This window comes from Ochotona curzoniae, unplaced genomic scaffold (assembly GCF_017591425.1).
Source record: "Ochotona curzoniae isolate NIBS_2020 unplaced genomic scaffold, NIBS_Ocur_1.0 scaffold_274, whole genome shotgun sequence".
Taxonomy (NCBI): domain Eukaryota; kingdom Metazoa; phylum Chordata; class Mammalia; order Lagomorpha; family Ochotonidae; genus Ochotona; species Ochotona curzoniae.
In genome coordinates, this window is record NW_024467101.1 from 5,443,531 (window position 1) to 5,502,090 (window position 58,560).

Here is a 58,560-nt window from a genome sequence, read left to right on the forward strand (position 1 = left end):
GCGCTTAGGATTTCCCTGTCTCCAAGTTCTCTGTTGAGCTGCAGACGACAAACCTGAGCCTAAACTGGACTTTGTGATCACCTGATTGTGAGTGCTCCTTACTACAGAAGCACTAAGAAAATTTATTCAAGGATTACCTTGAATAAAAAGGGTTTTGTCCCGTGAACTAATAATGTGGCTGGTATAAGAAAAAGTTCCAATTTGAGAACCAGGTCGGGGGATGGGAGGTGTGTGTATGAATATTTCGTATGGTGGTTAAGACATCACTAGGGAAGCCCGTATCCCGTATGAGAGGGTGTGGATTTTGAGTGATGGATCCACTCCCAACTCCAAGTATGCACAGGTGATGGTCTGTGTGCTTGAAGCCGTGCCACCCGCGTGGGAGACCCATAAGAAACTCTGAGCTCCAACTTGGTCAGCCCTGGTTGTCTTGGGCTTTTGGAGAATGGAATAGTTGATGGGAGAGCTCTCTATATTTCTGCATCTCTGTCTTCCAATAAATGCAGTTAAGTAATAAAAGAGTGGGAGGTTTGACTCCCTGGGGCTTCCCCTTTGGAGTGTCCTTACAGAGTAAAACCTACTAGGGCATCCACGTCAGGAGTTTTACAACGTATGTGGGAGGGGAGAGGTGTTGCATTTCCAAGATAGCAACTGTGTATGTGCATGTGTGTGTGTGAAGATGTTTTAAGACAGTCCCAAAAGTTCCTTAAAAAGTTATTAAAATAGAACTTTAGGGCGCAACGCAATAGCTCAATTGACTAATCATCGCCTTGCAAGATCCGGAATCCCACATGGGCACTAGTTGGTGTCCTGGCTGCCCCAGTTCCAATCCAGCTCCCTGCTTGTGGCCTGGGAAAGCAGTCGAGGACGGCCCAAAGCCTTGGGACCCTGCACCTGCGTGGGAGACCCGGAAGAAGTTCCTGCATCCTGGTTTTGATCGCTTAGCTCTAGCCACTGCAGTCATTTGGGAAGTGAACCAAAGGATGGAAGATCTTAAAAAACAAAACGACCACTTCCCTTGAACTTTTAGGGTCCCGCCCCGTCCCCCAACAGCCCTCAGGGCAACACACTATTTATTCAGAGTGATCTAAAATTTGGCAAGGATAGGAAAAGTGAACATTTCAACCATGGCGTATCCCTTCCTCCCCAGTGCCAGCCTGAGGCGACAGCAGCCCCATGCCAGGCAAAGGGTGTGCAGCCAAGAAGGAGGGCACTGTGTCCACTCAGCTCCAGCCTGGGGTTGAGACATTCTTTCAGCAGGAGTAACTCACCAGCATTTTCCTGCCGGTCCAGCTGCATGTGGGACTGGCTTGCAACTTAGCCGCTTAGCCACTAGCAGTGGACGGAGGCTCTGCCTTGGGCACAGCACGCTGAGAACACAGGGGCATTCACTCCCGGGACCAGGCTTACCCAGAAAGCAAGAACCCCAACAAGCACCCGACTCCTGACGCAGGGGTGTCACTCTGAGAAGCTGCTGTCGCCCCACTCCCAGCCCTTGAACTGTACCTGGGGGTTGTTTTTGTTTTCTTCCCTAGGAGGAAAGTCAGGACATAAAACAAGAGTGCTGAGGTCAGCTGCTGCGTGCGGTTCAGCGGATTAAGCTCCCGTCTGGGGTTCCTGTGTCCCCATCAGAGTGCCGACGCCTGCTTCTGAGCCAGCTCCCCCCTAACGCACCTCAGAGGGGCAAGGGAAGGTAGCCCAAACGCTTGGGCTGATGCCACCCACGTTGGAAACCAGGATGGTGCGCCTGGGTCCTGTCCTCGGCCTGAGCCAGCCCTAGCTTTTGTGGGCAAGCTGGGAGTGAATCAGCAAAGAGATCTGCGCACGTGTCTACGTTGTCACTCCGCCTTTCAAATAAAGAAACGCAACTTTGTAAAATGGTACGAAATAAGAGAGCTCTGAAGCCCATCCCCAGTGAGTTGACTTTATTTATAACGGAGTGTGAGGTAGCTGAAACCTAAGGGAACTCTCAAAACAACAGAGCTTGTGAGAAAGAGCAATTAAGAGAAGACCAGTAGCGTCATTAGAGACACAGGCTGAATCACGCACCGGCTAATTCGCCAGACAGAAGCAAGAACCGACACAGCTAAGTAGAGCCCCTTGGGGTCAAAGCAAACCTCAAACCATGCTCCTGTAAATGAGCGTGCACTTAACTGGATCGACGTCTCAATAAAGATGTTCTAAGAAAACAAAACTATAGGCCAGTATGGAGTGGCAGGGAAGAGACTTACGCGCCTGCTTGAGGTAATAAGAAGCAACCTAACAGGCCCGGTGCGGTAGCCTAGTGGCTAAAGTCCTTGCCTTGCACCCGCCGGGATCCTATATGGGTGCCTGTTCATGTCCTGGCACCCTGCTTCCCATCCAGCTCCCTGCTTGTGGCCTGGGAAAACAGTCGCAGACGGCCCAAAGCCTTGGGACCCTGCACCTGTGTGGGAGACCCAGAAGAAGTTCCCGGATCCTGGCTTCGGATCGACATAGCATCGGCCGTTGCGCTGACTTGGGAAGTGAATCATCAGACGGAAGATCTTTCTCACTGTCTCTCCTCCTCTCTGTATATCCGCCTTTCCAATAAAAAAATAATAAAAATAAATCTTAAAATAAATAAATAAATCTTTAAAAAAAGGATATTGTTACCAGAAGCGCCCCGTGGGTTCTTTCCTCAGCTTAGTATAGAAATAAAAAGCCGGGAATCTGTTGCAAACAGAAAAGTTTATTTGCGAAGGGACCAGGGGAGCAGGGGAGGGAAGGGAAGGGAAGCACCTCTGGGGAGAAAACTGGGAGGTGGGAGGTGGGAGGTGGGAGGTGGGAGGTGGGAGGTGGGAGGTGGGAGGTGGGAGGTGGGAGGTGGGGTGCCTTTCGAAAGACGAAGGAGAGAGACACCAAAGGTTTGAGGAAAGGTCTTGGGATTTTAAGTCTTCCTTGACCCCCTCCCCTTGTTGGGTGGGGAACCTATAGGTGAGCTGTTCCCCATTGGTGGTCTCTTAATTCATTAGAAAATGGGTGGGCGATGCTGGTGCCACCCATCTGAAGGTGTGGCTAAGAGCTCAACGGGCCCTGTTGGTCTCAGCCAGAGCTAAGCTGATCCAAAGCCAGGAGCTTATTCCAGGTCTCCCACACGGGTGCAGGGTCCCAAGGCTTTGGGCTGTCCTCGACTGCTTTCCCAGGCCACAGGCAGGGAGCTGGATGGGAAGTGGAGCAGGTAGAACAGGAACTGGTGCCCATACGGGATGCCGGTGCTTGCAAGGCAAGGCTTTAGTCACTGAGCCGTTGCGTCAGGCCCACAAAGGGGAGGACTTGGCCACTGAGTCACTATACCCGCGCCAGTACATTTGATCTACTTTTCCAATAAAAATAAATAAATCTTAAAAAAAAAAAAACACACTGAAGATTTTGAAGGTTGACATCGCGGCACAGCAATGCCTGCCTCACTGACATCCCATTTCGGTGCTGGTTCTAGCCCTGTCTGCTCTGCTTCCAACCCAGCTCCAGTAATGCACCAGGCAAAACTAACGACCCTTCCATCCACATGGGAGACACACACGGAGCTTCAGGCTCCTGGCTTCACCGTGGCGCAGCCCAGCCACTGTGACCGGCTGAGGAATGAGCAAGTCAATGCAAGATCTCTCTCTTCCCTTCTCTTTGTCTCTGCCCTTCAAATAAAATAAACCTTAGAGGGGGAAAAAAAAAATGGGTTTTCAAGACCTACTAAAGCTGAAACAACAATGCCAAGACTTATAACACAAATGAAATATTCAAGAAAAAATACACAGGCCAGAAAAAAAATGACATCAGATGGAAATCTGGAATGGTGAGGACTGCCAGAAATGGCAGCCACGTGGGACAACGTAAATATTTGTTTCTTATCATTTAAATGCTAGTTGGGAAAATAAAAGCCTCTTATTAATCCAAACATCCCATTTGTAACAAACATACAGCGCATGAGAATAATTTTCGAAAGAAGGGAGGAAATGGCAGTGTACGCTTGCGGATGGGATGTGAATGAAGCCCTCGAAGGTCAACGAGGCTGCTTCAAATCGAGATGACAAATCCTGAAGCACCCGCTGAAATAACCGGCTGACGCTGGTTAGACGATAATAGAGAGAAAACGAGAGCATGTGGATGCACATACGTGCACACCCAATTCATCCCCAAGAAGGGGGGATATTTCTCACTGACATGTACCATCCATGAATGAGTTCCATGAAACCAGCCAAGAAAAGGAAAACTTGATCTGTGACCTTAACCACGCGGTGTGAAAAGTTATGCTGCAATTGAAACGTTTGACGACACACGTCAATCACAATAATTTATAGACATTCTCCCAACACAAATCGATACACCAAAGAGTTTCCGGTTGTGAAAAAGCTTAAGCACATTTTGTGACATTGAACAATATAAAAAATACTTTTTAATCCATTGTTGATAATATTGAGTTAATACACGTTAGTGAATTTACTTGATCAGACCAGACATAATTTTACAACTAATATGCTTTGCTTCAAAGTTAAATCAATGCTTTGAAAAAGATGAACCCGTTTCGCTGTTGATTCAAGGAAGATCAAGGTTACATTGAATTTATTTCTAGGAAAGCATTTAAGTATGTTTAGAACAACTTGTTAATCTGCTTTTTCTTTTTCTTTTCTTTAAAAAAAGATTTCTTTCCATTTCAAAGACAGAATTTCAGAGAAGGGGCTACAAAGAGAGGCCAGCGAGACCTTTACCTTGGTTCACTCAGACGATGAGAAAATAATATTCCGGCACGGTATTTTAATGCGTCGACAACGTCCAGACGGGGAGTTCAGACGGCAGCCCTGTTGTTGGCTCTGGAAAAGCCGCAGGTTCCCCAAACGGCTCTGCAGACGCCTCAGCTCAGGCTTGCCTCAGCTGCAAGACTCCCCAAGTCGCTCCTTGCATTTCGCACAAATCCGAGCAGCAGCAGCAGCGAGGTCACCCCAAGGCCGGCCGGAAGTCCCAGGCTGCCCCGCGGCCCTGCCTCAGGTGCCCCGCGGCCACGGAGGTGAAGCCGTTGCCAGGCCCCGGCCAGGAAGAAGGGAACAGGGTCCTGGGCGGCAGGGCCTGACAGGATCCCCCCGACGGCCAGCGGCCCCCCGAGAGCTGCCCTGTGGAGAACCCAGCCCGAGCTGAAGCCGCGGCCGCTCGTCGGGCGCCGTGAGCCGCGCGGGAAGTGGCGCCATGAGCACCCCGAAGCCTGGGCAGGGTTTCATCGTCTCCAACTGGACCGCTGTGGACATCGGCGTCTACGACACCGCGGACTCTGTGGTGATGACGTTCTACTTCCTGTTGGTCCTGGTCCTCGGACTGTGGGTATGGACAGAGCCCGGGGTGGCTGCGTGGGTTTGTCCCTTGCCCCGGTGCACCCCTCGGGCAATCCCAGCCCTCCGCTCCCCTTCCTCGTGTCCGACCCGGTCCCTGGCCTAGACCTCACGTCCCTCCCTGTGCTTAACCCCTCTTCTTCATTTTTGTCCCTTTGCTTAATTCCTTCACTTTGTGACCAAAGCGAGAGCATTTCCACAGTGCAAAGGCCCAGACCCTCACATACCCTCCCCAAAATTAAGGAACAGGGCCAGGGCTGTCCATCCCTCCCTCGGACCACTCTGCCTGCAGCACGAGTGCAGGATGTGAGGGGAAGGCCTTCCTCGGCTAGTCCCAAGTCCCAGGGAGATGACAACGGCCATAGTAATGATACGGCAGGGGCGTGGGGGGTGTGTGTGACCATTATTTAGTGAGCATTTGCATTGTGTTAGGATTTAAAGTAGATGGGAAAAGCTTCTTGGTTAAATGTACTGACTTGAACATTCCCAGATTTTATTGCCTCTGGGGGGACACTCGGGGCCAATTCTGTTACACGAACTGAGGTTCAGAGAGGTGGCTGTAGCAACTCAGGAATAACTGAGTCCAGACTGGTCCCTGAAGCCATCTGCCTGATTTGCCACTCTTACCTTGCTAGTCCTGTGTAGCTTAGGCCTCTAAAATGTGTCTTTCACATTTGAATGAAGAGCCTGTATTTTCTTTTCTCAAGGTTGCCTTTTTAAAAAAAGATTTGTTTATTTTTATTGGAAAGGCATATTTACAGACAGAAGGAGAAACAGATGAGAGAGAAATCTTCCATCCTCTGGTTCACTCTCCAAATGACCACAATGGCCAGAGCTGAGCCGATCCAAAGTCAGGAGCTTCTTCCAGCTCTCCCAGGCAGGTGGAGGGTCCCAAGCCTTTGGGCCATCCTCCATTGATTTCCCAGGCCATAAGCAGGGCTATGGATCAGAATTGGAGCAGCCAGGACACGAACCTGTACCCATATGGGATGCTGGCGCTTGCAGGGGTGGATTAGTCAATGAAGCCATTGCATTGGACCCTTCCGGAGTTGCTTTAAGCTCTCCTTGAGTGCCACTCTCAGACCAGAGCTTCGCGTGTCAGGTTGCCACCAGTGGTTACCATGGGACAGTTTTCCAGTTGGGCAGCCCCAACTCAGCTGAAATTCCTGCAACCACATGTGACTTTCACTTTGGGGTGTATTACCAGGGCAGGAACAGGACCGTACTGTGTTACATTTGGTCCTTAGCAGTGTGATTGATCACCCCAGGGAGTTTACAATGGATCATTATGCTGCCAGTGGGCACCTGTCATGGGCAGACATGGACTCCAGCCTAGTAAAAGATTTTTTTTTTTTTGTAAGTCAGATTTACAAAAGAGAGAAGGAGAGACAGAAAGATATTCCATCTGCTGGTTCATTCCCCAAGTGGCCACAATGGCCAAAGCTAAGCCAGTCCAAAGCCAGGATCCAGAAGCTTCTTGCGGGTTTCCCACACGGGTGCAGGGTCCCAAGGCTTTGGGCTGTCCTCGACTGCTTTCCCAGGCCACAAGCAGGGAGCTGGAAGGGAAGTGGAGCTGCCGGGATGCAAATTGGTGCCCATATGGGATCCCAGAGTGTGCAAGGCGAGGACTTTAGTCACTAGGCTACTGCACCAGGCCTAGTAAAAGAATTTTGAAACAGAAAACAGACTCTTCATTCCAAAGTATAAAAGGAACAGCTGGGTTATTTATTCAGATGAGGTCTCCCTTCACCTCCCCCACTGGTCTCAATTCTGAGAAATGTCCTTCCAGATAGCCTAGGCAGGGGTTTCTGAATAGTGAACTGCTATTTTCCTGTACTCTTAACTGAATTAGGAATCCCACACACAGCTTGATTTTTGGCCCTACGTGGACTTGAACTTGGCCAAGGTCAGAGGACCAGTAAGTCATCTGATCACCTTCAAAGGAATCCTTCCGTCTCCTATGTTCTGGTGATCATACAATATGACTAGATGCCCCGCATGCTTTGGTTCATTTCTTTATATTTTTCTTTCCCTTGATTCTTTTGTTTGTTTGTTTTTAAGATAGTATTATTTGAAAGGAGAAAGAAAAAGCAAATGAACCGCCATGTGCTGAGTCACTCCCCAAATGCCTGCGAGGGCTGGGGCTGAGCCAAGCTGAAGCTGGGAGCCTGGAACGCAGTGTAGGTCCCGTACAGGCATGGCAGGAAGGCAATCGCTGTCACCTGCTGTGTTTCCCAGAGCCTGTAGCGGCAGGAGGCTGGAGTCAGGAGGTGGAGGAGGAAATGAAACCCAGGTTTCATGATGGAGGCTAAGGGGGTCTCGCCCAGCGTCTTAACCGCCAGGCTGAACGCCTGCCCCCCTGATTCTCTTTACAAGTCATATGTGGCAAGATTAGTTACTCCTCACTAGGGTACTGAAGATTTCTCTGCACACCCCTCCTAAAACTGTTCACCTAAACTGTTGACATATGCCTTGTTAGAGTCATAAGCCAGTCTAGACTGCCCGAAAAACAGCCAGGTTCAGCAAAATTATGCTTCAACGCTATAAAATGCTAAATACTATAATGAAACTAGACACGAGACAGCTGAATAATGATCTATAACCTTTTTAAGGTGTATAGAACCCGGTTGTATATAAACTAAAATTGAAATGTCAATGAAGAAGTCACAAGATGTAGTTAAGAACTTGCATTTTTTTCTTTTGACATGTTGGGTACTCAATACTATGTCAATTAATTCCATAATGCTGTAAATTGTTGTTGATGTGGTGCTGGGGCTTCTAATTGATCGGGGTGATATTCTGCCAGCTCTGCCTTCCGACCAGAGAAGGTCTCCCCAAGAAGCCGTTGAACTTATCTGGACAGTAAGATGCTGGACTCTATGCTTGGTATATGCTTGCAATGAAAGAATCTCAACTGAACTTAAACTGTGATAATGTGGAGGAACCCACTATGCGGGGAGGGTTTAGGAAGGGGTGGAAGGAATCCCAGTGCCTAAAAAACTGTGTCACATAATGCAATGTAATTAATAATAAAAAAAATGAAATGCAAAAAAATAAAAAATAAATACAATGCACTTTTCTAGATTATAGGGACAAAATAACTCTTTTAATTACTTCAAGCAAATAAAAGACATATACTAATTTTAATTCCAAAACAAAACAAATCATATGTGGCATTGTTACTTACCCAAGTATTGCCTGCTCATTGTGAGAAGCAAAAGGTATATAAATATTTACAGACGTTAGCATTCTTTTCCCATCCAGTCTCATCTCTAGGCAACCGACAGGGTAAGATGGAATGTTACAGGGAGCAGAGCTCTGTGTCCATGTGACCCTTTTCTCAGTGCTTTTGTGTGGTATAGTCACACACACACACACACACACACACACACACACACACACACACCAAGGGATCATTTCATACACACGGGCAGTTTTTTTTTTTCCAATGAACATACACTTAGGTTGCTTTTTCACTTTTGTTTAATGCGTTCGCACATTTCACTTGGGCGGTATAGACCCCAGAAATTGCAATTTCTAGATTAGAAGGGCAAGACACACACCCAGGCACCCGCACATGTACACAGGTACACAGATATGTTTCAAATGTGAGAGGTAATCGGGAGAGTTGAGTCTTTAATAATGAGAATGCAAAACCAGGAGCCAGGGCTGGGAATCGAACCCAGGCCCTCTGATGTGGGCTGCAGTCATCCTAACAAGCGTCTTAACCACGAGGCGAGCTCGTCCCTCTCTGCGCATGTCTTCATGCAGTGGCTTGACTCGCCCTTTGCTAACTTGTCTGTGATTTGAACCCCTGATACGTTCGGTCCCAGCTGTCACGTGTCTACATCAGTGTCAGCCCTCAGCACTGCAGACACTTGGGACCAGATAATTAATTCCTTGGGGTGCAGGACCTGTCGATGTGATATAAGATACTTAAAACCTTGTTCTCTTCCCATTTGTAGCTGTCAAAAGTGTCTCCAGGTGTTACCAGCTGCTCCCTAGCGGGTCTGGGATAAGTCACCCCTGGCCAAGGATCAGTGCTTGATAACATCTTTTTTGATATTAGAATTAATAATATAATCTAATGTTCCTTTTGAAGGAGTCAGCCTCTCTGTCTCTTTTCCTCAGTATTTTCTAGATTTCTTGGGTTAGGAAACTTTCTGCTCCAGCCTCTGCCCCCCTCCCTCGCTCCAAGTTTGTACAAATATTATTTATTAAACTTTTACACAGCACTTTTGTAGATTTTTTTAAGTTTTAAAATGTCCCGAATGCCTGAAATATACCTTTTTTTTTTTTTTAATAGGCTGGAGGGCAGGAGTTTCATTTTATTTTCTTCCCCTGATTACTTAAATCTCCCTGTTCCCACATTGGCATCGGGTCTCCTTGCTTGAACTTCTGGTCTACCTAGCCCAGTGGGGACTGAGAGTTTTTCCAACTCAGGCTTTGCCTCTTGCAAGAGAGCAAGCCAGGACACAGGTGCCTTGGACTTTTTGCCTTTTTTGTTTGTTTGTTTGTTTTAACTGTTTCAACCTAGAAATATTAGAGAGAGAGGGGGCGCTAGAGGAGAGATATTCCATCTTCTGGTTTATTTCCCAAATGGTTGCAATGTCCAGAACTGGACTGATCTGAAGCTAGGAGCCAAGGTCTTCTGGGTCTCCCACATGGGTGCAGGGGCCCCATCGCTGGGGCCCTTTTCAATGCTTTTCCAGTAGCTGGATCAGAAGTGGAGGAGCCAGGACTTGAACCAGTGACTATATGGGATGCTGGTACCAAAGCTGGTTGGCTTTACTTGCTACGTCACAGTGCTGACTCCATCAAATAAATAAAAAGTCTTTAAAAAGAAATTGTCAGCTATGTATGTGGTAAGCACTACATAAATGTTTTCTGAATTGATGAAGTAAGATTAACTTACTATATGTTGCTTGGTTAGTTTAAGACTTTATGATATGAAAATATTGCCAGTTAAAATGCAGAACCTCTAGTAAGGGCAGTAGTTCACTTTCACTATGGAAAAACACTTGTATCCATCAGCTTTCATCCTTAGGTGATAACTTGTCCTGGGCAGGAAATCCCCGATATTATCTTCTTGCCATAGCGGATCTGGAAAGAGCTGGAATATTTGGAAGGAGCCCTGTATGGCCATGTGACTCTCTACTCACCACCCACCTCCCCGTCCCCAGAAGATGTGAGCTACATGTGAGATTTGCCATTTCTGATTGAGCCACACACACTATTTAAACCCAGGTTTTGCCAGATTCCATTGCACTGGCTAGTGGATTGGGAAAAAGAAAGAAGGCAATGCTGTTTTCTCAAGGAGCAGTGTCGAGGGGACATGGCTTTGTGATCTGATCGCTGGAAGAGCCTGTGGTCTCCACCTTGGCGACAATCAGGGCCCTCCTCTGTAGCTCAGGCTGTGGGTTCCACCCCTAGAAAGGAAGACGGGAAGAGTGGAATTGCTGATGAGTGAAAACCATCTCCTTGAAAGACCTTTGGAGCAGTTTAGGCTGTTGTATCTCCACTGGCGTTGATTAATATTGTTATCACTATGTATCTTAGGCTGTAATGTCCCACAGACGTGCAACAATAGAAGACTTCTTCCTGGCTAGCCGAAATCTGACGTGGTTTTCGGTGAGTATGCCTTGCATGCGGCACTCCACTCTGCCACACATGAGCTGTTTATGATTTTCTTTTAGATATCTTCTCTTCAGGATAATCTCAAGTTACCAAATCTAAAATGCCAATTAATTCATAGTTCCCTTCAGTCTCTTTAGCTAAAGTATCAAGTAGTGTTCTAGATTTCAAGACAGATAGAAACTAGACAGTCACACTCTGGGGGGGACACAATCTAAAATGGACATTAGGTGCTGATCAATAGGACATTACAGTGAATGCAAGATAGTGTTAGAGGAGGTCTCCCATGTGAGAGCAGCGTCCTCTGTTGCTTTTCTCATGGACCCTAGAAGGAAGCTGGATGAAAAGTGGAACAGATGGGACACGTACTGGCCTTTAATACTCTATAGAGACCGTCTGGGCCTATATACACATAGATAAATACAGGTATTTTATACTTACATGCGTAGTATTGTATCATACAAACATTCCACTATTTATGACTCTATTGGATAATTTAAACATATCCAACGTTGGGTGCTGGTGTGACAGGAGGTGACTAACCCAGACACCATAACACTGCAGCCCCTAACAAACTCACTGGTATGGCAAATGACCATCATCATTCAGATACTTGTTTCCTATCTCTTCTAAGGTGTTTGGTTTGTCTTGCCTTGCTACGATGTTTAGTGTGTGTATGTTTTGGATTGTGTCTCATTTGTACATTTTACCTTTTATAGGCTTTTAAATAACATCCTTTTGTCTTATTTAACACTTTAATACTTAATCTTATATGAACATTCTCAATGCTATCTTATTTTTGTTTTCACTCACCTAAAAGGCTTTGTTGTTTTCAGCCTTTTTAATGTGTTTCTTTATATTTGAAAGGCAGGGAGACAGACAGAGGGAGAGTTTTCCAGCCACTGGGTCACTCCCCCAGTGTCCACAGCAGCTAGGGCTGGACCAGGCCAAAGCTAAGAACCAGAAACTTAATCTACATCTCCCAGGCATGGGTGGCAAGGACCCAACTCCCAAAACCATCACCTGCCTCATCCCCATGTGTGATAGCAGGAACTAGAATTAAAAGTGAAGCCAGGGTCCACCACATTAGCCTAGTAGCTAAAGTCCTCGCCTTGCACATTCTGGGATTCTAAATGGGTGCCAGTTCTAATCCCAGCGGCTCTGCTTCCCATCCAGCTCCCTGCTTGAGGCCTAGGAAGGCAGTCAAGGATGGCCCAAAGTCTTGGGACCCTGCATCCGCGTGAGAGACCTGGTAGAAGTTCCTGGCTCCTGGCTTTGGATTGACTGAGCTCTGGCCATTGAAGCCACGTGGGGAGTGAATCAATGGATGGAAGATCTTTCTCTTTGTCTCTCCTGCTCTCTGTATAGCTGATTTTCCAATTACAAAAAAAAAAAAAAAAAGATTTTTGTAAAAAAGTGAAGGCAATATTTAAACAAAACATTCTAATATAGGATTGGGAATCCCAAGCAGCATTTTAACTGCTGTGCCACGTGCCTGCTTTTCAGCTTTTGTTAATAATTGGGTTTTGCTTGTATCTAATATCAGTAGCATAATAGCTGGTTTTTTAATTTAATTTTTTTAAAAAATTCATTTATTTGAAAGGTAGAATTTGAGAGAGAAAGAAAAAGATTTTCCATCCACAAATTCACTCCCCAAATGGCCACAACAGCCAGGGCTGGACCAGGCTGAAGCCAGGAGCCAGGAACTTTACCTCAGACTCCCACATGAGTAACCAGGGCCCAGGTACTTGGGCCATATCTTGCTACTTTCCCAGGTGCATCTGAGAGAGCTGGATGGGAAGTGGAGCTGCAGGGACTCAGACCAGTGCCCGCATGGGATGCTGGCATTGCATAAGGCAGCTCAACCACAACTGTTGGGTTTTGGTTTGGAATGGCTGCCTCCACTTCAGTCAAAAGTAACTATTGTCTTTGCGGGAGTTTTTGTTCATTTTAGTTGTAAAAAAGATTTATTTGGGCCTGGCGTGGTGGCGCAGTGGTTAAGGTCCTTGCCTTGCACGCCCGGGATCCCATATGGGCGCCGGTTCTAATCCCGGCAGCCCCGCTTTCCTTCCAGCTCCCTCTCTGTGACCTGGGAAAGCAGTCGAGGACAGCCCAAAGCCTTGGGACCCTGCACCCGTGTGGGAGACCCGGAAGAGGCTCCTGGCTTCGGATCGGCATAGTATCGGCCCGTTGCGCTCACTTGGGGAGTGAATCATCGGACGGAAGTTCTTCCTCTCTGTCTCTCCTCTCTGTATATCTGCCTTTCCAATAAAAATGAAATAAATCTTTAAAAAAAAAAGATTTATTTTACTTTGAAAAGTCAGTCACAGAGAAGAGAGACAGACACAGCGACATCCTCTGTTTGTTGGCTCACTCCTTATTATGGCCGCAATGGCCAGAGCTGAGTCAATCCAAAACCAGGAGCCAGGAGCTTCCTCTGTGTTTCCTCTGTGTTTCCCACATGGATGCAGAGTCCCAAGGACTAGAACCATCCTCTGCTGCTTTCCCAGGCATTAGCAGGGAGCTGGATCCTAAGCAGAGCAACCAGGGACATGAACCAGTGTTCCTATGGAGTGTCTGTGCAGTAAGCAAAGGATTTTTAGCCTGTCTGCTACTGCGGCATATTTTTTGTCCATTTTTAAATGCCTCTAGGAATTTCTTTTATTTTTAAGATTAAGCAAAAATGCTAGCTACAAGAAAACAAAGGTTGAAGTTCAGGTACAGAACTTGGAATCTTTTCTCTACTCCATCTCTGTAAGTATAGACCTAGTCCCCAGAAATATGTTGTTACATTTACTGCCATATATCTAAATGAATGGTTCCGCAAGTGTCATAGACATGAATAAAACTGTAGTGATATATTATTTATCTTATTTTTGTCATATAACAGAGCTACCTTATTTGTATATCACATTATATTGCAACATGCCCATGTACCATCTTATTTTGACCAGTATCTTACAGATGATCAGATTGATAATATTTTAAAATTATTTCAAACAAATCACATTTTTGCTACTATTTCCACATTGGAAATAGTAATGTAAGCCTGGCTAACTGGGTTAGGTGTTTTGCTCAGCAATCAAGATGTTCCCATTGGGTCCAAGATGGTAGCCTAGCGCCTGAAGTCCTCGCCTTGCACGTGCCGGGATCCCATATGTGCAACGGTTCATGTTCCGGTGGGCCCGCTTCCCATCCAGCTCCCTGCTTGTGGCCTGGGAAAGCAGACAAGGACGGCCCAAGACCCTGGGACCCTGCACCCGTGTGGGAGATCCGGAAGAAGTTTCTGGCTTCATATTGTCTCAGCTCCAGCCATTGCAGTCACTTGGGGAGTGAATCAGTGGACGGAAGATCTTCCTCTCTGTCTCTCCTCCTCTGTGAATCTGACTTTCCAATGAAAATAGACCTTTTTATATAAATAAATAAATAAATAAATAAATAAATAAATAAATAGATGCTCCCGTCTCATTCCAGAGCATCTGGGTTCACAACATTGTGTCCTGGCTCTTCACTCCAGCTACCTGTTGGCACATCCTGGGGAGCAGTGGCGATAGAAGGCAGCAGTGATGACTCTGGGGAATTGGTTCCTGTCAGCCACAAATGAGACCTGAATACCTAGCTCTCAGCTTTTCCTTGGCCAGACCTGGCTGCTATGGGCTTCTGCAGATTTATTTGTTTTCTTGGAAAGGCAGATTTAGAGAGAGAAGAAGATTTAGAGAAGAAGGTGGAGCTGAGCCAATCCGAAGCCAGGAGCCAGGAACTTCTTCCTAGTCTCCCATGTGGGTGCAGGGTCCCAAGGCTTTGGATTTTCCTTTACTGCTTTCCCAGGCCACAAGCAGGGAGCTGGATGGGAAGTGGAGCAGGTGGAACATGAAGCAGCACCCATGTGGGATATAAGTAGATGCAAGGCAAGGAGTTTAGGCACTAGGCTACTGTGCTGGGCCCGGGTAGGGGATTGTATGGAATGAAGCAGCAGGTAGGAGCTCAGGGTGAAGGAAGGAAGGGAGGAAGGGAGGAAGGAAAAAGAAATAGAAAAGAGTAGAGAGAAATCAAAAGAGAAATAAAATTATTACATTTGGTTTTTTCGTTTCTTTGGTTTTTTTCTCCTTCTTCCCTTGGCTCCTAACGAATGGTTCGGTGTTGTATAAAAGAGACAGCAACAGAAATTCTACCCAGACCTCTAATCCCTGTTAAGAAAATGTGACATTCCATGGGAATTCACATGTGTAAAAAAAAAAATTCATACAGTGGGGCTAATAATTCTAATACGTAATCATCTTTTGATTTTTCAGGTAGGCGCTTCCTTGTATGCCGCAAATATCGGCAGTAATCACTTCCTGGGCCTGTCCTCGAAAGGAGCTACTTCAGGGATCGCCAACGCCGCCCTGCAGTGGGTTGTGAGTAATGCTTTTTTCGCACAGTCATCCTTCGCCTTCATCGTTGTCCAAGTGAAGCTCAGATACACGTAAGACACTCCTCACGGAACGGACGTTGTGGCAGGCGGGGACAGTGGGTTAAGCCATTGCCTGTAATACCTGCATCCCCTATGGTTGCTGGTTCAAGTTCTGGCTGCTCCACTTCCCTTCCAGCTCCCTGCTAATACACATGGGGAAACAGAAGAAGATAGTCCAAGTCTTTGGCTCCTGGCACCTACACGGGAGACCTAGAAGAAGCTCTAGGCTCCTGGCTGCCACGTAGCTCACACCCGGCCACTGTGGCCGTTTGGGGAGTGAACCAGTGACTCAAAGATTATCCTTCTACAGAAAGTCTCTTTCCCTCTCCACTTTTTCCTTTCCCCCACTCCCTCCCTCTTTCCGTTTCACCTTTCTCTCCGTCTTTTTCCTGTAAGTCTGCCTTTTATCTAAGCACATAATTGTTTAAAAAAATTATTCAACTTGGAGTAAATATTGAAAGACTTCCAGAGGAGTCACGGAGGAAAGAAATCAGTTTTAATTTTTTTTTTAAAGATTTATTTTTATTATTTTTTATTGGAAAGGCGGATATATACAGAGAGGAGAGACAGAGAGGAAGATCTTCCGTCCGATGATTCACTCCCCAAGTGAGCGCAACGGGCCGATACTATGCCGATCCGAAGCCAGGAGCCTCTTCCGGGTCTCCCACGCGGGTGGAGGGTCCCAAAGCCTTGGGCCGTCCTCGACTGCTTTCCCAGGCCACAGGCAGGGAGCTGGATGGGAAGCGGGGCTGCCGGGATTAGAACCGGCGCCCATATGGGATCCCGGGTGTGCAAGGCGAGGACCTCAACCACTTTTGCCACCGCACTGGGCCTCAGTTTTAATTTTTAAAGAAGATTGTTAGATTTACATTGTAATGACCACAGGAAGCCAAGAAAGATAGCATTGCTAGATTCGCCAGGTAGAAAACATGATTTCAACATTCAAATAAACATGAAAGTGCGCATGTGTACATGTATGTAAGTGTTATGTGTATACATATGAACATACAGACGCATACGCATACCTGTCTGTGTATACTTTGACATTTGCAGCAGCATATCAAAAATGGGCTCAGGTGAGCGCTTGCACATATTCAATAGTAAATATTTACTACAGATCTCCTCATTCATCCTCCAGAAATGCCAGATTTCAACCCTGAGCGACTTAAATGTTAGATTATTTATTTCACCTGTGGAATAGACTTGTTGTAGGAAGTCTAAGTTATAAATAATGTATCAGTCTTGCATTATTAACCTCACTCTGTAAACATCACTTGCTTTGTTTGATAAATCAGAAAATGCCATCCTCTGACACTTGTCTTTTTTCTTATCGGCTATAAGAACCTTTGTTCATCGCTACACATTCATAAGAATCTCTTTTTTTATTTTTTAAAGATTTATGTTATTGGAAAGGCAGATGTATAGAAAGGAGGAGAGACAGAGAGGAAGATCTTCTGTCCGATGATTCACTCCCCAAGCAGCCGCAACGGCCGGGACTGCGCCAATCTGAAGCCAGGAGCCAGGAACTTCTTTCCGGATCTCCCACGTGGGTGCAGGGTCCCAAAGCTTTGAATTTTCCTCTGCTGCTTTCCCAGGCCACAAGTAGTGGAGCTGCTGGGATTAGAGCCAGTGTCCATATGGGATCCCGGTGCGTCCAAGGTGAGGACCTTAACCATTATGCTATCATGCTGGGCCCTCATAAGGATCTTAAAGCATCTTTTCTTGACATATTCAACTCACCTTACTCTTTCTTTGTAAATAAAGCCAGAGCCTAATTCATTACTTCATTTTAATTGCATGAAATTTTGATATAGTTTCGCTCCTTTTATTTTTTAAAGATTTATTTTCTTTTTATTGCAAAGTCAGATATACAGAGAGGAGGAGAGACAGAGAGGAAGATCTTCCGTCCAATAGTTCACTCTGCAAGTAACCACCAAGGCCGGAGTTGCGCTGATCCAAAGCCAGCAACCAGGAACCTCGAACCTCCACCAGGTCTCCCACGCGGGTGCAGGATCCCAAGGTTTGGGCCGTCCTCGACTGCTTTCCCAGACCACAAGCAGGGAGCTGGATGGGAAGTGGGGCTGCTGGGATTAACCAACACCCATATGGGATCCTGGCGCATTCAAGGCGAGGACTTTAGCCACTAGGCCATCGCGCTGGACTCCTACATTCCTTTTTTGCTAGAATAGGTTGTGATTTTTCTTCTCTTGTAAAATCATTTTTTCCTGATTTAATTGTGATCTACCTTTATTTCTATCTAGAATTAGGCAAATAATAAATCCAATTTAATAATCTTGAAAATTGATTTGATTGGGACTGGTGCCATGACTGAATTGGCTAATCCTCTCCCTGCAAGTGCCAGCATCCCATGCAGCACCAGTTTGTGTTCCAGCTGTTCCATTTCCCATCCAGCTCCCCTGCGTACAGCCTGAGAAAGCAGTAGAAGATGGCCCACGGTCTTGGAACCTTGCACCTGCCTGGGGGACCTGGAAGAAATTCTTGGCTCCCAGCTTTGGACCAGCTCAGCTCTGGCCATTGCAGCCGTTTGGGGAGTGTACCAGCAGATGGGAGATCTTTCTCTGTCTCCTTCTCTATGTAAATCTGTCTTTTCAATAAAAATAAATAAATTTTAAAAAAGAAAGTTGGTTTGATTAGTCCCCCCAAATTCACTCTTTGATTGCAAAGATTGTGGTGTGCCTATAAGTTTGATGATTGCTCTTCTTGGTTTCAGTCTTCGCTTCAGCTCTGTGTGCTCGGTTGGGTAGTTTTTCCTTTGTACGCCAAGGCTGAGGTAAGTATTATCATTATGTGATTCTCCACAATGGTTGTCTTATGAATATTGCATGGGTACTAAAAATTCCCAGAAGGCACGTAAGATTTCCGACCTTTTGATATTTGCACTGCCTCCCGGAAGTCCTGAAATGCCTGGATAAAGAGAAAGCAATGACAGGTTTTACGGTGGACCCTGTTTTGAGTTCATCTCTTAAGGCTTTTATAAAAAATGCTTAAAATCTTTATTAAAAAAAAAAAAGACCTTAAAAACTGAGATAAACTACAGAAGTTCCTTAATACGTCTGGGGGAGTGGTTCTAGGATTCCCCCTGGACCTCCTGGAGGGAGCTACAGACTCAGATCCCTTCTAGAAAATCACAAAGTATTTGGATATAAACCATGCACAGCCTCGGGAATAGAGCTACCTAAACGATACACAACATGAAGTAAATGCCATTGTAAATAATTGTTTTTGCTGTATTGGCTTCAAGAAGGGTGGAAAGAAAAGTGCCTATGTGTGTTCCCTAACTATGCAATTTAGTAAAAAAATTTTCAATTCATAGTTGGTTCCAGGTATAGCTGCAAGACTTGCACATATGCAGGGATAGCTGTGTGTTACTGAATAGAAGACCTGGAATCTTAAAAAAAATAATAAAAAGAAAAGAAAAAAGAAATTCTTCCCAGAATGGCCAAAGGACAGACATAAGGACTGGCGAAGCAGTGGGAAGTCCAAGAAATAAGGGAACCAACCAACGAGAGGTTCAGCCCTCCAATCTGAGTGTGAATTTTGCCCAGATCCTTGGCTAACTACCAAATGAAACAGCTGCAGAGGAAACCTCCTGAGGGCCGGCCAAAGCAGCCAGTAACCCAAAGCCAAAAAGACCGAAACATGAGCTCTGTACATCACAGGGCGGCAGGGAATGGCATGGAAGATTTTTTTTTTAATAGATTTTTATTTTGAATTTTGATTTATCTGGTACAATTTTGTATAGGCTGGGATTCCTACTAAAACGAGACACAGCTATCCCCAGGAGAACAAAACAAGATTCTGAATTGCTACATTTTATTAGCTGGATTGGCCAGTTTTCCACCAAAAATGATTAAACATACGAAGAAAGGGGGGAAATAATTGCGACCCACCCTCCAATAGAAAAAAAAGCAAGCAATAAAAAGACACTGATCCTGTATGGACGCACATGTTGATTTAGTGAGAAAAAAAAATAATAAATAGTAAATGAAAATGCGATGCTAATGAATAAGTAGGAACCCTCAACAAAGAAACTGAAACTAAAGGAAATAGCTCAAAGGCAATTCCATACTTGAAAAGCATGGGAATTTAGTTGAAAAATGCACATGTAGGGCCACTCCACTTCAGATCCAGCTCCCTGCCTATGGCCTGGGAAGGGCAATGGAAGGTGGCCTACCTGCTTGGACCTCAGCCATCCACATGGAGCTCCTGCTCCCTGGCTTCAGCCTGGTTCACCCCTGGCCATTACAGTCATCTGGGGAGTGAACCAATAGATGGAAGACCTTTCTCCATGTCTCTCCCTTATCACTGTAACATTGCATTTCAAATAAATAAAATAAATCTTTAAAAAAGAGAAAGAATACAGTATAAGAAAAATAATGCGGTAATTAATAGAATTACGCATTCAGGATGCTGAAAGAAAAAAAAACCTGTCAACTAAGAATTCTATATCCAATGAAGGTATCCCTTTTAAAAAAATTATTTATTTTTATCAAAAAGGCAGATCAGATTCACATAGAGAAGGAAAGACAAAGATCTTCCATGCACTGGTTCACTCCCCAAATGGCTGCAATGGCTTGAGCTGAGCTGATCTGAAACCAAGAACCAGAAGCTCCCTCGGGGTCTCCCACGTGGATGCAGGCACCCAAGACTTTGGGCCATCCTCTACTGCTTTCCCAGGCCATAAACAAGGAGCTGGATGGGAAGTAGAGCAGCTGGGACAGAAGCAGGTACCCATGTGGAATGTCTGCACTTTGAGGTGGAGGATTAGCCGGCTGAGCCAAAGCACTGGCCCCATTTACATGTTTTCCTTTTTTGAAATGTCTTTTAAATCTTCTGAGTTGTAAGAGCTTTAAAAACACACACACATAGGAGCAATCATTTAGCAACATGGTTAAGACATAATGTCCCATAGAGGAGAGTCTGGGTTCAGCTTCTAGTTAGAGCTCCTCACTGCAGCCTCCTGTTACTCATGTGGGCCACCTAGCTTGTGTCCAATCTGTGGCTTCGGCTGCCACAGCCTGGCAACTGTGGAGGCTTGAGTAGTAAACTAGTAGAAAGGAGTTTACTAGAATTGTCTCTTTCTCAAACAACAAAGATTTACATATACATATATGTGTGTGTGTATATATATGTATCTATATATATTTGCTGAGTGTGTATTTTATTATGGATAAAATGTGTGTATAAATTTTAACCAGTAGGTGGAAGATCCTCCTCTCTGTCTCTCTTTCTCTCTGTAATTCTGCCTTTTCAATAAAGAGAAATGTTTTACAAAGAAAGAAGAAAGAAGGAAGGAAGGAAGGAAGGGAAATGGTGTGAATGACAAATAATCGCATGAAAAGATGCTATTATTAGTCATTAAGAAAGTAGTTATTACAATAAGTTTCATGTGCTTAATGTTATGGTCAGTGGGTACAGCTTCAAGAGGAGGCTCGGCAGAGGCTCAGGGAAAAAAAGAAAGTTAATTATTACTATGGTGGGAACATGATTTGGCTTCCAAACTTAGCCTGGAGTTTAAGCCCAAAAGTCCTAAGTTAATGATACTGAGAGGGTAGAAATTTAATCCGGTTATAGTGTTTGGGTGGCGGGCCTAGTGGGAGGCGGTTAGGGCGTTGGCAGCATGCCCGCAGAACGTAGTTCTCACAAGAGGGATGTTTGTAGAAGCTGAGTTAGGCCCAGTATCTCTCTCTCTTTTCCTCCCTGCCTCTTTCCTTCCTTCCCTTCCTCCCTTCCTTCCTTTCTTCCTGTCCCTCCCTCTCCCCTCATCACCCCTGCCCTTCCGTGGCTCACTGTAGAATCGGTACCTCCACACCCCACCATTGCCATCCTCCAGCTTTCAGCTTCAGTAACGCCTAGCCAATGGTGCAACCCAGTCTTGGACTTGAACCCCTAGAACCATAAGCAAAAATAATTCCCCTTCCTTTACAGGTAGCTAGTTCCAGGTATTTCATATGGTGATGAAAAGCTGACTAATAAAATTATACTTACAGATCTTAGGCCAGGCAAGTTACCTGATTTTGAAGTAAGGTCTTAATGGAAGTAATTCCATTTAAGTTTGAGCCCTAATCCAGTACAATATTCATAGAAGAGAAAATTTGGACACTGCCAAGCACAGAGGAAGGTGGTGTGAGGGCCTGGGGAAGAAGGCCCCAAGCCAGGAGAATCTGCCTGCCACAGACCCTCCCATCAGAGCTCTCCAAAGAAACCAACCTTATCCTCACCTTAAACTTCCAGGCTCCACAACTGTGAGGAGATAGGCTGCTGTTGTCTGAGCCATCTAGCCTATCCTATTTTGCTAGCCACAGTCCCAGCAAAGTTGCATCAGTAATGAGCATTAACTAACTTGGGAGAACTTCCTGACGCACTGAGCCATATGATTTTTGCGCCAAGCAAAAGGTGAGACTAACACAAGTTATCAGTGTGTAGTAGAGGGTCCATGATCTCCATGAAGCCTGCTGGGAAGTGTAGCCCCACAAGCAAGAGCACATGAGGACAACTGGGGCCAAATTCATGCTGATGTTAATTTACCAAGTGTTTATTCACCTGCCATGAGCCAGGCCCTAGAACATAGTGCACAGACAGTACTGTTCCTGCCCGAGACGGTGGAACAGCACAGCAGGGCCGTGTGACATGTGAGCACGGACGGTAGCTGTGTGGGCCCTGAGCACAGGTTGGAGCCCTTCCGGGGGCAGGCCAAGTGTTGAGCACTGGCGACCTGTGTCATGTACGGTGAAGCGCTTGGTCTGCCTCTGCCATCATTCCATAAAAGTGACTTGTCCTCCTTAGACACCCCCTGCTAACTGGATTTCCTTCTGCCTTCTGAAGATTGCACAGAAAGCTGGGTGGTGCTAAGGCTGCTTCAAGACAACAATACAGCTTTGCCTTTCTTAGTCCTCCCATCTTCACAGGTGTCGGAGGTTGTGACCACTGGGCCCCCAGCCACCACAGGCAGTATCTCTGACAGCACTCGGCGACTCAGGCTCACTCCCATGGACCTGCCTCCTCTGCGCTGGCTGTGCGATACTGACCTCTCCTCCTTTGTCCAGGTGGTGACAACTCCAGAATATTTGAGGAAGAGATTCGGGAGCCTCCGGATCCAGATCTTCATCTCTGTTTTGTATTTATTCTTCTGTATCTTCAACAGGATCTCGGTGAGTCAGGCAACAGCTAGCCCAAGAAAGTTAAAAATAAATCAAAAGGCAGGGTTTGAGATCATGCTAGATTTATTCCAGTGGTTTATTCCAAGGCTCCTTACAGTAGCTTCTGGCCTCTGCTGACTAAATTCCAGAGCAGGAAAAAATAGCTGAAAATAACATGCCACTGTACCTGATGTGTAGGTTACAGGAGTCTCCTCTGCATTCCCCAAACACCTTGACCTTCCCCCGTCATTATCATCAGGTGAGGCCAGCCCCAATGCAGTGGTGTTCACGAGCCATCTCTGGTCGCCGGGCGATGCACTTAGAACAGCCCACAGGTTTCCATTCGCCTTAAAAGGAAGTAGAAACCGCTGCATTTTGTTTTTCAAGACCCATCCCTGGGCCTTTCTGCCCCTGCCTGCCCACCCTTTGCTCTAAGCTATGCTGTGTGTGCTCTTGAGTCTCTCCAACCAGCAAGTTGAAGCCAGGCAGCTGTAAGCATTGATGAGCAGAGAGCATATGGTCCCTGGGAAGTAGATACTGAGGTGCTTCTCTACACCATGTCTAGAAATTTCTTTTCCCAGATTTCTGTGTGACTGACTGACTCCTCACTCCTTGGAGGGCAAACGACTCCCTCCTTGGAAATGACTCTCAACAATCTGCCCGGTCGGTGTCTACTCCATGACTGCTTTGCTTTGTTGTCCTGATCACCGAATGAGAGTGTTTATCTGTTTACTTCTTGTCTGTTCTTCCCCACCTCCTCCCTCTTGGATCTGAGGACCAGGTCTGGCTTGCTCCCTTGCATTAGGCCTGCACTGAGAAAACGTTTAGCACACAGGGCATCTGAGCGATACCTATTTTTGCATAGGTGAACAAGGAGCCCACATCATTTCCGTTTCCTTCACAAAATATAAGCTCCTCAAAGACAGTATCTGGGTGGCAGTGTTCCTCATGTCTTTGGACTCCGAGTGTCTCTGACACGTGTGGCCCTCAGCGAATGTGGGGTGAATGATTGGACAGATGGCACTCTGCCCACTAGATGCCAGGCTTTGGAGGCCAGAATCACAAAGCAAGAGGCTAGCCAGATAAATCATGTGCAGATGTTTGGAGATCAGTGTCCACTAAGCTAGGGGTCAACAAATCCCATTCATGGGCCAATCCAGGCAATGAGCTGCCCCGGACAGCCCTTCAGCCGAGGGCAATTTTTACAGTTTGAAAGGATTGCAAGAGTAGACAGGGTGTGTGGCCGGTGATGCCAACCATGTCTGCCATCTGGCCGTTAACAGAGAAGGCCGGATGGCTCTTAAGAAACTGTCCTCATTGCCACTTGCAGTGGCAGAATTACCTAATAATAATAATGATGATGATGATGATAAATTAATTAATTAAATTTAAAAAGCACTCTGAGATTCCAGGGTAGAAGAGGGGCTAAATTGTGTTCGCTGAATGAATTGTTGATTCAACTGGAAACGGAAGTGCAGCCATTGACCTTTGTATTCTTTTCAGCTGGAGATAAGTCACTGTGCCATGTTCCTGAGGATGATTTTGGGCGTGGACGTTTACCTGGCCATCCTGGTCTTGCTGGGCATCACAAGCATTTACACTATCACAGGTGAGGGTTGCTGTAAACCACCCCAGGGGGATGGATACCACACAGACAGTGAGCAGTGCCGAGGAGGGGTACCTGAGCAGTCCAGCGACCAGGTAGAAGACTGACTCTTCAAAGGGACTGCAAAGGGGATAAGAGGGGAAAGGGAGTAAGGTCTTCAGGTGGAATCTTGTCCATAAGTAATTCTGACCTAGGCAGCTTCATTCTAGATTTGGAGAATGGGTGCTCTTATCCTTCATTTCTTCCAGTCACAAATACAAATCTTGGGTGTGTGTGTGTGTGCATGTGCGTCCCTGGCAGAGTCCCGGGCAGAGTGAAATGCATTCCATCAGTAAGTTGCGGTAGGAAGGCGTGTGCTTCCCACAGAACTCTGGGTCACGTTCTCTGACATTGTGGTGGTCACAACAGGGCCCGAGGGTACCATTAACATCTAACAGTTTGAAGCCAAAGATGCTGCTGTTGTTACTTACCAACTGAGCTTTTTGTGATGAAAGATGTAACATGTTTGCCTAGGAAAACCACTTCCAGGCTTTTATTTATCCTCAGAGTGGGAAGTAAAGGGAAACTGGGACACAGGAGGGCAAGATAAAGAATCCAGCAGAAAGATCATGAAGACGTTTGTGAAAGGAAACGGGATGCGCCAAACCTTAAATATAAGAAGCGCTGAATTAGAGGCCCAGAAGGCCCGAATGTGGAGCAGATGAGGCAGCTTTCCTTTCTCTGTCTTCCAGGTGGTTTGGCCACCGTGAGTCTCACCAACAGTTTACACACTATCCTCATGGTGTTTGGATCCTTGTTGCTAACGGGCTTTGGTGAGTCACACTTCACAAGATCGGGCACACCAGATACAGTCTGGCAGATGAAGGAGCCCCGAGGTCCTCAAAACCCAAGGACATTCTCGAAGGCCTTGCAAGTGTTGGGAGGAAGCTTCTGTTCACTTCAGGAGAAGGCAGAGTGGAGGCGAGAAACTCTTAGTGCGTTGGTGTCCCCCGTTGCATCCTGCCATCCTGTGGTGGGTTTGTTCAGGCTCCTCCTCTCCAGCAGAGGGTCCCTTTGGTCCACTTGATAGAATCCAGCTGTTGAGGCCAGTGGAAGAGCCACCCTCCCAAAGGTGCAATTCCATCATTCTTCTATCAACACGTCTTTCTCCTCTGGACTCACATCACTTCTGCACAACTTAAGATTAAATATAATATATATATATGTATTATGTATTTTTATATATGTATATATATATATACACAGTCAACCTTCTGTGTTTGTGGATTCTGCAAATCAGAGGTCAAAACTACTTGGAGAAAAAAATCGCACCTATACTAAACAGATGCAAAGTTTCTTTTTTCCTCCTTGTAATTCCCTAAGAAAAACAGTATAGCAACTATTTACACAGCATTTTAATTTCACTAGGTAGTGTATAAATAACCTAAAGATGATTTAAACTCTACAGGAAGATATGTATAAGTTATATGCAAATACTGTGTCATTTTATGTAAGGCACTCATACGTTTTTGGATTTTGGCATACACCGGGAGTCCTGGGACCAGGATACATATTCTAATTACTCACTGATTGCTTCACATAAGTAAATGATACTCCCCCCAAGTCTAAAACTTGCTAAGAACCAGAACCATTGCATTCCCCCACCACACACACACACACACACACACACACACACACACACACACACACACCAAGTGCAACTTTATGCATTAAGTCCCTACTAAATAAGTAGTTACTAAATTATAAGAATGAAAATAATAGCTGATATGAGTTGAGTCATCAGTGTAGGCATTTATCTATATCGCCTCATTTAATGAGAGCAGTTGTCATGAGGCATGATTATTTTTAATTATTCCAGTTTTACAGCTGATGAGTCTCAAGTAGCTTAGTCACGAGACACACCAAAAACAAAACACACACCCTAAGCTGGATCTTTCCAGCACCAAGCCTACCATACGCGCTAACATATTTTAATACCATAATGGAAGACGAACCTGCCTCAACATGGAAATTTCTTCCACAGCCAGGAGTGTGAGCTTAGTCAGTTTTAGTGTCACCCAGTAATCCGTGAGTCAGAGATGGGTCTTGCGGAAATGTAGAAGGAAAAGCTCTGGGCTCTGGGAGTGAAAAGTTACTATCATGAAACATGAGCCAAGCTGAGGCATCACAGTTCCGTGGAGCAATGCTTCCGGGCCCCACAGAATGAAAAACAGGTAGAATCACGCAGATCCACCCAGGCCTCCCTCTTACCATTCTGTGAGCGTTAGTGCTCCATGCAGGGTGCTTAGCACTCTGTTGCTAGGACACAAAATACATTTCAGCCATGGTTCAAGGAATTGGATTGTTTTTAGCCGCACTGGGAAATAGTGACTAACTGAAACAGCAACCCATAAACTATAAACCATGGTGAACCATTGTGGTCAATTATGTGCTCGTGTTAAATAGGAAAAAAAAAAAAAAACACCAAAAAACCAACCAACTTTAAAATGGCTACCCCCAACAATTGATAATGGCATCCAAATAAAATAAATTTTAGGATTAGGTGCACTATTCCATTTAATGTCAGCAAAAATTTTCTCTCTAAATAGTTAACATATTCTTCACTGAGAAATTTAATGCTATTTTTTAACTGGGGTACTCAGGTTAGCTTTTGATGAAGTAAGCCTGTACAAAATAATGAAATTATTATTTTCTTTTAAAAATACACACCAAGTTGTATATCCACCAATTGAGTTGCTATTCTTCAAAGCTAGTCACAGTGGGAATCGAAGTGTGTATAATTTGATTTTTCAGCAAACAAAAGGGCCACGCAGTTCGCCAGTTTTACTCCCCACAGACAGCCGGGATTATGTTTTGTGTGTATCCTTCCCAAGCCATTCTTCACACATGCAAGCTTTTTAAAACGCACAAGATAATACATGTTTCATAGCATCAAAACTGAGTTTTGCAGCCTGTTCTGTCACTAGTACCATGTTATAGGCGAATCACCCATGTCACACAGCCACTTTTTTTTTTTTTTTTTTTTTGCTTTTCCATTTGTAATCAGCTTTTCACAGTAGGCACAGATTGACGAAAGATCAAAAACACCCTAGTACCACGCACCCAGGTCCAAAAGTTATACTTTAGTTTTCTTCCTCTCTTGATTGGTAATTTTTGCTTATTTTTCTTGCTGTATTACATCAGCTAAGACATTCAGAAGAGTGTTAGCAGAAGCAGAGACCACAGGGTGGGTTTTGGAACAGTAGTTTAAAAATTTATTTATTTTTGTTTTTAGAAAGGCAGACATACAAAGAGAGAAGGAGATACTAAAAGATCTTCTACCTGTTGATTCACTCCCCAAGTGGCTGCACGGCCGAAGCTAAGATGATCCAAAACCAGGAGCCTGGAGCTTCTTCTGGGTCTTCTGTGTAGGGTCCCAAGGCTTTGAGCCATCCTTTACTGCTTTCCCAGGCCACAAGCAGGGTGCTGGATGGGTAGTAGGGCAGCCAGGACACAAACTGGCATCCATATGAGATCCCAACACATGCAAGATGAACGCTTTAGCCACTAGGCTATCACAATGGGCCCTGGAATAGTAGTTTAAATGTCACTTTTGTGTCCCTTACCCAAGGGCTTGGGTTTGTGCCCTGGCTCTGCTTCCTGTCCCAGCTTCCTGCTAACGTGCACCCCGGGAGGCTGCTGTTGATGACCCAAGTCCTTATGTACATGCCATGCACTTGGGAGAGCTGCAGGGAACTCTGACCTCCTGGCTTCAGCCTGGCCCAGCTCTGGCTATTGAACACATTTTGGGGGAGAATGAACCAGCAATCAGACAGAAGATACCGCCCTCTTTCTTTATCTCTCTCTCTCTTTCTCTGCCCCTCAGCCTTTTAAATAAATAAAAAGTAAGCAATTTTTTTAAAAACTTTATTATTAGAAAGATTTACAGAGAGAGGAGAGACAGAAAGATCTTACGTCTGCTGGTCCACTCCCCAAATGGCCACGTTGACCAGAGCTGAGCCAATCAGGAGCCAGGAGCTGCTTCTGGGTCTCCCACGCATGTGCTTGGTTCCTAGGCTTTGGGCCGTCCTTGACTGCTTTCCCAGGCCACAAGCAGGGAGCTGGATGGGAAGTGGAGTATCTGGGATATGATCCCAGCACTTGCAAGATGAGGATTTAGCCATTGAGCCATCTTGCAGGACCCAAAATACCTATTCATTTTGTAGTGACTCAGTTTCTTCTCATTGACTGGTCTTGACTCCAAATGATCAGAGCTCATTTCAATGATCAAGGCTGTTTAAAAGGAATATGATTTAACATGCATCCACTCCCCGCCGCCCCCCTCAAAAAGGATGTTTGTTTTCTTAAGTATATGCTTTACTACCTTGTAAAATTTTTTTGCCCTTTAATGTTACAAATCTGCACCACTGTTAGGATATCAGAAGAGAAATTCTAAAGGATCTTAAGGAAAATTTCACTGATGAAGTTTTAGAAATATTCTTCTGGCATTTCATGAAATTCATTCATGTCACGGTCAAGATTCCTTTATTTGTGATGTTCTTTCCTACCTAGTGTATGCAAGTACGTACTTGCTTTGTTTTGTGTAGCCGTACACAAGGGGATGGACTAGCTCCAGGACTCTGAATCAACATAGCAGGTGAAAGAGCTTCAGGTGGTCCCGCTCACTGCGAGCCCCATGGGAGGAAGCCATCTTTCACAGTTGCTTCAGTAGAAGAGTCCTAGAGCCACTTCTGATCTCACCCAGCTTGGGTCTCCTGTCCATCTGTCACACATCAGTTAGTGCCTGGGTACCCAGGGAAACGTTGGGCCAAGCCTGGGTCCCATGATGGAGCTGGGGCGGGAGGCAGTTTGACTAGGCCCACCTTACTAACCCACACATCATGGGATATGAGTTGAAACTAGGGGTTCTGTGACCAGAAGCAGGAAGGGAAGGACGCTGGGTGCACAGACCACCAAGGCCCGTGGCTCTTCCAGAAAAAGGTCTTGACTATGTCACTGCGCCCCATCACAAGTTTATGGATGAGATGCAGTTGGTCTCAGAGGCTCTGACTGTGCCATCTTGGCCCTTGAGTCATGTGCTAACGTGCTGTTTAAGGAGCTGATACCTGTGATGTTTTCCAGCCTTTAAGAATGTGGGAGGATATCAGGAGCTGCTGAATAAGTACCCGAAGGCCATTCCCCGCATCATAAGTGATGGCAACTGGACTGCCAAGCCGGATTGCTACCTCCCCCGCCGGGATGCCTTCCACATCTTCCGCGATGCTGTCTCCGGGGACCTTCCTTGGCCTGGGCTTGTCTTCGGTACCCCCTGTGTCAGCTTCTACTACTGGTGCACCGATCAGGTAATTAGAGATGTCATCACTGAAAAAATGACTGCCCCATGGGGCCCCTTGGGGGTCCACATTCCAGGCTGCGGCACAGTATCTGCTGCTGGAAGGACTGGCAGACCTGTCTGCTCTCCACGGTCAGATTTCCCTAATTGTTTTCACCTATTGCCTAAATAGCATTATAAGAAGTCATAATATAAACACAGTTTTCATGATGGGTGTTTGACATGGAAGTTTGAAGATGCTTTTGGGTGTGTCGATATCCCCTACTGGAATGCCTGGAGTCTCGACTCCACTTCTTCAAGACCTGTTAGTGTGCACCCCACAAAGCAGGAGGTGACAGCTTAAGGAGTTAGCTTCTTGCCACCCACCCGGGAGATCTGGATGAAGTTTCCAGCTCCTAGATTCCACTGCTGCACGTATATGGGAAGTGAGAGAGCAGCTGGAAGAGTCTCTCTCTCACTTCCTATCTTTGTCTACCTTCCAGTGAAAGCAAATAAAAAAAATTTTTCCACATCCCCATCCACAACATAGTTTTAATTTTTTTCCTTCCCCATCATTAGCTAAAACACAGGTTCCCCTACAAATGAAAATGAATTTTTTTGCTGTTGTTCTGATTGCCATAGAGCAGACGCATTCTTTTAAACCCATTATGGGGAAGCAGAAAGATATGAAAAGCATTCATGTGACCACCACCCCAGTTAAAAAATAGAACATAGCCATTACTTGGTAATAAAAGTAATGCATCCTTGCTAAAATAAAATAAGACAAAGTTCAAGCATGGAGCACCAAAATCCCATCAAAAAGTGACAGCACAGTATTATACCATATGCTTTCAGACACCTTTCAATACATATAAGCGAATAGATGTGTGTGAATGATTTAACGTGAGGTGCTGCTGCCACTGCCAGCGTCCTTTGGTTTTCTGTACTTTCATATTGGTGAATAACTAGCCACATTTTCCTTTCTTTTCTTATAGCTTTATTTTATTTTTATTATACAGGCAGATTTACAGAGAAAAGGAGAGACAAAAAGAAAAATCTTCCACCCACTGGCTCACTCCCCAAGCGGCCGCATCAGCCAGAGCTGAGCCAATCAGAAGCCAGGAGCTTCTTCCACATCTCCCACACAGGCACAGGGTCCCGTGGCTTTGGGCTGTCCTTGACTGCTTTCCCAGGCCATAGGCAGGGAGATGGATGGGAAGTAAGGCAGCAGGGATTAGAACTGGCACCCATATGGGATTCCGGCGAATGCAAAGCAAAGACTTTAACCACTAGGCTGTCTTGTCAGGCCTCCACATTTTCGTTTCTTAAGGATGTTTAAAATTTTTGAGAAACAGAGATAGATAGATAAACAAAATAAGCTCCCATCTGCTAGTTCTCTAATCCCCACGTGACCCCAGATAGCCAAAGCTGGGCTACACAGGAGCTGGGAGTGGGGACCTCAGGACAAGTTTCCCACCTGGGTGACAGGGACTCACCCAACAGGCACTCCAGCACGGGATGCAGGCATCCCGCCAGCACCTTAACCACCAGGCTGAACATCCACCTCTGTATTTCATCTTCCGATGTGTCCGAATACCACAGTACACCTGAGCATTCGCTAACGAGTGATGAGATTTCCTGGGTTTGCCCTACAGCCCTTGGCGCTTTGACCGTTCTTGGGCATACATCACTACAACACTTGCCTAACCCTTAGTGACCTTATGTGTACATTTCATTTGCATAATTACATGTCCCAATTCCTTATTATATATGTTCAGAGATACAAATTTAAATTTTTTTCTGGGCCAGGCGTGGTAGTCTAGCGGCTAAATCCTCACCTTGCATGCGCTGGGATCGCATATGAACACTGGTTCTAATCCCAGTGGCCCTGCTTCCCATCCAGCTCCCTACCTATGGCCTGGGAGTCAAAGACAGCCCAAAGCCTTCGGACCCTGCACCTGCATGGGAGAGCTAGAAGAAGTTCCTGGCTTTTTTCCTCTCTGTATTTATGACTTTCCATAATAAATCTTTAAAACAAAATTTAAATTTATTCTAATATCCAACCAAAAAGCTGCTCTCCTGAATTTTAATAACTTTCTATAAATTTTTAATCGACACCACGTATCACCTACAAATCATGAAAGGCCTATTCCTTCTGTTTTTTCTCCTTGAGCCTCTTGCTTGTTGGTCTTTTCTCACTATGCCAACTTGGATTTCAACTTAAAAATCAGCTCCAGTTACAGATGTTAATATTTCCTAGTTATAGATGTTAATATTTCCTTTTAGATGCAATTGTAAGAGAAAAGTAAGAGCGATCGTCAGAAACTAAACAGTGCCACTAGCAGGCTAGGTTGCAGGGTCATATGTATTTATGTATATTTATGTATTTTAGTTGTATAACTGTGTCAAATAAACAGTAGACCTATGTTTTAAGCACATTTATGAGTATTGATTATAAACAGGCTATAAAAGAGGCCCTATTATATTCTAATCAACAGATAGATACCATATACTGTGTTTACATGAATGAGAATTAAGACTAATAGCAAAAGAGTAACTGATAAAATCTCTTATGTCTGAAAATTAAGTAGCACGCTATTAAATAGCTTGTGGATTGGAAAGCAAAAACAAAATAGCATTTATAACTGAATGGCGATGAAAACACCGCATGTCAGCTTTTAGGGCATATTGTAGATAGTATAATGCACATTTTGGTAAATGTGAAAAGTTAGCTGTAATAAGCTAAACACTGAAATAAAAAAATTGCATAAAGACCAATAGACCGAAGAAGATTAAGAAGGCAGATACACAAGGAGAAATAAAATCATGAAAGACAATTTTCTGTTACTATAATGACACCCCTGAGGTCGGACTGTAGGAAGTCAAGAGGTTTATTTGGTTTATTTGAGGTGGATGTCTTCTGACTGAGATGGAAAGAAAAAAAGTGAGATTCACACAAAATACCCATCAGGAAGGAAGCATGTGAGAATACAGAATTTTTCAGAAATTACTTTTTTAAAAGTTACTTTTATTAGAAAGGTGTATTCACAAAGAGAAAGAGAGACAGAAAGATCTTCCATCTTTAGTTGACTTTCCAAAGTGGCTGCAATAGCCAGAGCTTGAGCTGATACGAAGCCAGGAGTTTCTTTTGGGTTTCCCATACGCGTCAGGGATCCAAGGACTTGGGTCACCCTGCACTGCTTTTCCAGGCCACAAGCAGGGAGCTGGATGGGAAGCTGAGCAGCTGAGTTGCAGGTGCTTGCAGGAAGATGAACTATTGGGTTACCATGCCAACCCTTAGAAATTACTTTTTTAAAAAAAGATTTATTTACTTTTATTGGAAAGGCAGAAATATATAGAGAGAAGGAGAGACAGAGAGGATGATTGATCTTCTGTCTGATGATCCACTCCCCAAGTTGTTGCAGTGGCTGGAGCTGAGCCGATCTGGAGCCAGGAGCTCTTCTGGGTCTTTCACACAGGTGCAAGGTCCCAAGGCTTTGGGCTGTCCTTGAATGCTTTCCCAGGCCACAAGCAGGGAGCTGGATGGAAAGCGGGGCTGCTAGGTTCAGAATCAGCGCCAATATGGGATCCCAGTGCATTCAAGCCAAGGACTTTAGCTGCTAGGCCACAATGAAGACCCAGAAATTACTTTTAAACATGTTGAATACATACATATTGGTACATTTGCAAAACCCATCTGCAATGGACAAATTACTGGGAAAGTACAAAATGCCACTTAGGGCAGATGAAAAGAATACAAATGATAATTCCAGACATCTCTGCTATAGCTGTGGCCCATATAGCTGGGAAAGAAGGAAGAAAGGAAGGAAGGAAGGAAGGCAGGCAGGCAGGCAGGCTGCCCAGGCAACCAGCAGGCAGGAATTTTTTTCTTCTTTCCTTCTTTTCTTTTTAAAGATTATTGGAAACATAGATTAGGTTTGCAGAGAGAAGGAGAGACAGAGAGAAAGATCCGCCATCCAATGTTTCACTTCCCAAGAGGCTACAGTGGCTGGAATTGAACTGATCCAAAGCCAGGAGCCAGGAACTTCCTCTGGGTCTCCCACATGGGTGCAGAGTCCCAAGGTTTTGGGCTGTCCTCTACTGTTTTCCTAGGCCATAAATTAGGGGCTGGATCTGAAGTGGAGCAGCTGGGACACCAACTGGCACAATATGGGATCCTGGCACTTGACAAAGTGAGGATTTAGCCATTGACCTACCTCCCCAGTCCCAGATAACTTTTCTCTAATCCTCTATAAAATGTTCTAGAAAAATTTTAAAAAGTGAAAGCTACCCATATCATTTTATGATAGCAGGATAACCTAGGTTTCAAAGCTGTATGAAGAAATTAAAGCAAAATAAATTTATGAACATTGATACAGAAATCTTAAAGACTAAAGTTTAATTTGGGCATTGTAAGGATAGCCAGAGTATGCATTAGGCCCAATATGATGGCTCAGTGGCTAAATTCTCACCTTTTATGCTCTGGAGTCTCATATGGGCACTGGTTGTGTCCCGGGTACTCCACTCCCCTTACAGCTCCCTGCTTGTGGCCTGGAAAGGCAGTAGAGGACAGCCCAGATTCTTGGGATCCTGCACCTGCGTTGGAGATCCCAAAGAAAATCCTATTTCTTGACTCAGCTCCAGTCCTTACAGCCACTTGGGGAGTGAGCCAGTGGATGGAAGACTCTTTCTCTCTGTAAATCTGACTTTCCAATAAAAAATTAAAAATAATAAAATAATAAAATCCTTTTTTAAAATGCACTTGGAAAAATAAGAAAATCTAAAGAAAATGAAAATCCTAGTCCTCCCCCCTGCCCCAACCCTTGGTTAACCAGTGTTGCCACATTGGTTTCTTCCTATGGATTTTTTCCCTAGGCATCGGGTCATGGTATGTATGCTGTTTTCCATCCTGTGCCTTTTGGTCACCATCACACTGTAGAAATGTTTTCACTTAAGTGTTATTCATTCAAGAGCATAATTTTTCTTTCATTGACTTAATGCCCTGGGCCACATCTTTATTCTGCTTCCATCTACCAGCGCACTCCCCAAAAACCTGCAGCATAGCAAGTACTGGGAGGACCAAATCCAGAAGCCGGGAACTGCATCAGATCTTACCCTGACCCCCGTGGGTGGTGGGGACCCACGTCCGTGAGCATTCACCTGCTGCCTCCATGGGATGTACATCAGCAGGGAACCGGAACTGGACAGGAGGCCCAGACTCGAACCTTGGCACTGTGGTGTGGGGCAGAGGCATCTCAGCGACAGCACCAAAGCACAGTCCTCCTCCTCCCAGCCACCGTCTTCCCCCACCCCCCCTCAGCTTGGATGAAGCAGGCACTCTCTGCTTCTGCACCCACTTTAGTTTTACGTGGAGTCACCAGGGCCTGTTCCTTCCACCCAGCAGAGACATCTGTGACCTCTAGGAGGGAGTCTTGTCCTTGCCAGAGGACAGCTTGTCAACACTCCGCTGCCCTAATTGGCACTCAGCAAGCAATGAGGCCAGAGTCACACGTGGCAGCCCTGTCCCCTCCGGCAGCCACATGTGGGACAAAGCATGCTCTCCACTCACGCACATCTCCCCAGCTCCCAGATACCCCAGAGATGTCTGGATAAAAGAGAAGCTCTTCTGCAAAAACTCGCCGCAGGCGGGCTTGAGTTTGGAGCAGGGGAACGACGCCTCCTCCTGCTTACAGCAGGTCCCAGTACTCCTCTGTGTGGCGGAGGTATACCTCCTGGCTCTCTGCGCTCAGTGAAGCCCTCACCAGCTTCACCTGCTTGCGTTTCCTTGGCAGGTTTTCTTCCAGTTGTGCCTGGCAGGGAAGAACAAAACTCAAGCAAAAGGTGGCTGCCTTATGTGCGCGTACCTGAAGGTGCTGCACCTGTTCACGCTCGTGATGCCGGGGATGATCAGCCGCATCCTGTACACAGGTAAACTCGGCTTGAGGTTATTTCCCTAAAAGGCAAGAGAGATAAGGGAGGAGCCAGAAATTCCATCTGGATTCGCCATCCCACGAGCGGCAAGGATTCAAGGACTTGAGCCATCACCCATTGCCTCCCCAGGGTGCACGTTAGCAGGAAGCTGGACTCAAGATCAGAGCTGGGGCACTGACATTGGACGCAGTCTTTCCCAAGCTGCTTCTTAATTAATGTGCCGAACGCTACCCCAGGGGGGAAAGTGCTGGATTCTGATCCTGATCAGCCTCCCCTCTCTTAGAGACAAGGACTGCAGGTAGAGTTATCAGGTCTCCCAGAGGTCTCTCCTAAGGTTAGGACTGGGAGATGAATCCTGGCCACCGTGCCAGTCCCCATTCTGTCTCTTCTTTTATCCTAAATTTCTTTGCCATTTTATCAGAAAAAAAGTCCCAGCATCCCCAACTTAGAGTCCAGCTGTCAGGAAATTATTTGATATGTTCATTAAGTGCTGTATCCTTGTGGGGTGCCAACTAGATTCCTATGCCCCCTTGAGAGCTGGAACCCACTCCCCATCCCAAGTCACTACTCGCCCACATCAGGGTCAAGGAAGTAAGGTTGTAAGTTGTTGGCAAGGTAGTATGTGAAAGAACCATCTGTTGGCTCTCCTGGCACCTGGCTGGGGCCACTAAACAGCTTATCAAGGCCGAGTGACTTGCTGTGGGCCACGCCCCTTCTTCCGTGAGCTAGAACAGTCCCCAGTGGATCAGGAGCACACTCCTCCTCTTCCTGGAGCCCAGCCCGGAGAGCGCCAAGGCCCAAGCATTGACGCAACCGTCGCTTCTCTTTCCAGAGCAAGTGGCGTGTGTGGTACCTTCCGAGTGTCAGAAGTTCTGCGGGGCCAGCAGCAGCTGCAACCCCATCGCTTACGCAATGCTGGTGATAAAACTGCTGCCCAGCGGTAAGAAACAGGGCCTGCAGCTGAGGACATGATGGGGCAGAGCTCTCAGCTCTCTCAGCTCTCTCTACCCATCCAGCCCCTGGTTCTGGTGGACATGCAGGCCCTGGAGTGGACAGGATACCAAGTGCTGTGCGGGGAGTCTTGTTGGCCCTGGCAGAAGCCGCGTGGCCCCCTTCTTCCTTTGCGTGCCCCATTCGCTGACTGCCCCGCCCTCTCAGTTGCACGGCCTGCAATGTGCTGTAACTGCTCACTTCACCTGCTCAGCTCAGCCCCCGGCTCATCCACTCGGAAAACGGGCTCCACTCTGTGCAGAGATGTTTGCTCCAGACCCTTAGAACATGAAGATGAGCAAGAGCTAGGTCTTCCTTGTGAGAGCTCGCCATCCTGCAGGATAGGCAAGGAAACAAGAGAATGGCTATCCAAGAGTCAGATGACAAACCCTGTGAGGTGACAAGGCGCATGTGTGTTTCGGTCACACCTTGTAATTAGTTGGGGAAGTTGCAGCATCCTCAGTCAAATGCAATCTGGATGAGATAGAGGAAGACCCTGACCTTCCCACAGTTCAGGGAGTTGTCTGGACTGCCTCCCTTCCACCCACACACACATACACACACACACACACCCCAAGGAGCCCCCAGGAAATAGCTCCTCTCAGAGTACTTGGAGTATCTAGGCCCCTGAGGGAATTGCAGGCAGGCAAACCCAAGGACCCTCGCAACCCACCACCACCAGTCTATACCTGTCCTGCATATCACGCATATCCAGCTGAATCCAGTTGGGGGCGCTCCTGCAGCAAAACTTGTGAAAATCTCAATGGAATTGGTTAAGTGCTTGCCACAGGGTGGCCCTCCCAGGTGGTGATACCACATTATACTCATTTCTAACTGCCCACCCTTTGTTGAGAATTTGCCGTCTGTGTTGGGTGCTGTGTTTACCCTTCTACTTCATCTTTAAACAATAGATTTTTTTTTTTTAATTAGAAATACAGAGTTACAGGGCCCGGCGCGGTGGCGCAAGTGGTTAAGTCCTCACCTTGCACGCCCAGGATCCCATATGGGCGCCGGTTCTATCCCGGCAGCCCCACTTCCCTTCCAGCTCCCTGCCTGTGGCCCGGGAAAGCAGTCGAGGACAGCCCAAAGCTTTGGGACCCTGCACCCGCGTGGGAGACCCGGAAGAGGCTCCTGGCTTCAGATCGGCATAGTATCAGCCATTGCGCTCACTTGGGGAGTGAATCATCGGATGGAAGATCTTCCTCTCTGTCTCTCCTCTCTGTATATCTGCCTTTCCAATAAAAAAATAATAAAAATAAATCTTTAAAAAAAGAAATACAGAGTTACAGAGAGAAGAGATGGAGAGGGAGAGAGGTCTTGCATCTGCTGGTTCACTCCCCAAATGGCCACAATAGCCATAGTTGAACCAAATCGAAGCCAAAAGCCAGGAGCCAGGGTTGGGCCAGGGTTGGGCCAGGTGCTGCTGTCAGCAGCCAGAAGCTTCTTCCAGGTCTCCCACATGGGTGCAGGGTCCCAAGGGCATCATCCTCTGCTATTTTCCCAGGTCATAAGCAGGGAGCTAGATCAGAGAAGTGGAGCAGCCAGGACTCCAAATGGCACCCACATGGGATGCTGGTACCACAGGTGGAGGCTTAGCCTATTTAACTGAACCCAAACAGCGGCTCTAAGTGGGTGTTGCCATGCCCCCGTCACAGATGCAGACACCAAAGCACAAGATACCACATCACATGCTGATAATATGAACCTACCCCACCCGTGCCTGAGCCTCTGGCTCCTCGCGTGCGCAGAGGAAGGCAACACAGGGGCCTGTCTCACAGGCCTGTGGGAAGGAAGATGCAGCCCAGTGCCTGCTGTGGCACAGAGGAGCCACCCAAGAAATACCAACCTCCCATTATCCTCCAGGGACACAGTTCTTATCCCAAATCAAGGAAAGAAAAAAAAAAAAAAGACTCAATCCTCTATCAGATGAAATTTCCTTCCAAATAAAATAGAATGTGCTCTAGGGGAAAAAAAAAAGTATTAGGAAAAAAATCTCTCAGGAGGCCAAACTCATTTCTTGGTGCCTTCAGGGAACCGGAAGTCCGGCACACATCCTCTTTTCTCTTGCAGGTTTGCGAGGCTTGTTGCTGTCCACAGTGTGTGCCTCCTTCATGTCCACCCTGGCTTCCATCTTCAACGGTACCAGTGCCCTGTTCACGCTGAACATCTACACCCAGCTGCGGCCCGTGGCCAGCGAGAAAGAGCTCATGATAACCGGAAGGTGAGGTGTTCCTCGCGTCACAGTAGCCACCAGCCAGGGAAACTGTGCCCAAAGTTACCTACAGGAAAGCTAAGGGGTGTAAGGCTGACTGTAACTCAATCTCACCTGTACACAGTTTGCTTAGGTGAGTTTGGTTTTTTTTTTCTGAGTGTTTTTGGTGGATTTTTTGTTGTTTTGCTACAGTTTTACAGGGGTGCTATACTGCTTTGATAATCATAGAGATTGCTTTCAATTGAGCAAAGGAAAAAGAGGGAGGGGGGAAGAAATCGTTGCAATGGTGAAAGTCAGCCTGGTGAGCCCAGTGTGATGGCTCCATGACTAAGTCCTCATCTTACAGGTGCCAGGATCCCAAGTGGGCGCTGCTTCATGTCACGGTTGCTGCACTTCCCACCCAGCTGCCTGTCATTGGCCTGGGAGGACAGTCAAGATGGACCAGGGCCTTGGGATCCTGTACCCATGTGGTAGACCCAGAAGAGGCTCCTGGCTCCTGTCTCTGGATCAGATCAGCTCAGCTCAGACCACTGTGGCCATTTGGGGAGTGAAACAGCAGATAGCGGATCTTTCTGCCCTTGTCTCTATGAATCAACCTTTGAAATGAGGGCAAATATGTCTTTTTTTTTTTTTTAAAGATTTATTTTTATTATTTTTTCATTGGAAAGGCGGATATACAGAGAGGAGAGACAGAGAGGAAGATCTTCCGTCCGATGATTCACTCCCCAAGTGAGCGCAACGGGCCGATACTATGCCGATCCGAAGCCAGGAGCCTCTTCCGGGTCTCCCACGCGGGTGCAGGTTCCCAAAGCTTTGGGCATCCTCGACTGCTTTCCCAGGCCACAGGCAGGGAGCTGGAAGGGAAGCGGGGCTGCCGGGATTAGAACCGGCGCCCATATGGGATCCCAGGCGTGCAAGGCGAGGACCTTTAACTACTTGCGCCACCGCGCCGGGCCCAGCAAATATGTCTTTTTAAAAAGTCAGCCTGGAGCCCAGTGCGGTAGCCTGCATGCACTGGGATTCCATATGGACGCCTGTTCATATCCCAGTAGCTCCACTTCCCATCCAGCTCCCTGCTTGTGGCCTGGGAAAGCAGTCGAGGATGGCTCAAAGCCTTGGGACCCTGCACTCACCCAGAAGAAGCTCCTGGCTCCTGGTTTTGGGCTGTCTCAGCTCTGGCTAATGCGGCCACTTGGGGAGTGAATCATCAGACAGAAGATTTTCCTCTCTGTCTTTCCTCGTCTCTGTATATCTGACTTTTAAAATAAAAAATGAACAAATCTTTAAAAAAAAAAAAAAAAAAGAAGTCAGGCAGGTTTAACCCGTTCTTTTGGGGCAGTGCACTTACACTGTCTCCTTTGGTTCCATTGATTAAAACTACGTTTGCTCTCATTCTCACTGTGCACATGGGGAAACGGGGGCTAAAGGGGAGACTCCGTCGGTCTGAGATCACGTAAGGAGGGGAACCTGTCAGACTCAGGACCATGCTGTTGACTTTGATGCCACACACACCTGCTAGGTCCCTGCCTTCAAAGTACATGGGCCATAGGGTTTGACACTGGCCACAGCTGGACTGTAGTCAGCCTACATACATTTATCCTGGCCTGTGTTATTGCCAAAAAAAAAAAAAAAACATGTTTTTATCTTGATTTAGGTGCCCGTTGGTCACCTACTGTAACTGTCTTACACTACAAATGAATTTGCTTTTACATTTTCATTAGCACTCGGCACGAAAAAAAATTTTTTTTTAATTTTTTTATGAGAAGTTTAAAGACACGGATTTCAGTTTTGAACTGTTAGATAATGTAGAGCTAAAAGGAAGACAGACTCATTTTATGATGCTTTATCAAACTAAATGTTAAAATCCAACAACCCCCCCCCCCAAAAATTTAACAAAGCAAGCCTATAAAAAATTAGACTAATTTCAGTTTTAAATATCAACACAAAAATGCCAAAATATTAGACATAAATCCTGCAAGACATTAAAAAGCGAGATAAAGGGGGGTGTCATGGTGCAGCGTGTTCTGTCATTGTTTGAAATGACCATGTTCCCTGGCAGAACGCCAGTTTGAGTTCCAGCTGCTCTGCTTCCGATCCAGCTTCCTACCAGCACCTCCTAGTAGGCAGCGAGTGAAAGTTCAAGTGCTTGAGCCACTGCCACTCTTGTGGGAGACCTGCATGGAGCTCCTAGCTCCTGGATGTCATAGGCATTTAGAGAATGTACCAGTGAAAAGTCTCTCTCTCTCTCTCTGTGTGTGTGTGTGTGTGTGTGTTTCTCCCTCGCTCCCATTTCATCTGCCTTCCCAAATGGATGAAAACAAATAAACTACAAGGCCCTGTGCAATGGCTCAGCTGGCTAATCTTCCTGCTGTAAACTCCAGAATCCCATATGGGCACTGGTTCATGTCCCAGCTGCTCCACCTCCCATGGAGGGTCCATGCTATGGCCTGGGAATGCAGCAGAGGATGGCCCAAAACTTTGGGACCCTGCATCCCTGTGGGAGACCCAGAAGAAGCTCCTGGCTCTTATGATCTTTTCCCAGATAAACAAGGGCAGCTCAATAGGAAATACAATACTGCAGCTCATTATCTTCACAAGCCAAAAGCAAACAATCATGCGTGTCTATTTACCAGTGATAGAAAAGCATTTGTTTAAAAAAAAAAGAGGTGCTTTTCAATATGAGGAGACCTAGCCATATCACTCCAAAAGCCTGCATCATGCTTTATGAAGAAACCAGAAAGACACAAAGCAAGAGCATTCCCCCTCAACAATCTGTTTAGATAAATTAGATGAATATATGCATATGGGTAAGTTGGGTTATGAAAGTAGACCAACCAGTGAGCTTAGCAGCCAAGGATTTGTTGCATTTTTATTGGAAAGTCAGATTTACAAAGAGAAGGAACGACAGATCTTCTGCCAGTTCACTCCCCAAGTGGCCACAGCAGCCAGACCTGCACCGATCTGAAGCCAGGAGCCAGAAGCCTCTTCCAGATCTCCCCTCAGGTGCAGGATCCCAAGGCCTTGGGCTGTCCTCAGCTACCTTCCCAGGCCACAAGCAGAAAGCTGAAAGGAAAGTGGAGCAGCTGAGACATGAACTGGCACATACAAGGTGAGGACTTTAGCCACTGGACTACCACCCTGGGCCTAGCAGCTAAGGAGTTTAATACAACCAGATTTCATATGTGCAGTAAAATATAGAGATATATACAATAGATGAAAAGATGGAGAATTTTAACACCAAATTTGAATTTTTATGGTTAAAGAAATTTTTCAATAAATGAAAACCATCTGAAATTCAGAATTTGATTGGAGCCCAATGAGTGGCTTGATTGGCTAATTCTCCACCTACAAGTGCCACATTCCGTATGGGTGCTGGCTCCTGTCCCAGCTTCTCCACTTCCTATCCAGCTGCGTGCTTATGGACTGGGAAAGCAATCGAGGACGGCCCAAAGCCTTGGGACCCTGAACCCACATGGGAGACCAAGAAGAAGCTCCTGGCTTCAGATCAGTTCAGCTCCAGATGTTGCAGCCACTTGAGGAGTAAGCCAGCAGAAGAAAGATCTGTGTCTTGGGCCCGGTTTAGTAGCCTAGTGGCTAAAGTCCTTGCCTTGCTTATGCCAGAATTCCATATGAGCACCGGTTCTAATCCCAGTGGTCCTGCCTCTCAGCCAGCTCCTTGCCTGTGACCTGGGAAAGCAGTCAAGGACGGTCCAAAGCTTTGGGACCCTGCACCTGCATGGGAGACCTGGAAGAGGCTCCTGGCCTCAGATCGGCTCAGCTCAGCTTCTGCTGTTGGGGCCACATGGGGAGTGAATCAACGGATGGAAGATCTTCCTCTGTCTCTCCTCCTCTGGGTATATCTGACTTTCCAACAAAAATAAATAAATCTTTAAAAAAAAAAACTCCATTGACGATTAACTAGGATTGGGTTATAGCAGAAGTTAGAATTAGTGAATAGAAAATGGATCAGTTGACAACGTTCAAGCTGAAATCACAGAAAGCAGGGGACAAACTGGATAGAAATACTTTTAGCAAGGTGGTAGTGGCCAAGATATTCCTGAAACGGAAGAACAGCCATAGAGAAGGTCAAGAAACTGCACAAACTGAAGCAGAATGAAGACCGAGGAAGCCATACCTACGTGACATTATGGCAGGACTGCTAAAAATGAAAGATAATGAGAAAATCTTTAGAGCAACCAGGGGAAAGTAAGTCTACCTTTCAATAAAGGAGAGACAAGGAGGTTGATTTAGCAAAATGCGCAACCACAAGACTAGGACAGCCAAGACAATGAAAAGACATTGAGGAATCACCCTGCTAGAACCCAGTACCTACCCAAAAGTATTCTCTGAAATGGACGTAAAATAAATATGCTGTTCTGGGTGGGAAATACAGTGGAGAGAATGTTGTTACCTTAGACTTGCCCGATAAATACTAAAGGATGTTTTTGAGGCTGAAGGAAAATAAACTCGGAGTTGAACTTCAGAGAAGAAAAAAAAAAAGGGTCAATGTAAAAGTAAATACTGACAAAATAAATATTGAGGGTGTGATGAAAAGCAAACTTGTGCCAGACCGTAATTTCACAAGGACATATGTAATTGCTAGACTAAGTAACAGGAGAACAGCACAAGATTGTTTAACAAGTGAATGGCAGGAAAATATAAAAATAATTTGATTAGTCCAAGTTAAGTCCAGAAAAAAAAAAACGGGCAAACATAAAACAGATGAATTAAATTTTAAAAAGTGGCATAATGGCACCTATAACCCCACAGACATGAGTAATTCCATGAAATGTAAGTTGACTAAACTCTTAACGTGAAATGGCTGAGATGACTAGACTCAGATTTATGTCCTCCGAAATGATTCCTTCCTTAGAATTAGACTGAGGAAGGGTTTTGCTTTTGTTTTAAATCTGAGAGGCAGACAGGCAGAGCTTCCATCCACTGCTTCACTGACTCTGCAGATGCCCAGCCAGCAGCAGCTGTGTCAGAACTGAAGCCGGACTCCCCTGCTAGGCTGTACCTCCCGCCGGTGAGCAGGAAATCCAGGGCTGGGGGTGGGCCAGCCTGGACAAGGCGGTGGCACCTGTGGATATACGTGAGGGTCAAGTCTGGGAGCTAGGTGGGCAGAGCTAAGCCACAGAACCCATGGATGTGCACAAGAGCCAGATGGGATGTGGACTGGGCCAGGCTAGGCTGCAGCAGAGGCTGGCACACACAAACAACGGGGCTGGGGTGAGCCTGGTGGGGATGACTGGAAGTCACCCTGACTAGGACACAGCACCTGTTGTTCTTAAAAGTGAACTAATTGGAGGGATTTATACTAGTAGATACCAGCATCTATTGTGAGGTACTCCTTGTAAAACGTTACAGTTTTCGTACACGTAGAGACAAACCAGTGGAACAAAATAAAAGATTCAGAGAAAGTACTCCAGATGCCCATGACCTGATGTAGGGACTACTGCACTGTTTGAGAGAGGGCATGCCAAATGGCACTGGGTGACTGCCAACAACAACAACAAAAGAGTATTGATCCTTACCTCACACGACACACAGAAATCCTTCAGATGAGCTGCCTGTATTTACACATGCAAGACAAAAAGCACTAAAGCTTTATAAGAAAGCATAGAACAATTTCCCGTCGACCTCATAGGATGCAAAGATTTCATAAACCTGATATAAAGAAAGCTAGCCTTTATTGTTAAAGGTAAGAATGTATGTAAATGTAATTGAAACCTTGTATGCTCTATGGTCTTTTTTTAAGATTTATTTATTTTTGTTGGAAAGTCAGATATACAGAGAAGAGGAAAGACAGAGAGGAAGATCTTCCGTCTGATGATTCATTCCCCAAGTGAGCGCAATGGCCGGTGCTGCGCCGATCTGAAGCCAGGAGCCAGGAACTTCCTTTAGGTCTCCCACGTGGGTGCAGGGTCCCAAGGCTTTGGGCTGTCCTTGACTGCTTGAGCTGCTAGGCCACAGCACCAGGCCCAAAAATTGTTTTTATTTGAAAGATTTAATAGAAAGAGAAGGAGAGACAGCTAATTCACTCCCCAAAGGGCCATAATGACCGGAGTGGAGCAGATCCAAAGCTGGGAGCCAGGAGTTTCCTCTCAGTCTCCCACATGGGTGCAGAGTCCCAAGGACTTAGGCCACCCCTCCCGTCCCACTGCCTTCCCAGGCTGTAAGCAGAGAGCTGGGTCAGAAGTGGAGCTACTAGGACTCAAACTGGTGTCCATGTGGGATGCCAGCACTGGCAGATGGTTAGTGTTATGCCACCACGTGAGCCCTTGAACTCTGTTTTCTGCTGCAGTCATTTTGTCTAATGCTAGCCCTAAAGTGTCTCGGGTACTATGTCTTTAAAAAATAAATAATAAATAAATAAATAAATCTTGGTCTGGGCTCCGGTTCTAATCCCGGCAGCCCTGCTTCCCATCCAGCTCCCTGCCTGTGGCCTGGGAAAGCAGTCGAGGACAGCTCAGGGCTTTGGGACCCTGCACCCGTGTGGGGAGAACCAGAAGAGGCTCCTGGCTTCGGATTGGCTCAGCTCCAGCCGTGGCGGCCGCCTGGGGAGTGAATCATCAGATGCAAGATCTTCCTCTTCTGTCTCTCCTCTCTGTATATCCACCTTTCCAATAACAATAAAATAAATCTTTTTAAAAAAAAAAAAGTCTAATTAGGTTTTGGATGTGTCTCCAAAATTCGATGTTGAAGTTTAATGGCCAAGTGTGATAGCGTAAGAAGCAGGCCTTTGACTTTCTCCTCCAGTAAAACGTGTTAAGGTCCATTGAAATGCAGCAGTAAGCTCTGCCTTGTGTCCTCTGCGGGACCCAGCCTTCTTGTCCTCACCAGACACCAAATGCAACGTACCAGTCAGCTCTTCAGCACTGTCATGAAATACCCGAGACAAACTGCCTGTGAAGGAAAGAGGGACTTCTGTGGCTCAGAACATTCCAGCTCAGACGACTCTGCAAGGGCAGCAGATGGCACCTAGAAGGATCGCTGGGCAAGCAGAGAGTGCCTGGACCCAATCAAGCATTTATAACCTACTCCTTCTTTGAAATTACCTTTCAAGGACACACCCCCAATTCCCTAATGACCTCCCACTAGACACACTTCCTGAAGAAGGTGATGGATTCGGCTTCCTCCTTCTCAGGGCCATCTCCCCAGGTGTCTGAGCAACAGACGTCTTCAGGAGTCCAGGGGCCGAATCCCGTGGGAGCTGTATAGCATGCCAGAACCTGGATCTTGGGTTTTTCCAGCTGCAAGAACCACAAACAATCATAACCTGCTTCGTATAAGTCGCCCATTTTCTGGGATTCTGTTTAGAAGCTGGGAGTGAGTCCTCCCATTTTATTCCAACATTGCAACAACTATCCTCCAAGTCTTCACTTTCCCGCGAGATCTTTGGAACCAGCTGGCCAGTTTTGAAGTTTTAGGATCTTCGTTGTATGAAATCTACAATCAACAGAGAAAGAAGGGACACCTTTAAACCAAGCCCTCCATTCCCTCACCTTGGGAGACTCTCCATTCACTTGCAACTTCTCTGATTTCCCCCTATCATCTTAGTTTTCACTATGCAGATCCCACAGTCGAGTTCACTGTTCCCGTTTTCAGTTCCTGCTGTAATTGTTTTTCTTATTTCTCACCACAGTTAGAAATCTCCCTCTTAGCCCAGCTGTTTGGTGCTATCTCACAGATGTTGGCATGTTGTATTTTCATTGTATTTTGTTTTGCAATATTTCCTGATTTCCTTTGTGATTTGTCTCTTTGATCCATGGGCCGCTTAGAAGTGTGCAATTTTGTTTTTCCAAGTATTTGGTACTTTTCCTACAAGCTTATAGCAAGTCTTTTCTGATTTCCTTTCACTGTGATGTAAAACATATTCTGAACTATTTTAGTCTTTCAAAAGTTAAGTGATACTTTTGAATGCTCCCCGAATTTCTACCTAGTCTGTCTAGAATGTGTTTATGTAGTTCAGTGCATTCAGTATGGAAACATGGATGCTAAAATCTTCCATCACAAGGTGGGTGTTTGGGCTAGTACATCCCATATTGCAGTACCTGAGTTTAATACCCGGTCTCAACTTAAGATTCCAGCTTCTTGCTAATGCTTTCCTTGGGAGGCAGCAGTAATAGCTCCTGAAGTTGTATCCTTGCACCCTCATGGAAGACTTGGATTAAACTCTAACCCATTTACATGTAATGTAATCATCAGTGGGGCTAGAAATAAAATTTAATGCCGTATTTTAACTCCTTTTTTGGTTGTCTTAGAGATGTTCAAAAATGTATTTATTTATTATTGGCAAGGCAGGTTTATGGAGATATGAAAGGATAGAGAGAGATCTCCCATTCTCTAATTCACTTCCCAAATGGTTGCAAAGGCGAGAGCTGAGCCAATCCAAAGCCAAGAGCCAGGAGCTTCTTCCTGGTCTCCCATGTGGGTACAGGAGCTCAAGGACCTGGGCCACTCTCTGTTGCTTTCACAGGACACCAGCAGGGAGCTGAATTGGAAATGGAGCAGCCAGGACTTAAACCCTTGCCCATATGGGATACCAACATCACAAGTGGAGGCTTAGTTTGCTACACCATGGTGCTGGCTCCTGTTGGAGAGGTTTGCGTTTGTTGTTGTTGTTGTTGCTGTTATTGTTTTGGTTTTTTTTTTTGTGTGTGTGTGTGTGGTTTGTTGTTGTTATTATTTTAAAAGTCAGATCAGATTTATGGAGAGAAGGGGAAACAGAAAGATCTTCCATCCTCTGGTTCACTTCCCAAATGGCCACAGCATCCAGAGCTGAGCCAATCTGAAGCCAGGAGCCTGGAACCTTTTTTTCTGGATCTCCCACATGGGTGCAGGATCCCAAGGCTTTGGGTCATCCTCCACTGATTTTCCAGGCCACAAGCAGGGAACTGGATGAGAAGCGGAGCAGCTGGGACACAACCAGTGTGTATGAGATCCTGATGCTTGCAGGGTAAGGACTAAGCCATTACACAATCATGCCAGACCCATCATTCTGAATTTTTATGTGACTTTCTCTGAATGTAAGTGAAGGAATGGTCGAGTTAATGATGTGTAGCTGTGTTATTGGCAGGAAAGCAGAACCCATACACTCCTTACTGACTGTTGATTCCATCTGCAGGTTTTTTGTTATACTCCTGTTTGCAGTCACCATCGTCTGGGTCCCTATCATGGACACGGGGCACAGCGAAACGCTCTTTGAATACAAGCAGGCCATCAGGAGTTTCATGACGCCACCCGTCACTGCCGTCTTCCTACTCGCCATATTTTGCAAAAGGGTCAATGAGAAGGTGGGTGTCGGCTCGGCCACCGCACAGCCTGCTGGGAAGGGTTTTGCTTCTGCATTGGCTGTGACCTTTGCAAGGAGCTGTCCTTCAGAAGGGTTTCTGGTGCTTCCGGAGTTCTGGCCATTGGTGCCATTTGCACTCTTGATTTTATTTCCTCCTCCCTGGCACATCTGCTCCAAGCTCCCTCTTGGGATGCGAGTGGAGGGGAAGGCCAAACTTCATTTGTTCTCCCCTCCCTTTGTAATGTGATCCGTGTTCACTCCACCACTGCACCAATAAGACTGTTATGTTTTTTTTTTTTAAAGATTTGTTTTATTTTTATTGGAAAGTCAGATATACATAGAGGACGAGAGACAGAGAGGAAGATCTTCCGTCTGATGATTCACTCCCCAAGTGAATGCAACGTCTGATGCTATGCCGATCCGAAGCCAGGAGCCAGGAACTTCTTCCAGGTCTCCCACGCGGGTGCAGGATCCCAAGGCTTTGGGCCGTCCTTGACTGCTTTCCCAGGCCACAAGCAGGGAGTTGGATGGGAAGTAGAGCTGCCGGGATTAGAACTGGCGCCCATATGGGATCTCGGCATGTTCAAGGTGAGGACTTTAGCTGCTAAGCCATGCCGCTGGGCCCTTTATTTTTTAGTCTTAAATTTGCTTTTCCCAAACAGCTCTGAGTTTGAGTGCTAGCACAAATTCCTGAGAGTGCGCTGAAGGACTCTGATCTAAGCCTACCTACCTCCGGACCCTCGTTTATCTTTTTTTAGTCTTTTTTTAAAGATTTGTTTATTATTGGAAAGTCAGATATACAGAGAGGAGGAGAGACAGAGAGAAAGATCTTCCATTAGTTGATTCACTTTCCAAATGGCTGTAACAGCCGGAGCTGAGCCAATCCTAAGCCAGGAGCCAGGAGCCTCTTCTGGGTCTCCTACATGGGTTCAGGGTCCCAAAGCTTTGGGCCATCCTCAACTGCTTTCTCAGGCCACAAGCAGGGAACTGGAAGGAAAGCAGGGCTGCCGGGATATGAACCAGCACCCATATGGGATCCTGGCACATACAAGGTGAGGACTTTAGTCACTAGGCTACTGTGCCAGGCCCAATTTATTTATTTTTAATTAGAAAGACAGAACCACAGAGAGAAAGACAAAATGATATTTCGTTTACTGGTTCACTCCCCAAATGGTCATAATGGCTAGAGCTGAGCTGATCTGACATCAGGAGTCAGGAGCTTTTTCTGGGTCTCCCACATGGGTGCAGGGTCCCAAGGCTTTAGGGCATTCTCCACTGTTTTTCCATGCTGCAAGCAGGGAGCTGGATGGAAAGTGGAGCAGCCAGGACATGAACCAGCGCCTGTATAGTATGCTACTGGTGGCAAGCGAAAGATTAGCCAGTTGAGCCATCATCATACCAGCCCCTTGGAGCAAGCTCATTATTTTTAAGTCAACAATGTTGTATGATCTGTGAATAATGTTAGAGTGATCCCAGGAGGCCCTTGGCACAGAAGTATGCCCCGCCCCTGCTTTAGACCCACCAGCTAGAGTTCCTGGCTGCAACCTTCAGAGCCGCATTCACTGTAGTCCCAGGCATATGGTCCAGGGATGTCCCAGGGGAAGAGGAATGGGAATCGGGATTCTGTCTCCCAGTTACAATGCCAAGCTCAGGGTCTGAGGAGTGAGGGTGACCCCTGGTCTCTGCCTGCAGGTGCACCACATGCCCTGTCTTCCACCTGGGCAATTCTTTCCTCCCCCTTTCCCGCCCCGCCCCCCGCCGGCTATGACACAGGGGCTCCTCATCTGGCCTCTACCCTTGGCCCTCAGCAAACGGTTCCTGGCTTTGGCCTTCTGCTGTCTCCCCAATGTGCTTGCCCTTCTAGAAGTTTTCCAGAACTTCATGGGGACGTGTACATCCCATTTCCTGGTTCCAAGCCCTGGCTTTGCTGGTGTTTCCAGTCTCTCCATTCATATGTACCATGAGAGACAGAAGGTGGTGGGACTCAAGTACTCAGGGTCCCTGCCACCCACGGGGGAAACCTGGAGTGAGCTCTCAGCTGTTGATTCATCCTGACCTAGCCCTACCTGAGCATTTGGAGAGTCTATTTCATTCTCTCTCTCTGTCTCTCTCCTGTTCCTCTTCCATTTTTTCATATATATCTGTAAAACTGTTTACAAAAAGATAACACAGGCTCTTGGAGGGGTGGCACTAACAGTGGCAGGTGTCAGCTAGGAAAAGAGCCCTCTCCAAGGAGGTGGCCCTGAATCTGAAGCCTGAAGCTCAAGCCAGAAACACCAACATTGGGAGAAGATGCAAGCTGAGAGAAGGACAATGGGGGGGGGAGACCCGAGCGAGGAGCCAAGTGGGCAGGTTGTGGGAGGAGTGCAAGGGAGAGTTGCTGGGCTGGGGGAGGTAGGTGGGCTGTGGTGCAGGACCAAGGCCTGATTCTCACAGATGTGGTGGGAAGGCCAGGCAGGCATGGCACCCTCCAGTATATGTGGGGAAGCCATTCTGGCTTGTAGGGGGCGGAGAGGGAAGGAGGCAGAGCGTGAGCAAGCAGGAGACCAGGCAGGGCCCTCATGCCTGAGAGACTGGGGCAGGCTGAGGATAAAGCCTGGATTGCCGTAGAAATGGCAGCAAGCACTCCCTTGAATCTAGAATACCTTTGGGAGGCAGAGCCAACAGACAGGACTGGGGGAATGGAAGGAACGCTGCATGGCTGGCTCCCGGGATTTTGACCTGAAGCAGCCAGGGGGAGGATGGAGAGGTTACTTTGACGACCTGGGAAGGCAAGGTGCTTTTGTGAGGAGAGGAGGAATGGGGCAGGCACATTCAACATGCGATGCCTCATTCCTTGTATCTCTCTGTAGAGATTTTACATTCTCCGACTGCAGAGAGAAAGCAGGTGTCTCAGGCCCAGCATCGCCTCTCCGTCCTTCACATTCAGTTTCTCTGTGAGGGCTGGATGGCCTCCTTGGGGACAGGTAGCTGGCCAGAGGCGTGAAGATGAGGCCAGCTCTGTCTGATCCCGGCTCCCTCCTCGGGTTTGTTTGTGTTTTGGCAGGGCGCCTTCTGGGGACTGACTCTGGGCACCGTGCTGGGCGTCTCCCGCCTGCTCATCCACTTTGGCTTCAGCCGGCAGTGGAACTGCCTGCAGAAGAGCAACTGTCCCTCCTTCCTCTGCGGCCTGCACTACCTCTACTTCAACCTGATCCTCCTTGGGATCTGCGTGCTCAGCATGCTGATCATCTCCTTGGCCACAGACCCCATTCCTGACAAACACGTGAGTGCTGTCTCTGGGGTGCTCTGCGCCCAATGCCAGGGTCCCAGGGGAGGTTGTGGGTCCCCTGTGAGTAGTGGCCTGTGTCTTTGGATATTGGCAGGTCCCAGGGGCGGGGGTGTGGCGTGTGGAGTATGGGACTTGGGAGTGGAACAGAAGCTGTCCTTGCCTTTAAACTTAGAGGAAAGCTCCTCAGAGATCTGAGGAATTTGGCTGTTTCAAGATGCTACGTTTTGTTGGGATTCCCCAGGTCACTAACCTCAGTGTGTGAATTACTATAATCCCAGCAGGCCCAGCTACTGCCCACCAGGAGGAGATTAAGCCAGAAGGTGGGGGAGGGATGATGCTGGCAACCTCCTCCTTACAAGCCATCCCAGCCTTCCAGAAGGCAGTCCCTAATACCCCCAGGTTTTGAGGGTCTATTAGAAAGCCTGGGCTAAGACAGTTGGGTTACCTGACCCAAGAGAACAAAACTGGTAAGGAACAGGCCTGCTGTAACCTGGTTCTGAGATGCCACTGCATCACCTGCACCTGCACCTCTAGCAGGGCAGGGTCTTGGTCCCCTTGGTCTGAATCAGGAGGGAGCATCCCAGAAAGTCCATCCAGTGAGTGAACAAATGGACGAGCAGGCAAGCAAGTCAACAATCTGGAGGGTGTAAAGTCGGGGAGGGCCCTTGGAAGAAATGGAAACGTGAGGTCTCAGTCCATTTTCTGCAATGTCACCCCTAGTGTCATCACAGCTGGGACTCCATCAGCAACAGGACAGGTGGAATTGGAAGGCTGCAACCCTCGGGGTCCCATCCCCACCCCCTACCCACGACCCCGGCCAACTCTCTCCCTCTCTCCCTTCAGTTTCAGGGAGGGTGATTGCAGGTGGGGGCAGTGAGATGGGTAGGGCAGAGACAGGATGTCACTGCCAACCCGGGATTAGCCCCCTGCCTCAGTGACAGCCCCGCAGGGGCACTTCCCTGAGATGCTGGGAGCCGCTGGCTGTGTGGCCTTTTCCACCACTCGCATCCTCTCAGTCTTGGGCTTGTGCCCATTCTCTCTTTAGCCAAGGATGTCTGAGTCTCTCCCAGCCCTGTCAGCAGCTGCCAGCGTCCTGGAGGAGGTGCAGTAGCTGTCCGAGTGGAAAGGGAGAACAGCGTGGGGGAAAAGTAGCGCGGGTGAGTCCTCTAAACGTGGCATCCCCTGCTCCCCACAACCAGGGGAGGCAGAATGTCCCCACCTCCCCTGCCAACTCATCCACGCAGGCCGGGAACAGCCACGGGGACCCTGCTTAGAGCTCATGGACAGCCCCATAGGAGCCACAGGCCAGAGGTTCCAACACCCTAGTTGAGGCTTGGTAGCAGACTCAGACATGTCCCTTGCAGAACGAATTCAGTGTGGCAGAAGCATTCACTTCCTTGGGGCTTCTGTGGATCCTGGTCTTAAAAAGAAAAAAAAATATTTTTGCTGGGTTTTGTTATGTCCCAAAGTTTCCAAATATGTTTTAAGAAGGGTGGGGGAAGGTGGAGCAGTGGGCAGGGGAGGGTAAGTGAGTGTCCCTTTGGCCTCTTTGGAGCTTGAGCAATTGAGCATTGTCCAGGGTCAGCTGCAGCCACCCTGGGCTGTCACAACTCTCACTGGTGTCCAGCAGAAGCTTCCACAATGTCCCCTGGCAAGCTCTGGGTTACTTCCTGTCCCACCCATCCCCACGACAGGGCCTTCCCTGGGTAAAGGGCACCTCTTTCACCTACCTGCAGGGGTGAGTTTCCATTCCTGGCCCCTCACACTGGAAGCACCCCCAAGCTTATTGCCTCCAATGCCTCACTTTACCCTGAAGGATGAGTGAGGTCCCCAGTTGGGTCGAGTTATTCCTTGGCCACTGTCCGCATGGCCGCATGGTACCACAGCTGGCACTAATGCGACCCAGAGTTCCTGGTTCATCTGCTTCACCATCCCACATCCCTCCCACCACCTGGTAGAATCTGACAACACTATTGTCTTTCAATCCACAGGGAAACCCTAGTGCCCAGCCTTGGCTGGTCCTGAGTAGCCACTGGGAAAGGAGAAGAGGGAGGGGCTGGCGGTGACACTGCCCTGTTCTCCCCTAGCTCTACCGGCTCTGCTGGAGTCTGCGCAACAGCCAAGAGGAAAGGGTCAACCTAGAGGGGGAGCTGCCATGGAAGAGACACTCTAAGTACCCGCTACAGCCAGGTGAGAAGTGGGAACCACGGCCTGGGAGCAGCATTGCAGGTGACGTGGCCTGCGCCCCACAGTGGCCTTCACTCTGCTGCTCCCTCCCAGGCACTAACATTCCTGCAGGCAGAATCCCCATCTTTCATGTTCCCTGAGATGGTGACTCTAAAGGCACCCACAGGGAGTGGACAGGGCAGGGCTAGAGGGAGTAGGAGAGAGAGTGGGGTAGAAGACACCTGGCACACTCCTAGAAGTCAAGGTCAGGGCTGAAGCTCAGGGAACCCAGGTCGAAAGAGGAGGCAGCAGGTGGAAGAGCAGCAGCCAAGCACCCAGTGTCACAGGAATGCTTCAAGGAGGCAGGGGTGTCCACTGAGAGGAACGCTAATGGGCAAAGAGAGCTGAGGCTTGAGACCTGGTCCCAGGTGGCTCTGTGCCCACCAGGGGTGTGGTGCCCCAGGAAAGAGGCCATTGGTGTTCAGTGCAGGCATTCAAAACAGCTGGCTTCTCTTCTCCTTCTCAGAGGCATCTGGAGATGGTCTGGAAGGACTGCCACCACCTGGGGAGGCTCTGGAGGCAGTGAGGACAAGGAGGGAAGAAGCCCCACTTTGAGAGGGCACTGGGGTCTGGGAGTAGGAAAGCAAAGAATGTTCTCTCTGGGGGAAGAGGCCCCAGGGCCTCCAGAGGGCCCATGGGTAGGTTTTGGCAGCTGGGGTCAGAAAGGAGCGTCCAGGGCCACCGGGGAGGTGACCTGAGCTGCTTGGGCCCTGACGCAGATGGGGGATCAGAGGGATAATGGGATTAGTCCCCGGCAGAGGTGGGGATGAGCCCGCAGGTCTGGTGGGGGAAGGGAGGAGGCAAAAGGTCTGGATGGAGGAGCCGGCAGGAACTGGGGCTCCCGCCCTGAAGACCCCATTAAACCAGTCATGTGCCTGTTGGACACCCTTCTAGAATGGGGTGCAAATTGACCTGTGGGTACTCACAATGCCCCAGGCACACCCCATGTGGTATCCTCAACTTTTAGTCCCATTTTAGAGCAAGGGAAACAGGTATTGGGCAGGTACGTATTGGTGCCTGGCCCTGCATGTCACTAGTCAAAGTCAGCGGGGATCTGCCTGCAGTTATTTCAACTACCTGTTTGTGTTTAGGTGAGCCTTGGGGCTCTCCAGAGTCTCCCCTCCGCCCCCCCCACCCCCCCACCCCCGCCCCGAGTCCTGGAAACCACATGATGACACATGGGACGTGGGCCTTTGAGAGTTCAGTCCCAACGTCAGATGTCTGTGTCCCGCAGTGGATGGGCTCCATCTCCTAGATGCCTCTCAGCCAGGCTGTGAGGACCAAGACAGAAAGAGGTGACACCAGGCATGCCACAGGGAGCTGGCCCTAACTGACAAGAGGGAGCCTTTCCCAGCTGTGCTCTGGGGTTGGACCGCTGTGCTGGAGCTGGCCGTGGTGCTGACCCACACCTGCGCAGGCCCTGAGCAAGCTGGCGCCAGCCCGCCCTGACAGCAGCCAGTGGTGGGGAGTAACAGGCCCCGCGGTTAGGCAATTTTCACTGTTTGACCCAAGGAAATTAACAGCTGCTGCCTCAGGGTCCCCATATCTCCTTCTGCACAGCCTCTGCGAAGCGCTTTCCAGGACTCAGGGCAGCCTTACTTGGGGCCAGTCAATAGGACTGGGAGATGGCTGGAGAAGACACTCCTGAGAGACTGCCAGCAAGAGCAGGGCGGTGTCTTCTGTCCTCTGGATGGAGGGACAGGACAGGGTGAGGAGGTGGCCGCTGCCCAGGGGCGCCACAGAGCATCATTAGGGAGGGGTCCAGAGATGCCACTTCCACCGCCCCACTGAGGAGTGCGGCTCAGTTCTGAGCTCTGCAGCCCTCCATCCCCTACCACCACAGTATGGCCTAGGCCCCTCATCTCCCACCCCTCCATGCCTTATCCTGGGCTGTGTCATGTACTGGCATCTTACACACAAGGATGGAGTCTGTAAGTCTCACATAGGACTTGCTGCTGAGGGAGTTGACAGCCCAAAGGTTCTGCCTTCTGTACAGAGGCCAGCATGTCCTCCCTGACCGTGGGCCTCCTCCCATCCCCTATGTTCCAGAGTTATTGAAGGAGGACCAGAGCTGTCTCTGGAGGACGTGGAACCTGTTCTGTGGCCTGGACCCACAGCCAAGCCCCAAGCTGGCCCCAGAGAAGGTGAAGGAGCACAGTGCTGCGTCACCAGAGAGGGCAGCGGGGCTGACTCCGGAGGAGGCAGCCAAGAGGACGGAAGGGGCAAGGGTGCGTTGCACGTGTCCAAAGCCCGTGGTCAAGTGGGTCGTCAATGCCCTCATGTTAGGCTTGATCACACTTGTGACCACAGGTTTCATCTTCTACGCCTGAGCCGGCCGCAAACCCAGGATGGCCGCGAGGGTAGGTGGGCAGAGCTGCCGTAGGCTCTGGGGTCCCCAGCATGGAGGACAGCGGGCATTTTCTCGGGGTAACCCAAAGACCAGGAACCAATGATCACTCTAATGAAAACACTCCCAGACTTGGCGGTATCCGTCAAGTATCAGCAGGCGGAAGGCCCCGCACGCCAGGCCAGAAGGACAGCATGAAGTCCATTGGCGATGACATACTATGCAAATGAGAACAGCTGTTCCCTCACGAAATGAGTCATTTTCTCCAAATGGTTCTACCGCATAAACACTGACTTTCACTTTAAATTTAATTTTGGGTTTTATCTCTAGATATATTCTCGATATATTTGGGCTTTTTTTTTTTTTTTGCTTGTGTTTACTTGACTGTCACCATTCCTTTCCTATGCCCAACCTCTGTTGCTTTGTTTATCCCCTCCTCATTGTTAAAAGGGATGGCACCGGTGGCAAAGATACGCTGTGGAAGCCCTGCCCCATCCCCTGTTCCGCCCCACCAGGGTGTGTTCCTCACAGGGGGTGCTATGCCCAGAACTGGATCACACAGGCCATGGAGGCACAGCCTGGACTGGGCAAAACAGGCTCTCCTCGGCTCAGCACGGGGCAGGGGAAGGGGAGAGGGGTCTGCCGTGGCACCCCAGAAGGCAGGTGCTGGGCCCTGCCAAGGGCATAGACTCCATCACCTCATGAGGACAGGTCCAGGAGCTGCCCCCAGGGGAGAGATGCCCTTTGGCCGACAGACAGAAGCTACTCTGCAGGGACTCCCTAAACCTCCTCTTCCTTCTCAGACCAAAATACCAAGGTGTGTGTCTTTGAGAAGTCTCCCATTTCCTGCATGGGTCTGGGGGCAGCCAAGCCAGCATCCTGGAAAAGCACACTGAAGGCTCATGAGAGCCTGCCCACCCTTGTTTGATCCTCTCCTGACCGTTCTGACACGGTGCCAGCCACCGTGTCAAGCTCCACAACCAAAGCCACAAGGAATCACTCTGAGAGTGGACCACCAAGCAGAGCCATAGCTGGCTTCTCATGCGGTCCTGCTGTTCTCACACCAGGGCAAATGCATCATCATGGTCAAGTCATTAGAGCCGCCTTCACAGGAGTACCAGGACTCAACACACTTCACAGGGGAAGAGACTGGAGGGCGGCCTGAGATTCCACTCTTACCTACCACGCAGCGTGTATGCTTGCTGAATACCCAGTAGGGGACCAGAGGGATCCACACTTGGGAAGATACAAGCTGGGACACCACGGCATGCCTGAGGACATGGAGGCATGGCACGTGCCAGGGCAGGAGGGTGGAGGGTTGTGCACTGTCTTGGGCTCCTAAATATCAGAACAGAGGCCAGGAAGGTGATGGAATGAGATTTGCCAGGCTGCTGCTGCTCCTAGGAAAGAGAGAAGACACCCCCGCTCCTGCCTTCCGCCCCAGGATGTGGCTAGAGCATGTGGTGACTGAGGGGCAGAGAAAAAGAGGGAGGGGCCCCGGGTGATGCTCCAACTTGAGTACAGAGACCGGCCACTCCGGGAGAGGTCTCCGTTTCCACAGCCTGGGTCTGAGCTGCGCGCAGTAGTTCTCTGCCATCGTGGTGGTAGACTCAAGTCTACTGATCCACAAACCTGGGGCATCTCCTCATTTCTCTAGGGCATCAAGGTCTTTTTCCACCACGTCTTGTTTCCGGAGCCAAGTCTCGGCACTTCTTTTGTCAAGTTTATGCCTGGGAATCTTGTTCTTTTTGATGCTATCATTAGGTGAAACTCTTTTTCTCAATTGCATTTTTGTTTTTTAAAGTTTGGTCTGCTGCCAGCAGGCACAAACACAACTAATTTCCACATTATGACCTCATGTCTTGCCAACACTGCTGAACCTGATTAGTCCTGATGTTTCTTAAATGTACATCCTTGATCTGTGCACATACACAGTTCCCGTCCCTTTCCGTTTCTTAACCAACTGCCCTATCAGAACCTCCAGAACACGACTGAGCAGAAGCAGCAACATATCCTGGTCTTGTTCCTGGCCTCTGGGAGAAAGCAGCTTTTGGTTTTTTTTTTCCACTATAACATTTTTGATCCAAAACATGTTTGTCAGATGTGAAATTTTGCAGTTTTTAAAATCATGTAGAGGAAGTTCCCCTCTAAAATTCCTAGTTTGCTGAACGTTTGTTTTAAATCAGATGGATGTCTAATTTTTATGGAATGCTTTGATTGCATCTAGTTTTGAAAACTTATTTATTTGAAAGAGTTAGAGAGAGGGAGACAGTGACCTTCCATCTGCTGGTTAGCCACCCAGATGGTCGCAACAGCAAGGACTGGGCCAGTCCAAAGCCAGAAGCCCAGAGCCCAGAGCCCTAACCAGGTCTCCCACATGGGTGGCGGGGACCCAAACATCTGGACCATCTTCTGCTGCTTTTCCTCGGAGCTGGATGGCAAGTGGAGCTGCCGGGACCCAACCAGCACCATATGGATGGATGCTGGTGTCACAGGTGATGGCTCTCCCAGCTACGCCACCAAGCTGGCCCCCTAGCTGCATCATTAAGGTGATCATGTGCCTTTTGTCCTATATTCTCTCTCTCTGCAACACTGATTGATTTTCTCACGTTTAGCCACCCTGCATTCCTGGGGCAAGTCCTGGTTGGTCATGGAGTACATCCTTGTCATACATTGCTGGACCTGGCTTGCTAACTTGTTGAGTTTCTGTGTCTGTATTCGCAAGGAACCTTTGTCTACGCCTTTCTTGCCTTGTGACGTCTCTGCTAGCAGTCCAGAGTTAGAAGAA

The 58,560-nt window shown here is 47.6% G+C and overlaps 1 protein-coding gene across 1 annotated transcript; it reads left to right on the forward strand.

Annotated features, from left to right (window-relative positions):
* The first annotated feature begins 5,193 nt into the window (after positions 1-5,193).
* Positions 5,194-55,755, forward strand: LOC121171869 (sodium/glucose cotransporter 1-like). The gene is made up of 14 exons (XM_041003579.1): positions 5,194-5,325; positions 15,260-15,364; positions 18,152-18,211; positions 22,488-22,592; positions 24,084-24,189; positions 24,918-24,998; positions 29,308-29,528; positions 35,290-35,425; positions 36,261-36,368; positions 38,489-38,639; positions 47,761-47,929; positions 50,975-51,193; positions 53,287-53,389; positions 55,475-55,755. Exons 1-14 carry the CDS (start codon positions 5,194-5,196, stop codon positions 55,753-55,755), a joined length of 1,977 nt encoding a protein of 658 aa, XP_040859513.1.
* The last annotated feature ends 2,805 nt before the right edge of the window (positions 55,756-58,560 follow it).

What these genes read in the sequence shown, in the direction of transcription:
- LOC121171869 (XM_041003579.1), top strand. Translation starts at nt 5,194, where the DNA reads ATGAGCACCCCGAAGCCTGGGCAGGGTTTCATCGTCTCCAACTGGACC. An exon ending in CAGCCGCATCCTGTACACAG is followed by an intron (nt 35,426 to 36,260) that starts GTAAACTCGGCT and finishes TTCTCTTTCCAG; the next exon opens with AGCAAGTGGCGTGTGTGGTA. An exon ending in TAAGTACCCGCTACAGCCAG is followed by an intron (nt 53,390 to 55,474) that starts GTGAGAAGTGGG and finishes CCTATGTTCCAG; the next exon opens with AGTTATTGAAGGAGGACCAG.